This window comes from Paramormyrops kingsleyae, chromosome 24 (genome assembly GCF_048594095.1).
Source record: "Paramormyrops kingsleyae isolate MSU_618 chromosome 24, PKINGS_0.4, whole genome shotgun sequence".
Lineage (NCBI taxonomy): Eukaryota > Metazoa > Chordata > Actinopteri > Osteoglossiformes > Mormyridae > Paramormyrops > Paramormyrops kingsleyae.
This window is the reverse complement of record NC_132820.1, coordinates 27,981,963-28,052,655: the sequence shown is the minus strand read 5'-3', so window position 1 is coordinate 28,052,655 and position 70,693 is coordinate 27,981,963. Positions and strand designations below refer to the sequence as shown.

Sequence of the window (70,693 nt, the reverse complement as noted above, 5' to 3'; positions counted from 1 at the left end):
GCAATTCTTATTCTGAAAAAATTTAAACAACGTAAGAAGTGTTACCCAAAGCCAATCACCATCATCCAAGGCATCAGTATGGCTATTCTTTAGAAAGACATGATTTATAAAGCACAAGGGATATTGTGTATTTTCTTTTAAGTTTTGTAAATGATTTTTTTTTTCTTTTTGTCTTTGAACCCTTTTATAGCCCACAGATATTGAAGACACTTTCACCAAGGGGATGAAAGTTGGCATTGTGACGGTGAAAGGAGACATCATTGATGTGTTGGTTGTCCTTGAGGAGGCAGTAGTCCTGTCTAATCTGAGGGATGTCCCGAGTGCCATTTCCATGCTGATGGGTCTTCTTTTTGCCCTCAACATAGACTATCCAAAGGAACTCAAGTATACCTTTGAAATTATTCAGAAGGTCCTCATGAACATTGGAGGAAGGCAGTGCTCCTCACTAGTGCATGGTCTAAGAAACAGACTCTTGCGGAAGACCATATAGAACTGTAATTGTATGCTCACAGCATACTGTGCCTTAGCATTAAAGACAGTTTTTGTTTTACTGTTTGTTTTTTCCATACTTTCAAGATCTCATGTTTCATTTTTGTATGTCACTAAATGACTAGTTTACTGTGACGTACCGCGTCGTCCGTCTCGTTCAAGCCCTGTGTGTCGCCACGCCCACCTTTTTTTGTCTAATAAACCCTCGTTCCCGTCACTTTGGACTTGCTTCCGCTCTGTTCGTCCTGCTCGCACCGGCGAACGTCACAGAATGCGGCATTCTGTAACGTACGCCGGTGCGTGTAGGGCGAACAAAACCAAAGCATGGCGAAGGGACGGGAACGAGTGTTTATTAGACAAAAACACCGACTTGGAGACATCAATAACAATGCCGTATCTGCCGGGACATACGCTGGCGCAGACTAAAATACACAAGACAAGGCACAGGACTGGCGAGCGGCATCGCCTCACAGGTGATCACATTTGGATAATTACAAGAGGGAACAAGGTGGGCGTGGCAACACACAGGGCTTGAACGAGACGGACGACGCGGTACGTCACATTTACATTTCAGTTTAGACAATTACTCATGTTTTGAAACTTATTTGTGAACAAAAATATAATAGGGGACTTTAATTTTAATGCAGCAGTTCTAGCTCATCTTGTTGAAAAACTGATCTCATGTCATAGTGTTCTGTTGTCCAATTGTCAACAATTCACAAGAATTGTTAAATGCTCCTGGGTCAGATTTTAATCAAACTTGCAAGTCACTGATTTTCTGATTTTGTTTGTCAGAGGAGTAAGATGGAGCAATAAATGTTTGATGTTGGATGTTAATGGGTAATTGTCTTGCTATGTTCTTAAAACAAACTTCATGCATCAGATACATTTTAATTAAATCTGTGGGTGGGGGGTTCTGAAGTGTAAACAACATAAAATTAATTTAAATGAATGTAGACATTTAAACATGGGATCTAAGATAAACGTAACAGGATTTTTTTTGCTGAAATGGATGGTGGAAAGCTCAACTTATTTTTTTGTGTAGTGAACATCTTTACATCAAGTCAATCAACCTTTAAATCAGTTTGATTTTATTTATAAAGTTCACACAGCTACCTTAATAAACCTTAATCAACTTAATAAGTTAAGCTAAAATAGATTCCTAAGTTGAGAGAACCACTAAAACATTTGAATTAACTAAGAAACCCAAGTCAACTAAATTAGAACAAGAGTTTAAACAATTGATTATTTTAATTTAGCTTAAATAGTTTTCCCAAGTAAAAATGACTATTAAAGCAGTTGAACTGACTAACAAACCTTAGTCAACTAAACTAAGACAAAAGTTTAGACAACATGTGATTTTTCATTAGGATAACAATTGGTTGAGTTATAAGAACAAACTCTATTTCTTGACTTAACTTAAAATTTTAAGGCAGCCCTTTACCTGATATTTTTAAGTTGAAACAACAAGTTATATTTTACAGTGTGGCCTCTCGTTTGTAAATTTGTTATGTTCTTAACTAAGAACAGGGTTTATGTGTTCAGACTTCTTGCTCCTGCTGACAATTCGAGCTGCTGCATTTTTAATACACTGCAAGGTATTTAGTGTGCAGTATAACACTGTAAAAAAAAAATGTTCAGCCAACTCAAAAATTCAAGGCAACATGCTGCGATACATTTTTGAGTTAAGCTAGTCAACTCAATTACAAAAGTTTAACAAACCTATAGACAGAGGTTCAGCTAACTTTGACTTCAGAGTTAAGGCAACACTGTAATACAAGTTAGATTAACTTAGGTACAAAGTTTCAATAAATTTGGATTGTTAAATTGTCAACACTATTTTGCAAGTTCGATTAACATAGGTACAGACGTTTAGTCAACTTTGTTTAAGGAGTCAAATTAAATTTAAATAAACCTGCCTTGTTTAGGTGACATTTTAAGAGTTAATGTTTTCATTAACTTTTTTAAATAGCAAGATTCAACTGTAATATTTCAAGTTGCCTTGTTTAGAGTACTAAAAACATATTACCATTAGAACCTACAGGCTAAAAAGGAAATATTGGATCAACGTAAAATATTACTTCATTCTTTCAAACTTTTTTCAAGTCAGTTCAACTTAAAGTAGTCAATCTAATACATTAGATTTTTGCACTTAAAACCAATAAAACTGCTCATGCTCAACTAATGAATATAATTTGAAACCACTAAATAACCCAAAAGCCAGTTTACTGCAACAGTCCACTTTATTACAACACATTGTTGCATCCTTGCATAAATAGCTATAACAAGATACAGTGGCCAGAAACTGTACCTTTTGTCTTTAGACCACAACTTGGATTGAAGTTGACTAAACCTCTGTACCTATGTTAATAGAACTTGCAAAATAGTGTTGACAATTTAACAATCTAAGTTTATTGAAACTTTGTACCTAGGTTAATCTAACTTGTATTAGTGTTGCCTTAACTCTTAAGTCAAAGTTAGCTGAACCTCTGTCTATAGGTTTGTTGAACTTCTGTAACTGAGTTGACTTAACTCAAAAATGTATTGCAGCATGTTGCCTTGAATTTTTGAGTTGGCTGAACATTTTTTTTTACAGTGTAGGTTAATCTAACTTGTATTAGTGTTGCCTTAACTCTTAAGTCAAAGTTAGCTGAACCTCTGTCTATAGGTAATTTGTTGAACTTTTGTAACTGAGTTGACTTAACTCAAAAATGAATTGCAGCATGTTGCCTTGAATTTTTCAGTTGGCTGAACATTTTTTTTTTTTTTACAGTGTATGTGCTCCCAGATAATTGCAGTAGTCTAACTTTCTGTATACAAAATCATGTATGAATTCCTCTGTGTCTTGAATAGTAAGAAATTGTCGCAGTTTGGCGATGTAGCGTAGCTGTAGGAAACATGCCTCTGATACTGCATTTATATGTGATTTTAATGAGAGGCTTGTACAGTATCTAAGACGACACCCAGGTCATGGGCTGAGCTGCTGAGGGAAAAGTTCAGCCCTTTGTAGTGGAGTGCAGAGTTCTTATTTGCAGACCTGCCTCCAAACAACAGAACCTGCGTCTTCTGAGCATTCAGTGATAAAACATTTTCAGCCATCCAGGTATTGACTTTGTTAATGCAATCAGCTAAAGTGACAATAGATGTGGTGTCGTTAGGCATCACCGAAATGTATATTTGGGTGTCGTCGGCATAGGAGTGATAGTTAACATTACGTTTTCTCATTATGGTAATAACGGCAGCATGTAGAGGGAAAACAATAGAGGACCAAGCACTGACCCCTGTGGTACTCCATATTTGACCTATGACATTGACGATGGAGTACAAGTATCTGACACTTGAACATATTGATAACATAATTGTATGTATGTAATAGGGTAAAATGGTCAACTGTGTCAAAAGCTGCACTAAGGTCCAGAAGCATTAGCACAGTCACACTGTCAGCATCAGTTGCCATTGTTATGTCATTTACGACTTTAGTCAAGGCAGTTTCAGTGCTGTGTCCTGGACAAAAGCCCGACTGGAAACTATCCAGTATGTTGTGTCTGTCATGCCCCGATCGTCCGCTCCTCTCATGTGCCACGCCCCCTCATTAACCCCATGTGGATTCCCCATGTTTACCAGCTGTTCCCGATCGTTGTCATTAGTACATTGTATTTAGTCCGTGTTTCCGTTTGTTTCCCCAGTCCGGTCATTGTAATGTTATCCCGTGCTTTGTCTGTCCCTTTTGTGGCTGTTCCTATTAAACCCCGTGTTTGCCCCGACTTCCTGCTTCCTGTGCTTTGTACAACGTGCCGTGTGCCGTCAAGCATAACAGTGTCTCTACAAGTATGAATGAAGTTGAGCAGCAGCTGTCTTCTCCAGAACTTTTGATAAAAATGGTACGTTTGAGATAGGTCTGTAATTGCTGAGCTCCTGTGGATCCAAACTTGGCTCCTTCAGTAGTGGCCTGATTACTGCTACTTTCAGTTGGTCAGGGACATCGCCTGATAACAGGGACACATTCAGTATGGCAGTTATGGGTCTTGCCAGAACTCCCAAGGATTCTTTAAGAAGCTTAGTGGGGGAGTTATAATAATAGGCTGAATGTGCCCTATGAAGGGCTTGCTTGTATTGTTGCAGGCTGTCGGATCATTAAACCATGGGGAGTGTCTGGTGGCTTTTACTACTTTATTTTTCAAAGGAGCCGTTTCATCTAAAATCTGACTAACCACTATTCTGAAGTCATGGGTGACTTCATTGACATCTGTACTAGACATGAAGTTCATATTACTTACTGCATTAATAAATCGTAGGGAATTTCTATCATTTAGGTGATGTGTCCTCATCATTTGAATATAATGCGATGTTACAGGCTCCATAAAGTACGTGTGAGCAGCATACAAACACATAGCTAGTGTTCAGAGATCATGGCTGTATGACAGGGTTTGGTATCAGTGGGACTGGTGGCGTGCAGTGCTGTGTAGAGTGAGAAGCTCCTCACAGCAACAGGGGATGAAGCTGTCAGAGGGTCATGCTGACAATGCAGCGCCCCCCAGTGCCCACAGCTCACAGCAGATACACACTCCTCACAGCCTGGCCTTCCTGTGCTATTAGCATGTAGCATTTTATGAGTGATACTCTGTCAGACTGGCTGTTCAGGGCCCAGCGGGCAGGGTGCTTAAGGGTGTGGATCTGAGCCCCAGGAGGCCTGCTGTTGTACCCCTGAGGGGGGTCCGTAACAGCTGCAGAAAAGGGTCAGACGGAAAGCTGCTCTGGGTCGGGCTGTCGGCTCAGTGATGCGGCTCTACTGGCTGCTTCAGTGAGATTTTACACTGACTGAGGATCGAGTGTCTGTGTGAAAATGTGTCTGGACACTTACTGATCTCTCTGCTTTCTGCAGGGGCGTCTTCTGGAAGAAACCGGGAGGTGACTGGGGTGATCATGGGGATTGTGGTGATTGCTCTGGCCATATTGTTGGCTGCAATGTTAAACATGAAATGGAAGAACTAGCCAAGGACTAGAAGGCCAGCTGATCCAATACAGTCTACTGAATATTCTGATTGATATGAATAATGGTGACCGTGTTAATCAGAGGACAGAGGAACCAGCCAATGAAAGACTGGCTCATCCGGTTCAGTCTGCTGCAGCTGGCACTCACCAAAAGCAGCAGACAATAGAGAACGTTCAAATGGAGCTGAATATGCCACCCTGGTGTCTGCTGCAAGATGTGCGAACAACAAGGAGCAGCACATATTATATGATCAAGAGCTTCATTGCACAGAAACCAGCCTTTTGTGCATATTCCATGGTCTGTGACCTGTCAGCCACACTGAATGCACACAGCAGGTTTAGCTGCCTTTGAGGAGTTGGTGTGAAAATGGTCATCTACAAGCTCCTCATCATCTGCAAAAAAGTCTTTCTCAGGGTTAAGAGGCATAAAAGTTATAAAATGTAATTTATTGAGCCCAAAGAGAGAGGCAGTAGGTCTCTTCCCTGTCTGGTAAGCTATTATAAAGCAGCACAACCATGGCCTCCAGCATGTTACTGTAAACCAGAATATATGGCATCGTCAGCATCAACACTAGTGAAATGTAATTAGACTTCTGAACATTTAATTCTCTCTGCCATCATTGCTAAAAGCAGAGTATGTGCTGAGTATAGACCCACTGGTCTCTGGATTACAGGCCATGCTGACATCTAGGACAGACTGGGTCCTTACTAGGGTTGCACGATTTATCGATTTCAGATGGAAATTGCGATTTGAAACAACGCAATTATCAAGTTGCAAAAAAAGATTTAGGATATACATTATACAGCACGTGGCAGCCCATGGTAACTGGGGTCTCGCGACTCCAGGCTGAATTAGTGGGAGATCTCGGAGCTGCAGTGCTCCCCAGAGGTGTTTCCACCAACCACTGTCCCACTGCCACGTGGGTAAACCCTGAAAGGTATGCTGGCTAGGGGAGTAAACCCCGAACACAAACCTGCAGTTGGGGACAGGCAATAGGCGGTGTCCAGTAGACTGGATTACCGGCAGGCCTCTGCAGCCCATGCCACAGTGAAGGTCGTTGTGAGCTTCTCATGCCACTGGAAGTTACTCTGGCAGGGCGAAGATGGTGGAAGTGAGGACTGCGTACCCACACTCTCACCTAAAACCTTTCCTTTGCGCAAGCCCCTTGCTCCCCCCCCCCCCCCCCCCCAATCAAAGTCCTATGGCGATATGGAATGGCGGTAGGCACAGGTCAAGGATGTGGCTGGGAGTGCCTAGTCAAACCATGCACACAGGTGGCAATGAAGTGACAGTCATTGTGTTTGCGGGATGGAGCAGCGCAACACCTCGGCAGCTTTCATTGTGTCTGAGCAGCCCCACACTGCTCACCCTTGATGATGGGGAAGGACCTGGAAAAGGTGGTCCAAAAATTGTCTGCTCCCCTGACTTCGGATGGTTAACCCCCTGGGGCCTGAGGCCTTTTTTCCACTTTCGAGGTAGTCTGACATGCCTTGACATTTTAAAATATTTCACCTATCTAAAAAACATTTATCCCAAAGTGATACATTTGCTTTTATTCAGCACAAACTCAGCACCAATAATCTGAGACCTCTTAGAATGTTATTATTCTATTTTTTGTTAAAATCAACTTTAAACATATACTTTTCAAAAACCTATTTTCAGACATGCTGAGAAATTGTAAAAAATCACATTATAGACATTTCTAGGTAAGACTTTTGAGCTCTGAAGCTTATAGACACAGGGGTTGGCTACACATAGGTGAAAGTGACATTCAGAAATTTTATATGGTTTGATTACTAAAGTGTTAGAACTTTGGAGTGACACTCTTTTTCTCAAAGTCAGTGGTCTTCACAATGAATATTGATGAGATAGGTATCCTCACACCTGTAGTAGTTTGCATACTGTCAATGGCCCATCAGTCTGGAATGTCACTGCACCCCACACCCATCACTTTGGAAAGGCAGTTTGAAATGCAAGAAAAGTAGCAACAATAAAATCCCTTTCACAGTTTATTGATAGATGGAATGAAAAATGAAAAACTGTGACTATATAAATATAGAAAGCGATAAATATGATGCAGTGACTATTATTGACGCTCTGGGGACGAGGGCATCATCGACCGCGTATCTTTCTCGTGTATTTCAGTTTATATCTCGCTGAAATCATTATGTAGAATCATGAAAAAAACACTGACTAAATCCGTTATCTGTCTTCTTTTCAAAACTTCCATTGTCAGAAGTATTAAAGTTTTTAAAATTAGGTTAAATAGGCAAAAAAGCAAATCGTGTCACCTTTCTTTGTTTTACTTGTGTCGGGAGCGTGTAGGACCGCTCTCAGCGGAAGATCGCTATTCACGTTCTAAATACGCTGCGTTTGAATCGGCGACCACGTGATTGCAGGCACACAGGCTTAGCCCACTGAGCTATGAACACAGGTATGAGCTTCACTGCTGAAAGTGGCAACACTGGCGCAAAGCTTCAGCGGCAGAGACGTATCCGTGTGCTATATTGTAGCCGATCAGTGTAAACACTACCCAGACATGTGCTCTTGTTTATTTCGGTCACAATGGGCGTATTCACATATTTCTTCACCCAATACTAACTGTCGGATTATCATGTTATTATCATGCGAATAGCGCGATTTGCAAGTGGGTGGGTGATCAGAGCCGCTTCGAGACGCAGACGCTTAAGTCAGTCACTCTTGTTCTTTCTATTGGTATCACGAAGCTGTAAAAATATATTTAGTTTCTACCTATATATATTTGAAAAGTAGACCGTCCAAAGTTTCTGAGGGTATTTTTAAAATGTGTATATGACAAAAACTCGCGGAGTTATTTAAACGGTCTCGCGAGAATTCTGTCAGATCCCGCCGGCGGGATCGCCGACCCCAGGGGGTTAACCGCAGCCATCGGAGCATCCCCCATTGTGGTCAAAAAAGCAAGAAAATACAATTGTACATTGGCACATGGAATGTTCGGACCCTTCTGGACATAGCTAAACCAACCGATAGGCCTCGCCGAAGATCAGCACTTGTAGCCCTTGAGCTTGCAAAGTATAATATTGATATTGCAGCACTCAACGAGACTAGGCTACATGGAGAGGATTCCCTGACAGAAGTTGGTGCAGGCTACACATTCTTTTGGAAGGGGGTTCCTGAAGGCACGTGCCGCATCCATGGTGTGGGGTTTGCCGTGAAGACCCACCTACTGCAAAAACACAAAGACATAAACCTGTCAAATCTATGAGCTCCAATATGCTGATGACTGTGCTGTCTTGGCACACAGCCCAGACTCCATGCAGCATGCACTAGATACCATCTCCAGCCTGTATCAGTCTTTCGGTCTCCACATCAATGTCAAGAAAACCGAGGTCATGGCTCAGCTCTCCACCCAACTCCCCTCACCATCCTTTTTTTGTATTAATGGAAGCCCTCTCAATATTGCCCACCAGTTTACCTACCTTGGTTCTACACTTACATCAGACTGTTCTCTTGACATGGAAATTAATCACCGCGTCAACAATGCCGCATCAGCATTCGGGCGACTTCGGAAAAGGGTGTTTGATAACAAAAATCTAAAGATCAGTACCAAAATCACAGTCTATAATGCAGTATGTGTTTCCACCCTGCTCTATGGGGCAGAAACATGGACCCCATACAGGCGTCACATAAACAGCTTGGAGATGTTTCACATTAGGTGCCTGCAAAAAATCCTCAATCTGTCCTGGAAAGACCGAACCCCCCATAGAGATGTTCTGTCATTAACTAACACCATTTGCATGGAAGCTGCTTTGGAAAAAAAGCATCTGCGCTGGGTTGGGCATACTATCCGCATGCCTGGCCATTGTCTTCCCCACCAAACTCTCTATGGGCAATTGTCCAACTCTAAACGGGCTGCTGGTGGGCAGAAAAGGCGTTATAAAGATTATACTAAGGAACTCCTGAAGCGCTGCAACATCAGCCCAAGTCAACTTGAGCCCCTTGCACTCATCAGACCAACTTGGCATGACGTCTGCATCAAGGCAACTGAACAAATCAGCAACATCTTTTTTCAAAGAAGGGCCGAGAGACGTGCCCAACGACACCAGCGGGCAGCCGGAATCGCTCCAACATCAGGACACATTTGCCCCATCTGCAAGCGAGTGTGTGGCTCCCGCATTGGCCTTCACAGCCATAAGAAGTGGCATCAACATCAATGGCGTTGACTCCCCCTCCCCCCTTCCCCCGGGAGCAAGCGTCGTCATCGGACACGATGGACAGCTAAGAGAGTATATATCTTTCAGGGAGGGAAGTCGTGCACCAATGATCCTCTCAGCTGTGCTCACAATGCGCTGTAGGGCTTTCCTGCTGTATTCAGTGCAGCTCCCACCCCACACAGTGATGCAGCTGGAAAGGATGCTTTCACTGGTTCCTCTGTAAAAGATGGTCATGATGGGTGGTGGAGCTCTTGCCTGCTTGAGTTTGCGCAGGAAGTAGAAGCGCTGCTGGGCTTTCTTTGCCAGTGTTGCAGTGTTGGTGGTCCAGGAGAGGTCTTCACTGATGTACACCCCCAGGAATTTCAGTAATTTCTGTGTGTAGAGTTAGAGGGATCTAAACAACCAGCTTCATGTGCAACTGAAGCAGGTCTGTGTTTATCAGAGATCAAGATCAACCTCTGGGGTTGAGACTAGACCTGGTTGTCTTTCACTCTGCAGCAGGTTTGGAGAGCTAGTTACCCTCTAGCTGGTAGAGATTGTGAGCCTCACACCTCCAGGCTTGTGGTTTCGGTATTTGGCCCAGCTTTCTGTGGGCAGTTTGCATGTTCTTCCTGTACCTATGCTGGTCTCCTCTCAGTTCTCTGGTTTCCTTCCACAGTCCAAAGACACGTGGTTCAGGTAAATTGGTGAGACATCATCATACTGTCTCACATAAAGGGGGCACCCTAGAAGGAACCCAAACATTTTTTTTACGTGAAGGCAGCCAATAGCAATGGTTTTGCCTTTCTAGAGGGCACTTCAGTGATGCTGTGATGGGTGCCCCCTCCCCCCCCACCTTGATCCCCGCCCTCCACCTTGCTCCCACCTGAGTCGACCACTGCACGTGATTGCACCACATGACACCTTTTTTGATGGCAAACATGCCATGTGCACACTCTCTGCACTCTTCCAGCACCCTAAGCAGTCCATTTCTGCATAGAGGTGTCTTGTAGCTGCTGTCGAAATGCTGGCCTGAAAACCACATGATCTTCAGAGTGTTTCCTCCCTCTGCTCTCTTTATTCTTAACCGTTTGTTTGGTAGCAGGGTCCTTGCGTCGGGTAGGAGGTGCTGGCGCGTCTGTGTGATGGGGAGATAGAGCTGGAGGAGGAAACCACACAGCAGCCAAATCAGGTGTCGTGGAGAGATGTGTAACTGATTTCTTTTTGAGATAAATCACACATTTAGTGATGACACATGAAAGGACAGCCACAGGTATATATCTAGGGATCTGGTTACATTGAGACAAAAAAAAATATATTATTATTTTTGCATAGGTAGGAGGAGTGTGTATGGGATACAGATTATTAAGGTTAGGGGTGTGTGGGTAGAGTGGGGATGCACTTGCAGTTTATTTAAGAGCAACTAGACATTGACTTGGATTTTGATGCCTTACTGTCAGCCCATGTCTTTTGTTGGCCTTGCTGTGGTTCCTCAAATTCTCTCTTTGTCTTTAGTTTATCCTGATTTTAGATATCTGACTCATACATCTGCCATCCCAGCACTGCTGACTGTTGGCTTTGAATGTGGCCATGACTGTGTCTGTGTGCAGTTTGCAGGCTTCCTCTGTTCTCATGGCATTTCTCCAGGTTCCAGTGCCCTGCAATGGACTGACATGCTGTTGAAGGTTTACCTTGCTTACACTGTGTGCTTCCTGCATTAGCATCTAGATAATTATACTAATGATAAATAGCTATGGTGAAACACAGCTCTTTGAGGCTACAGAGAAATCCACCTTTAATATAAATACATGTTAATTGTAATCCAGGCATGTCCTTTATTTGTGCTGAAGCTTTTATTTTATAAATTAATCTATTAATCCAATTAGAGTGTATTTTATGCTCTGCTGACAAATAATTCTAAAATGGCATGCTGAAGTGCTAAACATTCAGCCTTGTGGTTTTGTCACATCCTGTTTAAAGTGTCCACTCCCCCTTCATTCTTACGGCTGTGTGTGAGAATAGAAATTACAGAGACAGTGATGGTACAGAGGATGAGGAAGTGAGTGTCAGTCTCCACAGATCTGGGCTCAGTGACACACACACGTATGGATCCTCTGATGCTCCTGATTCTTCTCATTGCTGGGCACACAGGTGAGTGTAACTCATTACAGTGGAACTGAGTAGAGATCTCTCTCCTGCTCCTTCACACACTGTCAGCTGCAGTTTGGAGATCATGATGGAGATCTGATGCTATATCAGAAGGAATCCCAAAATGTAGATCGTGAAAAGATTTGCAGATGACTGCAGATGTCTTTAAAATTGCTAATACTATTTGGATTCTCACAGGTGTTTATATCACAGCATTTTCTATATTTTTAACAGAAATATTTTAGCTTGAAATAATATTTACTTGATGTACTTATTTTGTGTTACATGTTTTTTAGTACTTGTAGTATTTTTTCTGAATGGTAATTCTTAAGACCTGACCAAATTGATAACACTGGTATACAGTGATTTTGGTGCCAACGATGTCTGAATGGTTTTACATTAAGTTTATGGTGCTGATAAAGAATATGACTGGCTCTAGTTTCTGAGATATTTAATAGTTAATTAATTAATTCATCATTCATTTCATTACCTAAGACAGACCAAAAGCTATTGCATTTGTTATCACACACAAGTCGCATTGGGGGAATGCATTATTTTCATGGATGTCCATTATCTCAAAAACTAGAACCAATTCAGCAAAAGTAATGTGATTTTTGAATTCAGCACTCTCAAAATACCCTAAATCCATTCAAAAAACCTTGGCACCAGAAAATTATTATTATTATTTTTTTGTGGACCTGTGTAATTGATATTATAATATCCAAATATACGGTATGATACTGTCACATTGAATTATTTGTTTTTTATTAATTAAATAACATTTAGTCAATATCACTCAAATTAAATACAACAGCCTATTTTGTCACCGGTGCAGAGCTAAACCGAACATGTTTTAACAAATCTAAAATTATTCAGTTGCAGCTGCTGAGCTATACAGCCACTGAACATGCTTTAATACATTTATAATTGGATTATTCCAGATAATTAGATTTAGGTCATGGTGTAATTAAATGTGGTATGCAGTATTGTCCCCTATACTTGAGTTTCTCTGATTTCTTTTACAGTTCATTAAATTTGCAGGATATCACTTAACCAGTGTCGAAGAAACTTATGACACTTAGTCGGTGCTTTAGAGTATGATGTCGTTTTATTGCTGAGCTCAGGGAGCAACCACTTCGATGATATCTCCGTGGTAATGCTCCAAGAACTTTCTGGTCAACATAACCTTTATAGGGGTACACACACAGTTCGCGCCCCCCTCCTCAGAACTAGATCAAACTCGTTAGGTATGGCGTGCACTTTGCTTTATGCAGTTTGCATCTTGCAAACGTATATATGTACTTCATGTGATCTGCATGCTGCAGGCCTAGGGCACGTGGGGGCGTCTACACTTTTGCATGGCCTCTGTCTTTGTGGTGTTCCTGCCATAACTGTTAAGCGCGCTCGACGCCTCCACCCTTGTTGCCCAGTCTACATTTACTATGTTCCAAAACATGAGTGCAACACTTAGGCTAAAAGAGAAATGAGGTTTGAGCTATCTCGTGTCAGCTGTCTGTCACCCAGGTGTTCTTGCAACAATATAAAAAATGCATTCCAAAAGTAGTTTATCTAAAAGCTAGTTAAGAAAAATATACCCTCTGATCAATTTTTCTCTCACATCAGCAACAGACCTCTTTGGCAGAGGTCTGCACATTATTGAGCACATTTTCTAGTAATAGTATTTACACAAATGTACTGCATGCAATGATTACTTTAACTAAAAATATCACCTAAAAAAGATCAAAATCAAAGTTGACTTCAAACCAAATCAAAGACCTTAATCTTACCTCTCAAAATGAAGTGGTAAAAAAATTAACTTGTCATAAAATAAAATGACATTTTTGAGGGACAAGTCTGAAAATTGTTATGTATAATTGTATCACATTTGCTAACCTGTCGCTCGATGTCTCAATATGTTGGCTCCCTTGGTTTGTGATGATTTAAAAAACAAGCTTTGAAATGTCTCTGGGCCTCCACTGACTGTCGGCAACGTAAGCGAAATAATACTGTTTCTCTTCCTATGTCCGCTTTGTCGACAAGCTGTGGACAGTGGGCAACAGCACTGTAATTGTGTTATGTTCGGGAATGAATCATTCATGGGGAATGAACCCCTTACAGGAACTATACACTCAAATCCACTTCCCTGCACAAGTTCGTTCTTTTCATTCTTCTGCTTGTCCTCAGAAATATTACGTGACTATGGTCAGAGAGAGCCAGAGAGGTATGTAAGGGCATGCTGTAAGCAAGCATATGATTGTCTGGACACTAAACCTTGGACTGAATTTATACCTCTACAGTGAACCAGAGCCGTTGAGAGAGATAGTATCGACACTGCTTGATCTCGCCACTACGTGACCATGTGGTTCTTGTCAGTGTTGCTTAGGGACTTTGTTGCTATATTTAGCGAGTTTTAGACCGCTCTAGCGACTCGTTTTTTTAAAAAAGCGACTAGCGACAAATCTAGAGACTTCTTCTTGTGTTATTGGAGACTTTTGGAGACGTTGATGTGAAAGCACAAATTGTTCTTACCGAGCAGCAGGTGCTGCCGTGGGCTCCCCTCCCGTCCCAAAGCGATCACAGGCGGCCAGTCTTCATGCAGCAGCCCTGCCCAGCTGCAGTCAGAGCAGGAAATGTTCACCTCTCAGTGTCCAGACTGCAAATGAATCGCACATGCACACAGCCACCGCTGGCTGATCCTGGCTTAGTCAAAAATAAGTAACTCCACCAGAGTGTCTCTTTGGGGTCACTTTTGCTGGTCCCAAGCCCCGATAAAGGAGGAGGGTTCAGAATCAGAATCAGAATAGAGTTTATTGCGAAGTACATTGACACATACAAGGAATTTGCTTTGGTGACTCATGCCAGACATTGAGAGGTAAGGGTGGGTTTATATATACATACACACACACAGACACACACACACTTAGGGGTATTTGCAGGTACTAATATAAATAGATAGAAGAATGTGAAATATGATATAGCAGTGGAACGGAGAGAAATATATACATATTTAGGAGAGTGCAAGCTTATACTAGGATGAGGAAATAGTATTTGAGCGAGTGTTCCTGTTGGTCAGGAAGTCTGTGATCCACCTGCAGGTGGAGTCGGGCACGTACAGGTAGGGCAGCTTGTCGTGCAGGAGGGCCAGGATGATGGTGTTGAAGGCGGAGCTAAATTCCACAAAAATTGGTTGGAATTGTAATATTAAAAAAAACAATAATTGACAGAAGAAAGTTCATTTGTAGTTCTAAATGTATTTAGGGTGTCTTTTAACCAGTTTTTGTCTCTCCCACGATATTATTCCTCTCTCCTACAGCGTCCATTACAATTACATGCCCATTGCACATTATGCAAATGAGATTATGGCGTCATTTAGCGACTTCTAGCGACTATTTAGGACAGCCTTGCTGGGGAGTTGGCAACAGTGTTTCTTGTAGCCTTGAATATTTCCAAACAAACCCCGCACTGTGAAGTTCTCCTAAGGGCAGTTAGCAGCGAATATGTTATTAGACGGTGAATATTATTAAATATTATTAAACCATCTGTGTGCATTTTTAAACTGCCTTTACATGTATGCATATAGGAAAATGTCAATTTGATTTTTTAGTGTAAATCGACCTCCTTTTACTTTCCTGAGAATTTCTAATATTAAATCTTCTGTACATGGGACTTTCAGGAAACATTTTTACATACCTCGGGTATTTAGTGACCCAGCGCGTACATATTTATAAATTAGTTTTTTTAAGATCAAGCCACAAATAACCATAACTGTGCAACCTTTTCTTCTCCAAACACTAAAACTTTTTTGGGATGTCAAAATTTAACTTTTGACATCCCAATCAGGTGTCCTCCTGCAAGACAGAAGTTGCTAGTTTCTCGTGCAGCATACTAAAACTTAATTCCTTAATTTTTAAGGATAAAAATTGCAGAAGTACTAAAGGGCAAAACACAACAGCAAGTATGAAAAATTAAATAAATATATGTGGTAAATAAAAATATTTGTATTAGTTTAAAACATCATCAGTGTACAAAATTAGCTAAAATAGAGTAAAAGAATGAACTATATGTGTTATCTAAGTGTGTCATATGTTAGCATTTAAGAATATAAGCTCACACACTTTGGAGAAACTGAGTCTGCTCCTCCTGTCTGTAATAATCTGGCCTGTTTTAGAAAAAAAATGCTCTGAGGGTACAAATGTGGCCACAGGACAGAGCCTGGTCTTCATGACTGCATATATTTTTGTATACAAGGGCTCGAGCTCTCCAGTATTCTAGGGGCTCAGCAGGTCGTGGATAAGGTGGTCTGTAATAGTGTTCTGGATCACTGGTGATAGATTGGACACCACCACTTGTGATTTAGCATTGCCTGCATTCTTTTAGTTTACAAAGGCATGTTTTTCAATCTAGGTTCCAAAGTGTAGCCTCTGCAAGTACTCTGACCCTTTCTACCTGACCAAAACTTTTATTTATTATTAAGTCAGCTGCTAGGAAGTCAAACATCCTTTGGACTGGTTCATTGTTGGAGGGGTTTCTCTGCCTGTAGGCAATAATCCTTTGTAGCCCCCATGCCATCAGTATTGCCTTTGTGTCTGTCATGAAGCTGTCAAAACATAAATATTTATTTAAATTGTGTTTCTTGTTTATTTAATGCAATTGTAGCCTTTAAAAAGTTACTATTTTTTTGTTATTTACTAGCTACTGCAGCAATAATCGTCTTTATACTGAATTACATAATCAACACAGGATGTATTGATGATTTTAAAAGTATTTGATATAAGTACACCTTTTACATACCTCTGTGAGCTAATCTCCACAGTGACTTTTTTGAATGGTTTAAGGACATTTCAGGCCCCCTCCATGATATCACATTCCTCTAGAGATAATGCGGGCAGTTCTGGCTTTACCAGTGCCAGTGTAAAGACAAGTGGTTTAATAGATTTCTTCAGTGAAACCTCAGGTTCTTTTAGAGTTGAATCATGAGGCAGGTTCCTTAAGCTTAAGCGGTTTATTAAGACAGAATGAAGATGTTACAGAAAGATCTTCACACGGCCGGTTCAGTGTCTGTCTGTGTCTGTCTCTGCCCCCCCTGAGGGAAGCAGGGACTTTATCTATGGTCTTTGTAAAGAGTCCTGGATCCAGGGGGTCAGACGGCCTTGGTGAGAGTAATTTAATAATAATAATAATAATTGATACTTTATTGATCCCCGTGGAGAAATTGTCTTTACGCCTCCCTCAACTTGCTCTTTGAAGAGTAAGCTGTCTGCAAAGGGCAGTCAACTGTTGGGGCGCCCAGGGAGCTGGGGGTTAAGGGCCTTGCAGACATGCTGAGGCTGGGTTTGAACCGGTGACCTTCTAAGAACATGATGTGAGGAAGCAAACAGCAAGGACAGAAAGAAGTATAAAAGGAAGAAATATAAAATGTATAAATGAGCAAATTAAATTAAAATAATAAAATAACTACAAATTAACTAAGGAAATCGCTCAGGTTCTATGACTTCTGTGAAGCATTGTAGCATGTAGTACGTGGAGTTCTAGTGTGTGGTTACATCCTGTTTTAGCCGCAACTGGGCTTGTCTCATCTTGCTTTGCAAAGGTCAGTGTACTTCTGCGCACATATTCAGTGATTGTTTTCACTTTCTGTATTATACAGTATCTTGTATTTGTGGTGATTTAATTGCATGTCTGACATTTAAGAGGTGAGCAAAGCATCTGACATGGTTCCACCTCAATTGCTCACTCACAGCCTTAACTATGTTACTTTAGGTTGCAATTTTGTCACTGATGCCCCACTTATTTGCAACACGTCTCAAATCTTGAGCCAGATTTTCTGAGCGGTGCTGCTCTGCTCCAAAGCAATCCAATAAATCTGACTTTAATATAAAGTCATATACGTAGTGGCATGTCACCGACGTGTAACTGGTCATTGTGTTAGTGGTCCAACAATCAGTGTAAGTGTCGTGTATCAACCGGGGAAGCAGGAGCAGGGAGACGGAAAGTCGGGGAATACAGGGTTTAATCAAAGCACACAGACTCAGGAACACGGTACAACAACATTAATGACTGGACTGGTAAAACAAACTTAAATGCGGACTTAAATACATTGAACTAATGACAGCAACAGGAAACAGCTGGTAAACACGGGGAATCCACATGAAGTTAATGAGGCACACGGAAGGAGCGGACGATCCGGGCAGGGCAGGGCAGGACAGGACCCCCCCCCCCACCTAAGGGGAGTGAAACAACGAGACCGGGGACACAGCACCTGGGAAAACAAAAGCAAGAACATAAATGCACCACAGGGAACAGCACGGACACACCGAACAGACACAAAGAGGACAACTCAAAAAGCCGACACACAACAGGAAACGCCAATAAACACAGGGACACCAAAGACGGAAACACAAAGCCCATGGAGGGGGACAGCGAAGGGAGAACACCAGGGGGCAGAACACCAACAGGAGGCACAAAGGGACCAGCAGGGAACAAAGGCACAGAAGGACAGGGAACAAACATATGGAGCGCAAAGGGAGCAGAAGGCACAAAGGGACGGGGAGCAAACACAGGGGGCAAGAAGGCAAAGGGCAGGGGGAAACGGGGAGTCGGAGGGAACCCCAGCAGGGGAGAGGTGGAAGCTGCAGGGGTAGCAGGCGACCATGAGGCCAGAGCAGGAGTAATCACTAAATGTAACTGTTAATGGGTTGTATATGGTACAATGGGCTGTAAAGCAAAAAAAAATCTTAACTTTGATGAGTGGGTTGAATGTATGGGAGGTATTTTCTGCAAAAAATAAAAATTAAAATGAAAATGATAAAAAAGAATATACAATCTCCACTTTGCCATTTACTTCCCAAAGTCTGTGCGTAAAAATCCTGCACAAATTAAAATTAAAATGAAATAGCACTATTTGCATTTTAATTTTCCACTCATGTATGAGTCAGATGTGAAAAATTGAAAAATAAAACTAAAAACCCTTTTTGTCTTTTCATTTTCCAATTTGAGTTTTCATTTCCTACTTTGGCTTTTCATTTTCAAGTTCGCTACATGCAAATATATGTTAATCGGAGCGGGGCGGTGGGCGGAGCTACTGATCACTGCTGCGCTTCTCAGTGCGTTTGCCGATTCCTTTCTTCTTGTGTTTCTTGCCCGTGTCGCCCAAACTAATGGCAAAGACACACGCGGCTTAAGTTAGCTACTAGCTACAGCTTCCGATTCATTTAGCTTCTTATTCGTAGCGTCTAATTTCGGGGCTTAAGTTGGAAATACAAAATAACGTATGAATAAAAGGTTTGAGAACGTATATTTATTTCGTAGAAGAAAGTCTTCCTGTATTGAAAATGGTGGAATTACCTGGGCATAATGTGATCTTTCATTTGTAACAGTAAACTGGTCGCATGACACTTTGATCAATTGTTCACACTTATTTGAATAAGAAGCCATATTTCCAAATAGAATTCGGAGGTCTTATTCATCTTGGGTAAGGTAAATATGAAATGCATAGTAAACAGCAGGCATGCCACTCTAATGACACTGAAATTAGCCTAGGCCAGATAGCTACCTAGCTGAAAACATGGCAGTCTGACCCAGGCTAATTTCAGTGTTTCCTTACAATGGCATACCTGCCATTATATCGCATGACATAATATTTAATTTCGTATTTTCTAAATGTTTTAACTAAAAACTGCACAGCACGTGCAGCTTCGAACACTCCCCTATAAGGAAGCTGCAAGTAACTTAAGTCGTGAAATAAGACACTACAAATAAGAAGCTAAATGAATCGGAAGCTGTAGCTAGTAGCTAACTTAAGCCGCGTGTGACTTTGCCATTAGTTTGGGCGACACGGGTAGGAAACACAAGAAGAAAGGAATCGGCAAACGCACTGAGAGGCGCAGCAGTGATCAGTAGCTCCGCCCACCGCCCCGCTCCGGTTAACATATATTTGCATGTAGTGAACTTGAAAATGAAAAGCCAAAGTAGGAAATGAAAAGACAAAAACGGTTTTTAATTTTATTTTTCAATTTTTCACATCTGACTCATACATGAGTGGAAAATTAAAATGCAAATAGTGCTATTTCATTTTAATTTTAATTTGTGCAGGATTTTTACACACAGACTTTGGGAAGTAAATGGAAAAGTGGAGATTGTATTTTCTTTTTATCATTTTAATTTTAATTTTATTTTTTGCAGAAAATACCTCCCATATGAATGTAAGGCAGAAATAAAAGGAAGGGTCATATATGACCCCGTGGTTCCCCAAGGTTAACCCTCTGGAGTCGACAGCATCGTCGGCGATGCTGCGTATCTTTGTCGTGTATTTCAGTTCATAACTCACTGAAATCTTATTATAGAAACATGGAAAACACTGACTAAATCCGTAATCTGTTGTCTTTTCAAAATGTCCATTGTCGGAAGTATTAAAGTTTTTAAAATTAGGTTAAATCGGCAAAAAAGTAAACCATGTCATCTTACTTTATTTTACCTGCATCGGGGACGTGTAGTATGGAGGGCTAAGAGTGCCAAAATTAAATAAATAAATACACCAATAATTAATTAATTAAATGTGCCATGAATTGTTTAAAATTGGAAATATAAAGATAAATTATTACTTAAATGTGTCATGAATTATTTAAAATGAGAAATAAAAATATCCTTAATTAAATGTGCCATGAATTATTATCTACCATTAGAAATAAAATCATTATTAATTAATTACATGTGTCATTTACAATTATTTCACTATTTATTTAATTTTGGCACTTTTACCACATCATGAATTAATTTTATCTGTCACTGCGGGTCGTCAACCGAGAGTAACATCTGATTGGTTACCCTGTACAGCAAGTCAAAACAAATAGATCCCAGATAATGGATCGGTACGGGACCCGTCAACATACTCCGAGACAATAGATGACAGTATTTGTTTTTACATTGCTACCTATAATAATCAAGAAGAAGAAGAATTTCGCAACGGCCTTAATTGAGCGATATAGGTAGGGGTGTCACTACCGAAAATGTTACACCTACCGAAAATGTAACTTCCGCTACTACGCATGCGCACGCTTGCGACTTCTTTATGGCATCGCATCACATTTCATCGTTTGCTGATTTTTGGTGATAATGTCGACAGAGGGGAAAGAGAATTAACAGGATAATGATGGAGTCCTTCGACTTTAAAAGATTTTATTTCGTATTAGGCCTTCAATGCCAAATGTGCTTCAGAAGGAGCGACGTAAAATACAGGGTATGGCCATCAATTTTACAGTCAAAGGTGACATTACTTTAATGTTACCCAGTTCGATGTGCTGTGAAGTTACTTAAACTAAGCCTGCTTTTTTTTCTCCTTAGTCATTTCTTTTTTTAATTGTATCAGTGTAATTACTACACACTCGTGTCAGTTATGGCAGCTGTGTCTTGTGGTGCTAAATGAAGCAAATTATATTTGTTTCTGACAGACGACCGATTGTTTTATCTTGGGCCAAACCGCACAACATAAACATTGTTTATGTTGTGCAAATAAAAGTTCTTAACTATTATTTTGGAGTGACTTTTTTTTTTTTTTAGAAAATGCTGTACATGTATCACAGCCGCTTGATAAGCAATATGGGTACACAAGATTGATATACACCTCAATTTTATTACAATTTCTAAAGAAAAGGCATCTATTCAGCAATACCATTGGGAAAAACCTTATGTAAGATTACTGTCAGGCACTAATAGCAACGCGCACACAGATGCAAATATTACAATCAGCAAAGCAATATGGTTTAAATACCACAATAAAGTGACGGCTGAACTACAAATATAAACATCAATGACCCATCTCACAATACGTGACCAATGAGTGATGATACACGACATCCATGCCCTGAATCACGGTCTGCCGCAAAATGTGAATACATGCGCAGTATTGGGCCTGGTCCATGATTGGTAGCGCCATGTTGGAAATGACACAGCTTCAGACCAAAACAATCGGCTGCACAAGATCCAGATAGATCATTGTTTGTCCCGCCTACTGACTTTGATGGGTCACACTGACAGATAAAATTAATTCATGATGTGGTGAAAGTGCCAAAAGTGCCAAAATTAAATAAATTGTGAAATAATTGTAAATGACACATGTAATTAATTAATAATGATTTTATTTCTAATGGTAGATAATTCATGGCACATTTAATTAACAATATTTTATTTCCCATTTTAAATAATTCATGACAGATTTAAGTAATAGTTTCTCTTTATATTTCCCATTTTAAACAATTCATGGCACATTTAATTAATTAATTATTAGTGTATTTATTTATTTAATTTTGGCACCCTTAGCCCTCCATAGTGTAGTGCCGCTGTCACCTGAAGATCGCTATTTACATTCTAAATAGCCGCATTATCGTGTATTTAAATCACATTCGCATGGTAATTTGATGAACAACGCAATGGTGAAATGCGATCCAGGCCAGGTGTCAATGGCTCAAGCATACACATGAAAGTTGCTATATATTCAATGAATGGAGCCAGAAATAGTGACATGAGTTAGGGTTTTCTTATTTATTTATCCAACTGAAAGTTACAACTACATGTAGCCAAGACTTTGGTGATCAGATATCTGGGATCAAAACTAAATTCCACTATTGCTTACTATGTACTTTTATAATGTTTCTGTAAGTGTTCCAAACTTCATTTTGCAATGTCTGTACTTGATGTCAAATTACAAATTTCACATAAATCTGACATATTTACAAAGTACACTAAGATTAAGATGGAGTTTAATGCCAAAACAAATATATAAGAAATACTTTATTTGCCATGAATTAAGTTTATGATATTGAATGAAATGTGTGACCATGCCCCAATCAGTGAAAGTGTGTACCCTACCCCTAGACTCCAGATGGTTGGCCTTAGCAAGGACCTTACCCAGCACTGAGAGCATTGTTATCTCCCTGTAGTTGCCACAATCCAGGTGATCACCCTTACCTATCCAGATAGGGACTATGAGTCCGGTTTTCCAGTCAGTTGGGATGATGCCTGACTCCCAAATGGAAGCAAAGATTGCCTTCAATGTCAGGAGGGAGGACAGCCTCACCACCAGACTGGAGAAGTTCACCCCAGATACCACAGATCCCTGCAGCCTTCCCTACCCCCAACTGATTCACCACCTGTGCAATCTCAGTGAGACTGAGTGGTTCACAACTTATTGGAGGATCAGCCTCTAGAATCTTGGGCCCAGAGATGTCCAATGTCCTAGCCAGAGGATCAGCTTTAAACAACTGCTCAAGGTAGCTGGCCCAGCGGGTCACAACTGCAAGTGTCATCTGTAAGGACTTTGCCATCATCTGCCCTGACTGCAAGTCTCCAAGGAACAGATTCAGATGTACATAATACTTCAACTCCTCTGTAAACAGGATGTGAGTCACTAGACCACAGATGATGTGTCACCTGCTCACAGATTTGTCTATCAAACATCTTATCTGCCCTGAGCCCTCACAGCCGTCCTCCTCAGTTCCCAGTACAGACTGGAGTTGCCACCAAGTCATGCACTGCGACTCCCCTCGATAATATCCAGGGTGCCCTGTGAGATGAAACACCTTCTTCTGGGAACACCATCAACAGCAATACAACCCTTGGCAACCTTCAGGGTCTTATCACGGAAGTGCTCCCACATCATATTGGAGTCGGCAGTCGCACCCAAGTCTGGAAGTTCCTCACACAAACTGCATGCAAATTCGGCCTCATTTTCCTAGTAGGTGGTAGCCTACTGGATCTAAGCTGAATCTTCAGAGTAGCAACAACAAGTCTTTGGTCAGAATTCACAAACTGGGTAGTTCTGTAGGAGCCTCCAGCATCTGCCTATGAGGATGTGAACAATCTCCTTTGCCACACTAGCAATATTGGAGTACCAAGTCCAATGGTGCATTTCATGGCATTGGAACCAGGATCCAGCAACACGCAACCCCTGACATCTTGAGAAGTCAAGGAACATGGAGCCTCTCTCACCCCATTCTCCACACCCATGGGACTGGCACAATCCTCATAGCCAGTCCTGTCGGTGCCTGTGGTCGCACTGAAGTCACCCATGACCAGAGGAGTGTCGCCTTGTGGACACCTATCAAACACTGAGTGAAGTTGCAAGTAAAATGTCTTCTTCAACAAGACATCTCTAACCGCAGTCTGAGCATACACGGAGACAACAGACATGACACCCAAGGAGTGCCTTAGCCTGAGTCTCATAACATTCTTGTTGAAAGGAGTGACATCAGACACCATCAGGAGGAGCCGATCCGCCACAGCAACAGCTACTCCCGGAGTATGGCAGCCATCAGAGCGACCAGACCAAAAGTAGGTGTACCCACCTACAGAGATCTGGCTGCTCTTCAATCTGCGTACCTCAAAGAGTGGCACCACCGAAATGCGGAGTTCACAAAGCTCCCCTGACAGCAGGGGAAGATGGTCATCTTGCCGGAGAGACACGACGTTCCACCTGTCTAAAGGGATGGGCCGCATCAAATTGGGACCCAAGTGCTGCCATGCAGCAGGCAACACCTCAGCACCACACCTGCCCCAATCGCCAACAGGACTGATGTTATTAGCTCTCCAACAGTTTTGACTCATCCGGGGATGAGGCTCCCAAAGGGTTTCCCCCATCCCCTTAAAGATGCGTGCAGCCTTTCTGCAGGTGGCTGCATGAGAGCTACTCCCGCAGAAAGCTTTCATGGTTCCAGGCGGCTCGGGTGCGAGAACGTGGCATGACACAGGCACAAAATAGGTGGGCGACCCACTGGCGGCTCCACAAAAAACAAACAGGGTTTATTTAACTGAACTAAAGAAAGAACTAGCAAAAACAAAGGACCACGGGGGGTCAAAAGTAAACAAAGACTACTACAAAAACAGGGCAGGTAACATCTAACACAGGGAATACTACTCAAGCACAAACAACAGAATCTTCACAATAAACCTTCTACCATCAACCAACAATGAACCACTGGGGAACTAAACAGAAGCAGGAACTAAAATACTGAAGGGGTAACGAGACTAACACAGGACAGGTGAGGCTAATTAACAAAGACCAGGAAAACAGGGAACAGATGAAACTAATAAACATGGAAACTAAGAACTAACCAAGAAATCTACCAGGGGTGCGTTTCTCGAAACCATCGTTGCTAACTATGTTAGCAACTTCCGTCGTTCGAACTATGTAAGTACGACACAGGTGTTTCTCGAAACCATAGTTCAAACTACATAGGTAACGATACTGCGGACTTACGTGGTACGATGCATCGTTAAACGACGCAGGTGTTTCTCGAAACCATAGTTCGAACGAACGTTCGCAAACACTGTCAAGTTGTGTAGTTCGAACGACAGCTCGCGAGCTGTAGTTAGAAGCGTAGTTATATGTAAATTCGTCAGCGATGGTGGAAAATGCAGTTTAATAAGGGCATAGTCACCGTGTAAATAAGAAATTTAATAATCTTTAATACCTAATAAGAAATAATTTAGCTCTATGATCACATATAATGTGAAGTTGTCTGAAAATGTAGTTTGAAACGTAATTGTTGTGTGGGTCTCTGGTCATAAAAACGGTAACTGTCTGTAGTGAGCAATAGGGACAAATCTCAGACTGCAAAGTATTAATTAGCACAGGGGTGGCTAATTTTATCCAGAAAGAGCATGCAGCTTTTCGCTGCAACTCCGTGCTTAGAGCAAAACGTAGAGGACCGATCGACTGAAGAGGTCGCACAACTGGGTTTGAGCAACTGATCGAACTGTTATTCCAAAAAAACCTGCAAAAACACCGGCCCTTTCTGAATAAGAATGCCCACCCCTGTAGTAACATATGCAGTCAGTGTGTATTGCTTGGTGAAGGATGTTGTGTACCCTGTGGTCATTGTGCCATATGGTACACCTCGCCATATATATATAAAATTTCGGCAAAAAAATAAATATAAAAGAACATACTAAAACCCAAATAATAATAATAGATCATGATAGAATGAAACAGGGGGGAAGTAAATTATACAACATGGATTTTAATGGAAAAAAAAAAACAAAAATGGGGAAACTAATTGGGAGGGAAAAATAGAAGGGCCAGTGGGAGAGAAGGGTAGGGTAGGGTGGGGTGGGGGGCATTAGGGGCCAAACATATTTTGTATCAGCTGCTGTCGTACTTGTAGGCCTGCAGGATGCAGTCCATCACCCTCGACATGGCCTTCATCAGCTGCCTCTGCCAACACCTCCTCATCGTCAGGCAGCTGTATGTTTGCTGTGATAGCCATGTTGTGCAGCAGTGCAGTCACCACCACCAGAGCACAGCATTTTGAGGGGTGTAGTTGCAGGCCACCAGCAGACTTGCTTAGACACCGGAAACGCTGCTTCCACACCCCTATGGCCCTCTCCACAACAGCGCGCGAGTTGATGTGAGCGCTGTTATACCTCTCCTCTGCCTCGGTGTTGGCTTGCTGGATGGGGGTCAGCAGGTAGGGGCGCAGAGAGTAACCGCTGTCACCAAGGAGATAGCAGCCCCCAAAGCCACCACCTTCTGCCACCTGGCAGACAGCAGAGTTGGCCCAGACAAAAGCATCATGGGTGCTCCCTGGCCACTTTGCCACGATGTCAGTGTAGACACCCTGATGGTTACAGACCACCTGAACATTGATAGCTGGGTAGCCTTTCCGGGAGTAATAAGCTGGCTCATTGATGGACGGCCTGGCGATGGGGATGAGGGTGCCGTCGATCACACCAATGCCAGCAATGGTGTGGAAGGCTTGGTCTGACATATTTACAATATATATTAAAATAAAGATGAGTGTAATGGCAAAACAAATATATAAGAAATAATTTATTTGCCATGAATAAAGTTTATGATATTTGAAGAAATGTGTGATCATGCCCCAGTCAGTGAAAGTGTGTTTCCTACCCCTAGACTCCAAAGGGTTAAAGCAGCAGCATGCTCATCCTCTCCCAAGCTTATTGCTTCTTCTGTTTGAAACTACATGAAAGTGTATGATACGTAGGCCAAGATGTTTTGCCCATATTTGTGATCTAGTGTCAAGGTGGTGGGGTGGAGTCAAATACTTATTTCACTGTCAAGTCATTCAAGGAATGTCAGCATTCCTGCATCAAAGCCACACTACATGACAGTCAGAGCAACCAACAGGAAGGCAAAAAAAATTATTACAAACTCCAACAGCACAGCTGGCACTGATGAAAGGCTTGGTAGCATGCTCAGGCCACAGACCAGCAGATTACATAGTCTGTGTGGCTAGCTGTGGGAGGCATGGAGGCCTGATACCCAGGCCTATTTACAAGGAAAAAAAAAAGGAGGTGAAGGGATGGCGGTCATGGCAGGCATGATCACTCAGTTTCTGTTAAAGGATAATAGCAGCAGTCAGTAGGTAACCAGCACATTCTGTAATGCTAATACATCGTTAGATGAACTTACTGTCGGAGGTTGGGAGGTGCAGTGTGACGCTGGGTCTGCTGACCTGTTGGGCCAGTAAGGCCAATTTCTCCCTCCGGTAGGCCATCACCTCCAGATGGTGTCTCTCCTTCTGTTCCCTCAGGGCCACCAGTTCCTCCCTGATGTACCTCAGAATGGATTTTTTCTCACTCTCAGACCTGAGGAGCTCTTCACTGCACCAGCAGCGAATATTTCTGCGCCGGCGGGTGTGCCGTGGCGAGGCAGTGGGATGGATGGGGGTAGGTGAGCTCCCAGGCTGAGAGGATTCAGGGGACTAAGGGGAAACTGCAGCCCTAAGGGAGTGATGGCCACGCCGGAGGGGGCCTGATGTGGAGGGGCATGGCAGATGTGGAGGGGCCTGGCAGAGGCATGGCAGATGTGGAGGGGCCTGGCAGAGGCATGGCAGATGTGGAGAGGCCTGGCAGAGGCATGGCAGATGTGGAGGGGCCCGGCATGGAGTACGCCTGAGGACTGCACTGCAGGAGGTCAGATGTTGCTGGGCCAGGAGGAGGTGACCGAGGGGTAGAAAGCATTGATGTCTGAGAGGTGCGTAGACCACAGACATCTATGCCTCCTGGGACTCCCTCAAGTGCCTCTGGCCCTAGAATGGCCAAGACTCGCTCCACCCCAGGAGTGAGAGGAGGTAGACTGGTGCTCCCACCACCAGTCCTCTCCTGCTCCCTCCTGAGCCCTGCAGCCTTCCTCTTGGTCACACTGGCATAGTCCCTCCACTTCCCCCTCACATCCACCGTTGTGCGTCTCCAGCCATGGCCCACAGAATTTATTTTGTCTGTGATGTCCTCCCAAGCTTGTTTCTTGTCCGCGTTTGTGGTCACATTTTTGAGCCTGGAGAAAAGGATTGCCCTATTCCTCTCCACCTCATCTACTAATACAGACAGCTCTGCGGCTGTAAATTGTGGCTTTCGTGCCATACTAACATTGGGATATAGGACCTCTTCCCACTGGCTTTAAGTAGTGTAGAGCATGTTCAAGCAGCACATAATTTCCCACCTGTGCCCAATTTCCTAATTTACTTAAGTATTCCTCTGGAGGTCACAGACAACCACAAAGTATGATGAAGGACAACTTTCATTATCCCTTGTATGTGTATACATGTGTGTATTTGTAGCCCTATGCAGACCATTGGGTGTTGTGCAGTTTCTTCATTACACACATAACTTTAGAGGGACAACAGTCGCCTTAGAAAAGAGTACAGCATTTTGATGAACAGCTGTCATTGCCATTATGGAAGAGCAGAATGACACTACAGCGGCCAGATACGAATCCATGCCTTTGTTCTCGGGAAATTACGTCTGTAATGTTTGGTTATTACACACACCTGTGTATTGCAGTCAGCCAGTATAACAATATTCTGTAAACGACAACGTCGGAATAAAAGTTATTCTGTTTATCACTCCAAGGAGCGTCGCATTATATTTCAGGGATTGCTAATTTTCATTTTATTGGCGTTATGTGACTGACAGAAATTGATGTCACAAATAAATATATATATGTGTGTGTGTGTGATTATTATATATTTTACACAGTTCGCAAGTGTTTGTACACGACCGGCTGTGAAAGTGCGTTGTTAGTTGTTGCGCACGACTTGCCGTGAGTCTGACCAATCAGCGCTGGAACCACTGAAGTTCCAACTACATAAGTCCTAACATAAGTCGTTGTTCGGATGTTGGTTAGTTTGAACTACCATAGTGTTAATGCTAACTTCCATCGTTGTTCGAGAAACGCACCCCAGGTGATTGGTGATAGGTCTTGTCGGAGCCGGTGGACCTTTGCTTCAGGACACTGGGTGGAGCATTACAGGCTTGCCAGAGCTCAGACCGACGGGGTCTCCACAACCATCTGGTCCATGGTGTCAACACCTCCTTGGTCTTGTAGAATGTGATGGTAAATGGACTGCATTTATATAGCACTTTTCTACTCCTACGAGTACTCAAAGCGCTTTACAGTTTATGCCTCACATTCACCCATCCACACACACATCCACACACAGTTGATCACTTCTGGTTTTTTCTTTCTGCTGTTTTCATCCGCCATTTTGTTGTGGTGCATCGTGCTCAGGAGGGCAACAGCCATTTCTTTCTTTCTGACATAGCTGGCCATGGTAATGCTGCAATTGAATCCAAACTCTGTGCTGTGAACCTCCCTGGACTTGGAAGCCTTCATCAGAGGAGGGATGTCTGGCTTGTTCAGTCTTAGAGTCCCCACAATAGTGAGATTCATTTCCAGGAGATGCTGTGCAATAGGCACACTGGTGAAAAAGTGATCTGTGGTGATGTTGCGACCTGTGTTTCTGAATCTACTGCACAACTGCAGGACAATGTTTCCCCCCAGATTCTTCTGAACTTCTTTCCCTGGTTGTCTCCCTGTGTAAACCATCCCATCTATTGCGTATGGGATGCGTGCATCAGGTCTTGCTGTGTAAAATAATCTTCCTGATCGGTGACACTTCTGACATAGGGTGTGTGGTCCACAGTAAATATATCCCAGACAGCCACAATTGCTAAGAATCACAGGTTCCCATGAAATTGTATGGGAAATGCAGGTGGGTCATTTTTGACCCACTTATGGAAGCTTGGGGTAGTAATACAAATATTACAATTTCTTAAAAAGTATTAGAGGTAACTTAAAAATTTTGTTATTTGAGGAATACCTGGAATATGAAACGATAACAACTTTTCATTACAAAGATATTGCAAGAAATCGACCATACCGGGTCATTTTTGACCCACGTGTGCATCCTAGGGTTGTGCACTTGTTCTTTGGATTCAGTTGTTTTGCTTTTTTTAATTGTTTTTGAGCCCATAGGATAACCTGGGATTTCGGAATCAAAGGCCTGCCACTCACTCACTTTGCGTTCCTTTGCAACCAAACTCTTTCCCCCCTTATTCCCTCATCCCTCCATTCTTAACATTCTAACTCAGGCCATACTTCCCAACATGATTTGAAAACTGACTTATTGTTTTGTCATTTTTTATCCCTCCATCCTCCCATCGACTCACATTATTTTTTCAGAGGCTTTTACTAGACACTGAACATGCCACAGCCACCAAACTTCATCTGCAGCATCAGGCCAAGTCAATGACATCTCACAGCAGGCTGAATAGGCCTGCACTCATTTTTTTGTCATTTTGAAAATTTTTGATGCAGGGCAATCACACTCTCATTTTCTTCAGGAAATGCACTTTTCTATTTCTGAGGTGTCTGATAAAATTATTGCACAACATGAAAATATAATTTATTAGAGATCAAAAATCCTGAGATATTGTAATTGTAAACTCAGCTGATTGTTTTCCCTGCAGGTGCTGAGAGTGTGTCCAATATTATATAAAGCGAAGTACTGTAACATACAGTGTAGTGGTACTGACTCTGGATTAATATGTGTATAATATTGTAAGAGGGAGTGAGAATTAATCAGCCTGGTAATTTTCATACTGTCCCTGCAGGTGTGTCCACAGTGAAACGGGTGTCTGTACAGAGAGGAGGATCTGTCACCATCCCATGTTTCTATGGTGACAGATATAAAACTCATGTGAAATACTGGTGCAGATTGTATAATGTGAGTTCATGCCCTCCCATAGTACGCAGTGACTCTCCACAGGAGGGTAAAGTGTCAATCAGAGATGATCCTGACCAGCGAGTCTTCACTGTGACCATCAACAATCTGACAGCTGGAGACTCTGGTACCTATTTATGTGGTGTGGAGATCAGTGGAGGTTTAGATGTTGTACCATCAGTTTTCCTGTCAGTCACTGAAGGTAAGATGTCTATACAAACATCTGCTTACACTATTTTCATGAACTTGTGTCTAAATTAAAAAGTTAATTTTACAATCTGCAATGACAACAAACAATCTTACTTTAAATAAGGAAGAAATATTTTTTAAAAGGAATGACTTGACCAGTGTTTTCTTGATACATCATGATAGTGATGTTTAGGTGGGTGTTCTTAAGAATCGTTTGATTAGAGCACAACTGAACTTTACTCATGTAGAATAGGGTCTAAATTAATGGTTTGTTTAGGATGGTAAATGATACCTGGGAGAAGTAACAATGTCAGTTTAAATGGGCTACATCAGGCAGTTAGAAATGTGTTACGTGAAATATTTTATTAAGGGTTAAGCAGGTTTTAAGTGTACATTTTGTGGAAAAGTATAAATATAAAAAAACTGTAAAAGAGCATAAACTTTGCTGTCAGTTACTGATGTTTGTATTACAATTACAAATTTAGGTAAACCTGAACCAGCAATGGTCTTTGTATGCTAATTATGAAACAGTATTTTATTTTTACAAATACAGTAATATTAAAAACAACATTTAAGCAAACTAATTTTAATATCCAACTTATAGTGGACTGGTACTCCCTCTTTATTAATATGTGTATAAATGGTGTAAGTAGTGAGAGTTAATCAGCTTTGTAATTTTCATACTGTCCCTGCAGGTGTGTCCACACTGAGCAGAGTGACTGTACAGAGAGGAGGATCTGTCACCATCCCATGTTTCTATGGTGACAGATATAAAACTCATGTGAAATACTGGTGCAGAGGGGATTATAGGGATTCATGTACTCCCATAGTACACAGTGACTCTCCACAGGAGGGTAAAGTGTCAATCAGAGATGATCCTGACCAGCAAGTCTTTACTGTGACCATCAATGATGTGACAGCTGGGGATTCTGACTACTACTGGTGTGGTGTGGAGATCAGTGGAGGTTCAGATGTTGGAGATCAGGTTAAACTGTTGGTTACTCATGGTAAGAAGTTTGTACTGCAGACTGTAGTCAGTTAGATGCACAGTATGTAACAGGTCATTCAGAAAGGAAGGACAATAGTGTGTATTGGAGGAGGAAATATTTTAGCACTTTTAGTTTTGCACAATAACAAAAATGAGACCTGGGAGAAGTTACGGTCTCAGTTTAAATGGGCTACTTTAGGGGATAAATAACATTAGAAATATGTTCTGCTCAGGTTATATGTGTATAAAAAGTACAGATAAACATTAAAATAAGCATGTTGTAACTGGGTCATATGCATGAATATTTTACAGCTGAGTAAATAACACAGTGTTTTATGTGTCCCTAATTTGCATGTTTAGGTTCCCCATGGCTGTCAGTGGACAAACAGGAGGCGACGGGTGTGGAAGGAGACAGTGTCAGTGTTCAGTGTCGCTATGGAAACAATGAAAGTCAGGTGTTGTGGTGTAAATTCTGGGGCTACTGTGCATCAAAGAGATCTGGGAATTTGGATGGGAGGCCTGTCCTGATCAGGGATGACAGAGTAAATAGAGTCTTCAGTGTGACAATGAGGGGACTGGAGAGGAAGGACACTGGCTGGTACTGGTGTGCAGCTCAAGACGGACAGATCCCAGTTCATATTACTGTCAAACGTAAGTAGTTAATTAAAATCTGGCTGTGAATCACTTATGCTTCAAAAGAAAGAGATTAAGACATCCAAGACATCCAGTCAGGCTTATTGGTGTCTCTAAGGCCCCGTTTACACTGCAGGTCTTGATGCCTAATTCCGATTTGTTGCCTATATCCGATTTTTTGGACCGTCTGTTTACACGGTCTTTTTAATTGTGACCCATATCCGATTCGTGTGTTTACACTTGCTATAATTTCAGCATGCTCAACGGGGGTTTTTGCACGACACCGTAGCCAAGACGGACGAACGCGAAATTTGTTTTATGATAGCTTTGCGATGTATGCGAAGTTTGCCGAACAACATCACGATTTTGAGGCGAAGGAGGAGGAAAAGGGCCATCATTGCAGCCGAAATATCCTCGAAAACAGATTTGTTTCTGTAGGAACCTTTAATTTTATCCTGAACGGATTCTTCTCCCCACAGGGTGAGAAGGTAGGCTATTTCAGGCGCCGACCACTGCCCTACACTTTCCTCCTCCATGTTTCATGTGTTTCTTGAATGTTACGCTTCCACACGTACTTCCCACGTACTTTTCACGCACGCTTCACGTACGCAGTTCAATGACGTACAGAACGCAATGCCTCAGAAAATCCGATCTGCCTGTTTACATTACAGTCGCATTGGCCCATATCTGATTTATATCGGATTTATTTCCACATATGAATGAGGCCTGAAACCGATCTCGAAATATCCGAATGCATGCGTTTTTTTCCCGTTTACACTGTCACAGAACAGATCCGATCTGTGTCACATATGAGCAAAAAATCGGAATTAGGTCGCATTTAACAGACAGTGTAAACGGGGCCTAACAGACTGTGTGTGTCTATGTGCCCTGTGACTGACTGGCATCCCATCCAGAATGTACTCCATCCCTGTGCCCTGCCCTGCCTGGGATAGGCTCCAGGCTACGCATCCCTGACCAGGATGAGGGGTTAGAAGATAGATGGGTGGATGGCTGTAGTTTTATGTGTCTGTAGGAATGTACTGAGTACACAGTACATGATGTACATAGCCCAACCCTGCATCAAGAGGAATTCCTTGTACACTTGATACTTAGCAAGCAATGAAGATTCTGATTTATCTATGCAGACATGCACCTGCAAATCTGAACATTTTTCTTATTTTATTTCCTTTTCAGAACATTGTGTGTAATCTAATACTGCTGTTAGTATGTAATACATTCCTGCCCAGATCCCTGACACAAAATTGCAGGCAGAATTCCTTGCTATCTGTCTGATCCATATGTTACACCTGGAGCTGTACTGAGCCCTCAGGAATCAGCAGCTTCTAGGTCAGGATGTGTGTATAATGTGACACATTTCACAGGATGTTGCCGCAGATGAACATTTGTTTTCATATTACAGCCATTTGTTATGTATATAAATCCAAAGAAATCCATATGTCCTGGATTAAAAACTATTTTTTCTTTCTGAATTCAGACATTTTTCTTCCATGTAGGGATTAATTGTTACAGAAGGTGTGCAGACTGGATGTGTCTGTAGGGGGTTTCAAATTGCTGCAAAGGCCGGTTTTACAGTTATACTCTAATAACTGATCCAGTGCTGCAATAAGTACATTATGATATATTCATAAAATAATATCACCAATTCTCTGCCAACTACCAGGTGTTGTGCGCGCTGTCCGACAAGCAGGTAGGACGCGGGGAAATGATCAAGCAGGCAGACGAAGATCCAATAATACGGGTTTATTCCAAACGGGCAGGACCAACATGGTAGGGGGCAGCGTGTGGCTCAGTGGGCTAAGCCGTGTGCCTGTAATCACAAGGTCACCGGTTCAAGCCCAGCCTCAGCACAGCTGCAGGTCCTTGAGCAAGACCCCCAGCTCCCTGGGCGCTGCTACAGGTGGCTGCCCTTCAGAGAGGGAGGCGTAAAAACAATTCCCCCACGGGGATTAATAAAGTGTTCATTATTATTATTATTATTAACATTAATGACGGATCTAGGGATACTGACACAGAGGCGGACTAAAGACACAAGAAAAACCAGGATTCACAGGAAACAGGTGCACACAATCGGGAAGTAACATGAGATAACGAGGTGGGCGTGGCACACAGGAGGGGTGAATGAGCAGGTCATGACACCAGGGATACGTACAGATTGATCATAACACTAATTTATTATTCTGTATCCAACCAGCTATTGTATTGAATATTTTACACTACAGTGGTACGTCAGAACTCGAACTTAATCTGTTCAGAACTCCGGATCGAATCCTAAAAAGTTCGGGTTCTGATCGAATTTTCCCCATAAGAAATAATGGAAAACCAATTAATTGGTTCCCGGCCCCAAAAAAATAACACCTAAATATTTTTTTTTAGCATTTAAACGCAAAATGAACCGAGAACATGAAGAGCATATACTGTACTAAACAAATCTAAGGACATTTATCAAAACAGTAATTTGTAAAGTAAGAAAATAAATGTATCCAAACAATGTGTCCTGCCTGGATCGTCCGCTCCTTGCGTGTGCCACGCCCCCTCATTAACCCCTGTGTGATCAGCTGTTTCTGGTTGTTGTCATGAGTATTTCGTCCACGTTTCAGTTTGTTTCCCCAGTCCATCATTGTATTGTCCGTCTGCCTTTTACCTGCCTTACCTGTAATTAAACCCCGTATTCCCTGATACCCTGACGTCTGCGCCTTTGTCTCCGTTCCGTCCCGCTCGGCAGGACAATATTATTATAATTAAATGTATTAATGGTTTATTATCCATCCATCCATCCATTATCTATACCGCTTTATCCATCAGGGTCGTGGGGAAGCTGGAGCCAATCCCAGCATCATCGGTCGAGAGGCAGGGTACACCCTGGGCAGGTCACCAGCCCACCACAGTGTTTTATTATTAATATTAAAATAATTAATAAAAAATCTTTATTTTAAATGTATTTTATTATATAATAATAATTACTATTACTACTGTCTATCATTGTCTAAATGTATTTTTACTGTCTAAATATATGTATTCAGCTTGTGTAAACATGCACGATGCTATCATAGCGAATGCGTGGCTGAGACTGAAACTTTATCCTTTGTTTCTGCTGAGAGACGTGCTGCGTGACTCATTTCCCTGCGCGTACAATTTATCTTAGGTCGGCGTTCACGGTTTGACTTCTGAGATTCAGATTGAGTTCCGGGTAATTTTTTTTTCGAACTGGTTGGTTCGACTTTTAAGAAATTCGAGTTCTAATGAGTTCAAGAACTGAGGTACCACTGTATATCGGTTTAATGACTTACAGAACAGGGTTTTCTATTTGTAAATTAACAATCCTTTCTCCTGTTTCCATGGTTGTGCTTTTCTCTGCACGTGATGAAGAAGGAGAGAATAATGAAAACCTGAGGTAAGCATTCAGCAGCATTTACAGTAGTGTGGGGGTCCAGCTAGCAGCATTTACCTGGTCACACTGTAATGGGAAACTGCCATCATATTTATGAGAATTACGATATTGCTTTTCATTTTTTTTCTTAATTACAATAAACTTAAGATGGCATCCCATCCAGGGTGAGCCCCTGCCTTCTGCCCTGTGCTGCTGGGGATAGACTGCAGGGTTGTTTGGTGGATGGATGTATTTTATAAAACCGTATAACATGTTTTATAATAATCATAATAGAAAATGCTGGCAGTTTAAATTCTCTAGCTATTTTCATGCTCTTTGTTAATGTTTCCTGATCCCCCCCCCCCCTCCCCGCTTTTGAGGGGGAGAAAATAAAACTTCGATAAGTAGAATCCTTCAATAGGTCTGGATACCTTGATATTTGAACTCATCAAACTGTGTTGACCATCACAAACTACTCATAGCATCTGTTTGCTGCAAGTAGGAGTCCCCTCACACACTCGCACATCCCCGTGTCTGTGTACACATGCGGACTCATTCCCGTGTCTGTACACACATGCTCACTCTGTCTCCCCTTACCGCCGCTTGTAGGTAGACAGAGTAAAATCTGAGAATTCCTATTCTGCCGTTGCAGTCTTCGAGTCCTGAACAAGTTGAGAGCTGCCTTAAATTGTGCTGGATGAAGTTTTGGTCACGAGGACCAAAGCCGTATGCAGTACATAAAAAAAAGCAACCCGGAAAAACAATCTGTCATACATTTCTTGCTATTTGAAAGAACACTAAGTAGACACAAATTCTACATAGGCTTAATCTATTGCATGTAATAAACATGAGATGAAAATAACTAGAGGTGAAACTGTATGAAAATTTAATATCGTGATTATCATGACCAAAATTACCAGTTATCAGTATTATCGCCGTGTTAAAATGGGCCGAAAATGTTTAAAAAGTACTGAAACCATTTCACCAAGTTTTATATCGAAAACCACTAATAAAATTAGCAGCACTATACACTTAAAACAAAATATTGTAGGCAATAAAATAAACCAATAACCAAAGTTTTTTAAAATAATAATAATATTTAAAAAATTCATCAGCATCATAATAAAACAAACACCGTGCATTCTGCTATCACTGACTCTATAGTTTGTTGTTGCCTCTATACTTCCGTCCTATTCTATTACAGTGATTCCTTGGAACACAAAATTAATTCATTCTAGAAGACTGGTCGAGTTGCGATTTGCTCGAATTCCAAGTCGACATTCCCCGTAAGAAATAACGTAAATAAATTTAATCCATTCCAGAACCCCAACTGATTGCCTGTTTAAACTTATCTACCTACCTGATTAATGATAAAAAGCATTAACAACCTAATTCACATATGAAACAGCACACAAACAGAAGCAATAAACATGAAGTAAATGAGAACCCCATACTCTGAAGCGAGAGCAGACACACGTGCGCCACCTTCAAGTCTCGCTATAATTTCCTTTTTCCAGTTACTCTCACTGCTTTCCTATTTGGTTTTCTGCTATCACTGCTCACTTTCTTAGGGGCCATGATTACTGTTTCACTAAATGTACTGTAAATCAAGCACACAAAAAATCACACTGAACACAGGAACACAGCTTTTGCACGTCAAACTTGGTTGATCGGTCAGCCCATCAGAGACGCGTTTCGATCTGTACAAATTTTAGCAGGTCCATTTTGATTTGTCGTGTTCTGAGTTTTCTGTCAAGTTGTGGTTAGATTGTTCTTGGCCGAGCCATTCGAGATCCGAACAGGTAAAGTTGAACGCGTCTTGACTTTTGATTGAAGTACATTGAAACAGCTAGTAAACGTTTCATCCCTATTGTCAACAATTTTCCTATATCATTGATATGCTAATTTGTTACTGCAACAAAGAAAATGACTTGACATTAAATGATGTTTGTCAGAGTAAAGCTTTAAATCTATTAACGTATCCTGTTACAGAAGCAGGGCATGGTGCAGGTGGGAAAAGAGTATGATGATCCACTTGTGACTTGAGACAGAGGTGTTTATTAACAAAATGGAACACAATGGGGAAGGCACTTAATAAAAGGACCACGAGGGGTCAAAACAAAAAGGAAAGTAACAGAAAGTAACAGAAGGAAAAGTAACAGAGCAACCTAAGAAACTAATAGCGTAACCAAGGAAACTCAACTAACCACGACTAACTACAAGAAACCAAATGGAAACAAAGTCAGGGAACAAGGCAACGCCAGGAGCAAGAACAGGGGGGTATTCCATGAAAGTAGCTAAAGAAAGGCAGACTTTCCCGAAAAACTCAAATTCAACCTAGCTCCATCTCTAAACTTAGCCTCATATCGTTCCACAAACGCAGTTCAGCTTTAACTAATCAAGGCTCATTCAAGACAGACTTGCATAGTCTCACTTAGTGCGCACACCCGCCATTTTTAAAAAGCCCAAATGAATGAATGATAGATCGATCAAATTAGTCGGAAAGCCTGTAAAACGAGAGCGGTGTTTCTTTCCGCTGCAGAACAAACACTGCTGATGGAGCTGTATGAAAAATACAAAGATGTAATCGTTAAAAAAGGCAATACTGTGGCCATAAACAATGAATTGCAGAAAGACTAAATGCATAAGTTACATAAATGTTACAAGGGCTTAGTATAGTGGCACGGTAGTACAGTGGTTTATGCTGTCACCTTATGTCGGAGAGAGTGATCAGCCCCCCCCGGCTGCTGGCCCACAGAGTATGAGACACGCGCTGTTTTACTTGTACAAGGGGAGCCACACCTTCTACAGTGAGTTACAGTGATGGCTTTCAAGGTGTGGCCCCTGACAGAGTTTATTTATACTATAAGGTAAACATACTGATCAGGTTACATTGTGGGTGTGAACAACATTTGGAATGGGATAGGATGCAATGGGAAAGTGGGAGTGGGAACAGGAACAACAGAACGTACAGCAGAGGTGGGCTCATCTGCTGCACGTGATGGAAAATTACTGGTAAACACTTACACAGTGGCTTCATGAAACAAGTTATGCATTCTTCAGAATACACGTGAGTGATAATATATATATATACAATTTCAACCCAACACCTTATAACGCGAAAGTTGCTGGTTCGATCCCCATAGCTAACAGCTAGGAACTTCCTGGGTTGTGTTCACATGTCATTATTACTGTTTAATATTATTTGATCTCCGTAAAATACTTTCAATCAGATCCGTGTGAAGTGTTCTGCACAAATTACCGTATCTTGTGTTTGCTATTTTAGTAATAAACTTTAAAAGTAGACAGTGACTAAACAAAATATAAAAAAGAGAGAGACTTTATAGTTATTGCTTTATTAACCCCCTTTAGTAGTATCGTTTTCCTGTCCGCGATTACGGGTGTGCGTTTATGACATTCAGTGAGTAATATTTTCTATGCATTCAATGTAGTTGATTGATTTCTGTATGCGCAGTGTCGGTGTAGTTCTACCAGATTGCTTATATGGCAGCCTTTTGGATTTCCATGCCCTGTTATGTTTATGTAGGAATTTGTAGTGTGCTTCCACAGTATGCGGATATTATTAGTTTGTTACTGCTATTAATCGAGTTAAGGGAGCGCCTCCAACTTATTATATAGTTTTATTTGTGATCCTTCAGTGCCATCTTGTTGACATACTTGGAACTACCATAATTCAGTTACCTTTTCTGAAATGTTCAGTTGTTATCCCCTTTATTGGTTTTATTCCAGAACCACGCCCACAGAGAAGTATACTGGACTGGATGGTGCCTACTGTTTGGTTGTTGTAATTGAACCAGCATTGCAGAGTAAACAACTTAAACCCACCACAGCTGTGTTCCCAGTTCTCTGACCGGCACTCTTCTGAGAACACTGCTTCATCCTGAACCACAAATGAATTAGTCCACCTAATCCTCCCCCACAGAATCTGTTCCCACACGTTGGACGTTGTTTGAGACAACGCTAAACTAAGCGAGACAGTTAACCTGGGGTGCGTTTGTTTTTCTCTCGGAACTCGAAAATTCTGAGTTGAGTGACATCACGTCCGACAATCTCCCATTCAAGCCACCACATCTCAGAATAAACATGGCTGCCTCCATGAACACGCTGCTGTGTGTTGTTGCTTTATATTTTAGCAGATTTGGAGTGAGATAATTTTTTCCGAGAGACAAACAAACAAGAAACAAACCAAAGACACTAACAAGTTTGGTAAAAATCTCACATTGCATGGTAGGATACTGTTTACGGTCATGATATGGTGTTCTCTAAATTGGACACGTGCAATTATATTTATAACTATTAATACATTTAACAGAATAAACATTTTTAAAGATTTATAAAATAGAATTACTGTTGAGTGTGTAAGCCGCCATGTTTAAATTACATCACTCGCACAAGAAAATTCTGCCCGACATCAATGTCATAAAAGATGCGTGTTTCCGACGGGAAGTGATGTTTTTCGTGAAGTTTCGTGACGTTTTCATCCGAGTTCTGACTTGGAGAGAAATAATCGAATTCATAATTGCTAACTTGCGTGGTTCAAACTATGTAAGTACGACGCAGGTGTGTCACTACCGAAAATGTTACACCTACCGAAAATGTAACTTCCGCTACTACGCATGCGCACATTCATCACGCATGCGTCCACGAAACCACATTTTCTGGCACTTCTTTATTACGCATGCGTAATGTACACTTCCACAGGCCCGATACTGCGCATGTATTCACATTTTGCGGCAGACCGTGATTGCGTGATTCAGGGCGTGGACGTCGTGTATCATCATTCATTAGTCACGTATTGTGAGATGGGTCATTGATGTTTATATTTGTAGTTCAGCCGTCACTTTAGTGTGGTATTTAAACCATATTGCTTTGCCGATTGTAATATTTGCATCTGTGTGCGCGTTGTTTGTAGTGCCTGACAGTAATCTTACATAAGGTTTTTCCCAATGGTATTGCTGAATAGATGCCTTTTCTTTAGAAATTGTAATAAAATTGAGGTGTATATCAATCTTGTGTACCCATATTGCTTATCAAGCGGCTGTGATACATGTACAGCATTTTCTAAAAAAAAAAAAAAGTCACTCCAAAATAATAGTTAAGAACTTTTATTTGCACAACATAAACAATGTTTATGTTGTGCGGTTTGGCCCAAGATAAAACAATCGGTCGTCTGTCAGAAACAAATATAATTTGCTTCATTTAGCACCACAAGACACAGCTGCCATAACTGACACGAGTGTGTAGTAATTACACTGATACAATTAAAAAAAGAAATGACTAAGGAGAAAAAAAAGCAGGCTTAGTTTAACCCTATGGAGTGAACCAGTGGCCCCTTGCATGGGGGGGCATTTCTTCCCTCTTTGGAATAATTACCTTATAACTTCAGATATAAAAGTCACAGACACATGCCTGATACCTAAAATCAAAGTTGACCCCTTTACAATTGATTGTAGGAAGTTCAATAACGAAATGAATAACCTGTGTATAATTTATGGACATGCGAATATAACAAAAACAGCTGGAAAAATACAAAATCTGTCTTTGTGTCTTGGATTTTTGTAAATATTTCAAAAACTACATGATGGAATAGGTCCAATTTTAAAAAATCTGGTTCCCAAACTTGTTTTCTACATGTGTGCCCAATTTCATATCATTTGATGCAGCCCAACAGGTTTTACGGAGGAAAGAGCAAATGGTGCAACTGGGAGCCTTTCCTATCCAAAACCTAACCTAAACTAATCTGAAACCTATCCAAAATGGCAATAGTGTAACTAGCAGTGTTTTTTGGGGTAGCAACTTTCTTTCTAAATGCATTACCACTTATAGGTCATAAGTAACAATTTGTCACACATCATCACCACACATTTGTAGGAAAATCTATATTTTATTCACACGACTTGTGCCAAACCTATCCAAAACCTATCCAAAACCTATCCAAACTGGCCACAGTGTAACTAGCAGTGTTTTTTGGGGTAGCGTCTTTCTTTCAAAATGCATTACCACTTATGGGTCATAAGTAACATTTTGTCACACAACATCACCACACATTTGTAGGAAAATCTATATTTTATTCACACGACCTATCCAAAACCTATCCAAAATGGCCGCAGTGTAACTAGCAGTGTTTTGGGATAGCGTCTTTCTTTCTAAATGCATTACCACTTATGGGTCATAAGAAACATTTTGTTTCTAACCCTAACCCTGCATAACTGTGCCCAAACAAAGCCCGACAAGTGCCCCGCATAACTTTGCCCAAACAGAGCCCCGCGTAACTTTGCCCAAGTGAAAGCCAAAAGCGCTGCATTACTTTGAACACTTCAAAGCTTGACAAAGGCAATGCGGAACTTTTCCCAATGTACCACAATACAAGTGTTACCAAAGCAAATGTTAATTGTAATTTGCTGAATCACGGAATTATAAAAATCTATACAATAAAAGAGTAAAATGTAAACTGTAAATAAATGTACTTATGTCGAGCGTTGCATCCTCTCCGCGCAAAAAAGCGTCCTCCATCGAATCAATGGATAAAAGCGACACTTTCTTCCCCCGAACCACTCTTCAAAATCATCTTCTGTGCTTTCTCAACAGTGAAAGTCATCCGAGCCATTTTTCTTCAGTCAAAAAAGTTGTTGTCCGAAAATAACTGGGTAAACTCACGGAGACTACGTGCGCAATGCGTACTCGAGACACTCCCACAAATACTGCACTTGCAGAGAATAAGTTGCGCATTTATGTCCCCAGCGCGAAAAACAATGCCCAATCAGCACATCCCATACCATTTTGCAAACCTTAGACACACCTCTATTGGATGAAGCAAATGACACTGTATTTTGATGTTCATGTAAAAAGTTTATTATGGTGAAACATAACCATGGGCAAAGGTTCAGTGCGTAAAAAATAATGTGCTAGCAGGGAAGCAGAGAATATATCTGAAAAAATACTTGACAATGAAGGATTACAGTGATTGATTTATGTACATAAGAGATCAAGCTTTCAAATGAGGGTAACTTTGTCATTTTATTAATTGGTTTTCTTCTAAAACTCCGAAGATAAAAAACATTGCACGAATGTACAGAATGCCGACTGACATTTTTCCGCGATGAGTGAGCAAGCTATTTGAGAGCATTACAGTCATATTTATGGAAAAATGCGTGTTTTGTCTTAATACTGTGACGGTTTATGAATTATTGGCCGTGAAAGAAATAGTTTGAAGTGCTTAGTTTTCATTTTATTACCACTTATATTTTACTTCCTGACACTCGACCCGTTTAAAGATGGCTACCATGGTCATTTTATTTTTACTTGTTACAAAAAAACCATGGCACAAAAATTGCGCAACTTTCTACAGATATTATCTGAAAGGTTTTTTGTAGTGTAACAAGCCGTTTTTGCTTGATTTGATACATTTGTTTCTTTTATTGAACGTCATTTTTTTTTGTTATTGAAAATTTGAACGTATGCGTCCGAACCACTAGGCGGCGACAGTGAAAGAGGTAACTTCACAGCACATCGAACTGGGAGTAGTACATAATGGTAACATTAAAGTAATGTCACCTTTGACTGTAAAATTGATGGCCATACCCTGTATTTTACGTTGCTCCTTCTGAAGCACATTGGGCATTAAAGGCCTATGCGAAATAAAATCTTTTAAAGTCGAAGGACCCCATCATTATCCGGTTAAATCTTCTCTTTCTTCTCGCTGTCGACATTCTTATCAAAAATCAACAGACGATGAAATGTGACGCGATGCCGTAAAAATAGCACGCCTCCTTCCAGAAGTCGCAAGCGTGCGCATGCGTAGTAGCGGAATTTTACATTTTCGGTAGGTGTAACATTTTCGGTAGTGACAAGGTGTTTCCCGAAACCATAGTTCGAACTACGCAGGTAACGACACCGCGAACTTACGTAGTATGATGCATCGTTAAACGACGCAGGTGTTTCCCAAAAATGTTCAAACGAACATTCGCAAACACTGTCGTTAAGTTGCATAGTTAGAAGCTTAGTTCCGGGTAAATGAGGGTGAGGGTGAAAAATACAGTCTACGAAGGTTATAGTCACGGTGTAAGTACGAAATTTAATACTCTTTAATACCTAATAAGGAATAATTTAGCTCTGCGATCACATATAATGTGAAGTTGTCTGAAAATGTAGTTTGAAACGTAATTTTTGTGTGGGTCTCTGGTCATAAATACGGTCTGTAGTGAGCAATAGGGATAATTCTCAGACTGCAAAGTATTGTATTAGCACAGGGGTAGCTAATTTTATCCAGAAAGGGCCGTTAGGCATACAGCTTTTCACTGCAACTCCGTGCTTAGAGTAGTTATCATTAATCACATGGTACACTTCGCCACATGTATAAAAAATATATACTAAAATAAAAAAAGAAAAGCCAAAAATAATAAATCATTATCCCTTATATGTGTACATGTGTGTATTTGTAGCCCTATGCAGACCATTGGGTGTTGTGCAGTTTCTTCATTACACACATAACTTAAGAGGGACAACAGTCACCTTAGAAAAGGGTACAGCACTTTGATGAAGTATTCCTTATTCACTGACAGGTGTCATTGCCATAATGGAAGAGTACAATGACATTACAGTGGTCAGATACGAATCCATGCCTTTGTACTTGGGAAATGACGTCTGTGCTGTTTGGATATTACACGCACCTGTCTATTCCAGTCAGCCATTAACATTCTGTAAGCGACAACGTCGGACTAGGAATTTGTAAGTTTTCGTAGTGTGATTGAAACACAATGAACTGCAAGCAACATAATTACAGATGGCGCGTCTTTTACAAAATGGAGTGTCATACAGTTGCTAAAAGTTCTTCTGTTTAATTACCACTCCAAGAAGCGTCATTATGTTGCCGCTAGGGCTGCACGATATTGGGAATAAATCACATTGCAATATTTATTCTTTCTGCGATATATATTGCGATATTGGGATTTTTAAAATTCTAATTAGTTAAATAGCTCTATTGCAGGGGTATTCAACTAAAATTTAAAGAGGTCCAGTTAGAGAAAATTTCTTGAAGCAAAGGTCCGGAAGATCATAATGTCTAACTATTTAGTGTGATGTATATTTAAGTAGCATATCAGTTGTATCAACATTGCATGTAATCAGTACCTGATTGTCAAATCAAATTAATTCAGTGCAATTCAATTCGAGATGTCTGCACACACATGTAACGGTTCTTACCTTGTAAATAGTATGCTTTTGTATTTAACCATGTACTGTAAACACACTTTTGACGTAGCTCATTTTAGCTTTATAATGGAATAATATAGATTTACCGTAAGATTTCCTGAGCAAGTCTGAAATCATGAGTGGCGTGCCAGATGCTGAAAACGTACAATTTTTATTTCACCTGAGATGATCTATATAACAGATAATATTACTTTATACATATGTTAAAAAGCGGAAACTTCCGCGAACATGAAATCACCAGTAAACTATGTCTATTTATCCAACATGTTATATAATACATACTGTATTTGAAAACTTTTCAGCTATATGATTTCAGGACAGACCAGCTACTCTCTTAGGAACATTACGGATTTTTGGTTGCGTGTGTTCGCTTCGCTGCTGTTATTAAGCAGTCACTCTGTTAGGAACATTATGGCTTTTTGGTCGCTTTGCTGCTGTTATTAACACTAATGGCACATTAGCGCAGACAAAGGGCTATCGGTCCAGGTCCGTATCGGACAGCTTCTGGGTCTGGCGCATTCCACCTGTTAGTGACCGCTGCTGTATTGGTATAATTAATCATTCTAGAAAGATTGACCTGATTTAGCCCAAATATAATGGTAATGATAACTTAATCAGTACTAAACAGAGCATGAGCATTAAACTATGGAAGCTTATCACATATGAGAGTTAACATGAGTGACAAAATAATGCTGGGTTAAATGGTTAGAATGTTTGTGCTTGGTGGTTCGTTCTGTGATCGACATGTTTGTTAGCTGCCCGTGCAAAGCTGCGTGTTGGCTCCGTATCCAAAAACCTTTAAATTGATCTAAATTATATTAGACAGACTTTTGTGGATGTTGAAGAATAAGAACAGTGTGACATTTGTTAGTTCAGCAAAAACACAAAAAGCGTTGTCCACGCCGCTTAATTTAATTTGCGTTACTTAACATTGCACATCCTGCGATGTGACTATTGCACGTGCGTACGTCGCAATGACGATGCTGAAACGATATATCGTGCAGCCCTAGTTGCCGCTATTGCTATTTCTGAATTGTTCATGTTATCGGTATTATCTGACTGACACAATAAATTGTTGACATATCATGTGTGATTATTATATATTTATATGATATTACACAGTTCCCGAGTTTTTGTGAAAGTAGTTTGTTAGTTTATGCACACGACTCACCGTCAGTCAGACCAATCAGCGTTGGAACCATGGTAGTTTGAACTACGGTAGTCCCAACTAACTAATGTGGTTCAAACAACTGTGGTATGACGGTTTTGGGAAACAGTCGCACTTTGGATGTTAGTTAGTTTCAACTACCATAGTACGATGCATTGTTAATGCTAACTTCTGTCGTTGTTTGGAAAACACATCCCTGGTCTGGAGCAGACTTGTTCACTCACCTAAGTTACCATGGTAGCTCAGCGGGGATTCACTTAAGACACATTGATGGAACGGAATTTCCACTTAAATGACCCAGACTTGTCGAAATAAGTCAGAGCTTCCCTTATTCCTGTTTTGTGAAATACCCCCCAGGCAAAGGAGCAAAGCAACAACACACAGAAACAGCACAACAACTAACCGGGGGAAATAAACAAAGGCAGGCACACAGGTAACAAGGACTAACAAAGGGCAGGTGTGAATCTTCAAAAACATCAACCAATCAACAAGGCATAGGACAACAAGTAACAGGTGAAATAAATTACCAATACATGACTCAAGAAACTAGGGAGCATAACAGAAGACTGACAAGGCTAGGAAAATACTAGGAACAAGTACAAGCAGAACATAGTTAACACAGGCACAAACAGGGAAGACCAAAATCAGGAACACAAAGACAAAGAAAACAGTACCAAACATTAAAGAAAATAAGGTCAATGTAAATTAAAAGGACTGATGGCTTAAGTCTGGCCAGCCTCAAGGTCATAACCAGAGGGGATAATAGTCCGAGCCACATGCTCAACCCACTGAGCAATGCAGCAGTCCAGAGAACAAGGAAAACACAGTAGGAACTTAGGCACACTGGGGCTGAAAGGCAAGAGAGAGGGAGGAGGACAGGATGGCCAGCAACACCTGCTGGCCCAACAGAAAGGAGACACAAAGGACAGGGTCGGATGGCCGCTGACTTACAGTATTGTCACATACAGTAACGTAACATTACAATATACTGGGGCTCAGTAGATTTGAACTTGCAACAACCTGTAGAGAGATCTGTTGTTCACAGTATTGTCTAACAGGCCATTTCGGGGTGACTGGCAATTCCACGCCATACAATATTACAGTGTCAATCAAAATATTTAGTATATTAAATCACACCGAATGCCTCATCAATCATGGCTGGATAAGCTTACGAGTTGAGACCTTTTGCTTAGTGTTTGGTCCCAACTCCTTCAAAAATCTCTCCTGCATGCTGTGACTATACTGTGTTACTATAAAGCATGAAAGACTTTACTGTTCAAATCCACCCTCTTATTCAGCTCTTTCTTCCAGCTTGTTTCTGTATGTAGGACTGGGCTTATTGGTGCTGCTGTTGATCATCATCATCATCACATGGAAAGTTCGGGACAAACACAGTGAGTATCTGCTGATGCAGACGGTATATAAGTGACCTGACTGTCTGAGCAGTGATGCATGTCCCTCTGCACTCCTATAGGGAGCAGCTAAAACTTCATGCTTTTATCCTTTTCCAAAGATGGCTGGACAGGGGCACAGACAGTAGCATTCAGACACACAGGTTATACAATAACATTAAAACACAAATCGTGGTCACAGCCTTTTTGAGAACACAGAGTAAAACAGTGCAGAGCCAAAAACCACTATGGTGCAAACAGGACATCAGAGCACGGCAGCCCTGAAGGAGCCTTTCCTACACGATCCTGCAGGCTTTCCTCTGGCCCCCTGAGTCTGTGTCCACCCAGCTGAGTTTATAAAAACCCTTATTTAGTTATTCCAACCAGGACTGGCTGGGATTGAATGACTTTTTACCTGCAAGAGCAAGGTCATCCACAACCTCGCTTCTCCATACCTCTCTGATCTTATTCACATTGCTACTCCCTCTCGTTCCCTAAGGTCTTCCTCCTCTATTCACCTCATTGTCCCTTCTACCCGCCTTGTCACTATGGGGAGCAGGGCATTCTGTTGCTCTGCTCCCCGACTCTGGAACTCCCTACCAAAAGACATTAAAAAGATAAACTCCTTTTCTCTTTTTAAATCTAAACTCAAAATGCATCTGTTTAAAAGTGCCTACTCTCTGTGAATTCTTTCAGCTTTTTATACTATTTTAGTTTTGTAATTTGTTTTTTATTCTGATTGTTCTTATTCGTTGTGTAATTCTGTGCGGTGTCCTTGTGTGCTCTGAAAGGCGCCTTTAAAATAAAATGTATTATTATTATTATTACAGTTAAGAGCAGAGATACTGGAGTGAGCAGAATAATTTTCTGTTTTTTGTTTCCTCATTTCTTTCCTCATAGATAAAAAAATGAGCATGAACCAAAATCCAGGAAGGATAGTAAGTTCATATTTAATATGGGAAGAAACTCTGGAACACTCTGTAGAGTTTTGTCTTTTCTAAAACAAACCAAACTCTGTTAGCAGCCAGAAACTCATTAGGAAGCTTATTTCTGTATAGAAAGATGACATGAAACTCACTTGAGGCATGATGCGAAATGTTTTGTAAATGGAAATTAACTAATGTATTTTTAGGTCCAAATCATTAATTGATACATCAGATCATCACCAAATCCACCATTATTCACCATATTGATTGTAAAATAAAGGACAGCTGGTTCTGCACAAATAATGTGTTCCTCTCTCAGGCCTTTGAGGAGCCTGGTGCTGATGTCATCTACAGCTCAATTGTCCTGTCAGATCCAAAGGTAAGATGATTTTGTGTAAATTGGTGTTTGGTACAGGCATAGGACCAGTATCACAATGAGAGTGGCACATATATCAATAATGTACTGACTGGGCAGGTACATCTACACCTCAGCTGATCTCTCAGATCCATGTGCATCAGACTTAACTGTTATGTACCAAGAAGTTATCAGAATCAGAATCAGAATCAGAAAAACTTTATTTATCCCGGAGGAAATTGCTCATGTTACTACAGACGGTCACACATAGACACAGGACAAGAACATAAAAAGAAAAGACTATCAGATATAAGAATAAGAACTAAAAATAAAGTTATAAGAGACTCTGCGCTATGTACACCATGATAAATACAGAAGCAGAAATACAATATATATAAATAGAATAAATACTGTTAAGTGGTAATTTACACAGGTAAATTACTGTGTGAACATTGCACATCTGAATAGCAGCAGGTTTCTTGCCCAGGCTGTGGTATGGTATGTAAGGTAGGTATGGTGTGTGGCGGGATGGAGTTTATTTATTTATTTTAGCATGTTACATGATACCCCTGATATTTCACAGTGATTTGGATGGGTGGTTTGGGAGTTTATGGATTTGTGGTTTTGTCCCTCCACTGTAAACAGCTAAATGCTCTCAGCAGGTGTCCTCTGGATATTCATCATACTGTCCTGCTGTAACCCCAGCCAGTGATGTGGTCTACAGCTCAGTTGCCCTGAAGCACAAAGAAGTTTAGACAATCTGCTGTGTTCGCGCCGTAAGTTTGGGTTACGTGCCGTAAGGAAAATACGTGCCGTAAGTGTAAGGAGGATGCCTACAGGTTCTCCGGACATCCTGCCCACTCGCCCATTGGTCAACCGCTCCCTTGACTCCTCCCTCTGGACCTGGCCCCGCCTCCCTTGCCTTCGGAGCAGTTTCCGGTTCGTCGGCTGAAGAGGCTGCAGCTTCACCACTTCGGCGGCCCGCTACTTGCTTCTCGCCTGCTAGCTCGCTCTTCGTCCGCTTTGCTTTTTGTATGACTGCTTGTGTATGACTGTTTTGTTCTTGACTTCTGATTTTCGCCTCATCCCTTATTGTACCTTCGCCCTGGTTTTGACTGTCTGCTTGGTTTTGAACCTTCGCTTGTACTTCAACTTCGCCTCTCTGATCTCCCCTCTGGATACCTTTGCTTCGACTGTGTGTTTCGTGTTCCACTAGGTGTGTGTAGGTAGTGTCTGCCCTGTTTGTTTCCTCGTAAACGTGGGGGTTATTGTTTGTTTGGGTTAGAGAGGCATTGTTGTTTCATTTCACCCTTTTGTTTTCACTTAGGATTAGCTTGGCTTGGGGTTATATTCAGTAGATGTGGTTTTGTTTGTTTCTTTGGCCGTTGTCACTCCTGACGTTTGTTACACCTAGTGTTTGTACAGTGTCTGTGAAAAACTATAAAAAAAAACTATAAAAAAGACTCCCTTTGTGTCCCGTGTTCCCTTCTAGCCCTGGTTGTCCTGTCCTTCCCAATCCCTCCTTCCCTTTCACTTTGTTAGGCTCCAACCCTAGACTGGAGCGTAACAAAATTGGGGGCTCGTCCTTTCCTTCTTTCCTTTTCATGCTTGTCTGGCGGATTTTTTTTGTGTGGGGGGGGTGTTGTGGTTGTTGCAATAATAGTGATGGCCCGGTTCGATCTCGTCGCTTTTACCATCTACCCCACACTTGAACAATTCGATGAGTGCCGTAAAGACGATTTGCTGCAAATTGCAGAATTCTTTAATGTTTTGGTTCCCGCTGAGGCATCCAAGCCTGCTCGATGAATTGATTCAGCTAGGTATTCTGCCTGAGTTGGGTGAGTCCCCGAGTGTTGCTGCTAACCCGGTACGGTTGTCTGCTGCAGCGGAGGCCAGCAGCAACGATCTAGGGGTTGGACACCGCATGGATCTTGGAGATCCCCGCTCAACCAGGGAGGACCTATTGCTTACGATTAAGCTAAGGGAGCTCGAACTCGAGATCAAAAGACAGGAATACCAGGCTCAGCTACTCCGTGTCCGGGCAGTGGAGATTGAGGCTGACAAAGAGCTGGAATTACGGCGGTTGAGCATGGGTGACCAGAAACCGGTGCCTCTTCCGCGTAAGGTACCCACACCAGGTAGGACTCCACCAGCAGCCCGCCCCGCCCGAGACCAAGCCGATGCCCTAGACGCTCCTAGGCCCAGTCCCCGGTCTCCCTTGAGTTCGCCTGTCTCTCTGGAAATTGGTAAGTCGAGCTTTGATGTTAGCCAACACATCGGTCTTGTTCCTGTGTTTCGGGAAAATGAGGTAGACGCCTACTTTTCCATTTTTGAAAGCATTGCCATGATGTTGAACTGGCCCAAACATCTCTGGTCACTATTATTGCAATGCAAGCTTGTAGGTAAGGCACAGGAGGTTTGTTCGGCTCTCACGTTAGAGCAGAGTCTCGACTACGATATTGTGAAGGCTTTATGAATTATTGCCAGAAGCCCATAGACAGAACTTTAGGAAGCTTCAGAAATCCGCCAGCCAAACATACGTGGAGTTTGCACGTGAGAAAGCAGTTCTATTTGATAAGTGGTGCAGCGCCAGCGGGGTGCTTAATTTCTACCAGCTTAAGGAACTGGTATTGCTGGATGAATTTAAAAACTGTGTTCCTGATCGGGTGGTAGTTTATTTAAATGAACAAAAGGTCGGTTTTTTGACCAAAGCTGCCACCCTCGCTTACAAGTTCATTTTGACTAATAAAACTGTGTTTATCCCGACTCCTTTGCCTCGTAAAACTCACCCTCGTCCAGTTGTGGCTTCTCCCTCGTCAGCACCGTCTCCCCCGCCCATGGAGAAACGGGAGTGCTTCTATTGTCATGAAGTGGGCCATATTATATCTGTTTGTCCTGCGTTAAAGCGCAAGAAAGCTCGCGCAGCAACCAGAAAAGTGAATGTTGCTGCCTGCCCTGACAGTTCTTCACCCTCGTCCTCTCGTATTGACACTGCTTTTGAACCTTTTGTATTTTCTGCTTCTGTTTCGCTCAGTGAGACTGACGCCCGGCACCCTGTGACTATCCTGCGGGATATGGGAGCCGCTCAGTCCTTCTTGGTAGAAGGGGTTATTCCCCTGTGTAACGAGACGTAATGTGGTACGGACGTGTTAGTACAGGGAATTGATTTATGCGTGGCTGGAGTTCCCTTGCACACCGTTTATTTGTGTACTCCTGATTTCTCGGAATATGTGCGGGTTGCTGTCCAGTCCAAGTTACCTGTCCCGGGTATTACATTTATCCTTGGGAATGATATAGCGGGAAGGAGAATTGTTCCCTTACCCGAGGTGGTTCCGGACCCTGTGATATCTGATAGCGGTGTTGCGGTGGATTTGCCCCAAGTGTTCCCTGCTTGTGTGCTTACGCGAGCACAGTGGCGCCAGCTCGCCGATATTGACCTCGAGGACACGTTCATGTCCGTGCCAGTGTTAGACAAACCTGTGACCCCGGTTCCTGATAACTCTGTTACCTCCCCTGAAGTTCCCTCCACTAGGGATGCACTGATCTCAGCTTAGAAAGAGGACCCTTCCTTGGAAACCTGTCGTGCCTCTGCTATGGACAAGCCTGACGTGAAGGAGCATCCCACAGCGTACTTCTTCCGCGATCGGGTCCTAATGCGACAGTGGTCCCCACCGGACTCGCCTTTTGAGTGGGCTACGGTGTTCCAGGTGGTAGTCCCGAGATTGTACCGTGATTATGTGTTGTCCTTAGCTCATGATCACCCGTGTTCAGGTCACCTCGGTATCCGGAAGACATTGTCCCGCATTTTGCAATATTTCTATTGGCCGGGAGTTCATTCGGATGTGAAAAACTATTGTAAAACTTGTCATGTCTGCCAGGCTGTGGGTAAGCCCAATCAGATAATTGCACCTGCCCTGTTACATCCCATACCTGCAGTCGGAGAACCCTTTGAACATGTCATTATTGACTGTATTGGCCCGTTGCCGAAGACTCGCTCGGGTAATTGTTATTTATTCACCTTGATGTGTGCTGCAACTCGCTACCGGGAAGCTATCTCCATACGTAGTCTTGTGAAGAGCCGGAAATTTGTGAAACGTCAATTGGAATATAGTGCCATAAATCTTTTTTTAATATGGTCCTGTTTCATCATTTTTGTAACTTCTGTTTGTGATTGTGAATCCCTCTCGGAGTTCACTCTTGTGTGGGGGGGTGTCACGTGCCATAAGTTTGGGTTACGTGTCGCCCATCGGTTAACCGCTCCCTTGACTCCTCCCTCTGGACCTGGTCCCGCCTCCCTTGCCTTCAGAGCAGTTTCCGGTTCGTCGGATGAAGAGGCTGCAGCTTCGCCACTTCGGCGGCCCGCTACTTGCTTCTCGCCTGCTAGCTCGCTTTTCGTCCGCTTTGCTTTTTGTATGACTGCTTGTGTATGACTGTTTTGTTCTTGACTTCTGATTTTCGCCTCATCTCTTATTGTACCTTTGCCCTGGTTTTGACTGGTTTTGATTCCCAATCCCTCCTTCCCTTTCACTTTGTTAGGCTCCAACCCTAGACTGGAGAGTAACAGCTGTAACATGAGTTGTAATAAATTTAGTCTGTGTGATGGTGCATCTGTGCATGTTTCCTTTGACACTGTGTACAGCCACGATTCCAACATCATACATGCAGCTTATTTGACTTGAAATTTTAAGCCAAATGAAAGTGAACTAAAAGAGTTTCCCAAATTAATCTATCCCTCTGGTTCATTTCCTGTTCCTGTAGCAGTAACATTAAGACACCACACTCCCTGAAATGCCAAGGAAGGTGTTAGTGCTTCAGAAACCAAACTGATGTTACTGCTCATCTGTTCCTTGTCCAGTAGGGGGCAGCAACACAGAGAGGCTCCTCTACATGTGGGGAGCTGCTGCTCAGGATGAGAGCTGTGAGGGACACACAGATACTGCAGTGATGGGGAGGGATCATCACCAGAGAGGAGCATCTCTCAGTAATGTGATCTGTATTTAATTGACATGCAGCACTCTCTCATTACAGTATGACAGTAATAATCAGCCGGTATGAACCACATTCATGGCTATTGCGCATTTAAACTATATTTACTTACTTGTATGTCACTTTGGACAGAAGCATCTGATAAATATAATACATGTAAATGCAAGGTATTATTGGGGTGGTCTGGTACTTTTCATTCATATAAATGCAAATAAAAATTATCATTCCTAGTTACAGTTTTTTGAGACAGTATTTGCTGATGTCTGATTTTCTCTTGTGTATATACAGCATGTGCTGGTGAGTGTTTAGTGAGGTCTGAGTGCTCTGGCTTTAATTTTATGCTGTTTCTTCTTGTACTTCACTGCCCCCTGCTGGATTAACTTTGACAAGGGAGGGGTTAAAAAATGAAAATGAATGGAAGTAAAAAATACCAAATCCTTTTGTGTTATATTACAAAACATCTGTGTAACCTTGCAAACTTTTGCCAAATTTGTGTTGCCTTGATATTTTTTCATTTTGGTTTTACTTCCCTATGTGTACGTAGTAGCTCTGTATATTTTAGTATGAGACTTGCACAATATTTTTTTTTCTAAGATGATATTATGCTTTTGATTATTGATAAGTGGAGTGTTATTTAAAAAGCAGACCACAGACTGTGTGACTCAGCCTACACAAAGTATGACAAAAAAATAAAAACGCTTTTCATTACTCCTGCATGCTGCAGTGGTATCTCAGTGTGTAACATGGACGCCTCATACTTTTCAGGGGTTTGGGTTTGAGCTCTCTAAACTATAGAATAACTACACAGCCCCGATCATGACATAATGATAGAAATAATATAAGCCTATATCGTAGCCACGTTCTACTACTACAGCAGTCCTCCTGTATCCGCAAGTGATATGTTCTATGACCTATGGCGGATAGCCAAAATCGTGGGTAATACCCAGACAGCACACATGTAGAGCACACACTGCATTTTTTTCTCCTCTATATGTCTCCACATGGTATTTTTTTCTCTCTAGACGCAGTACATGCCAGTGTTGAGGCAGCATAAAAATATTCATTTACAGTTTTTCTCAGTTGCTTTGGTGCATTTCTCACAACAGACTTAACAGTTGCATACCAGCAAGTGCATTTCTCAAAACACTTAGTGCAAATAGCAAAACATCATGGATGACCGACAAAAGCAGGTAACCTCTTCAAAATACTTAGTCCATGCCTCAAAAGCGAGTATTTATGTCATTGAACATGTCAGTGCTATCAAAATCCCAAGTCCATGAATCATCGTCCACGGACATGCCAGCCAAAATGTAAAGTCATGATATCAATATAAAATTGGCACAATGTAAACATTTTCTGAGACAAAACATCTGAATGACAAGGGCAGGAAACATAAAAATAAAAAACACTGATTGCGGGAGATTGATTCAAGAAGAATATTTTATTGATTGCATTGGTACAGTGTGACTGTTATCTGCAGTCTGGCAAAAAAATGCATTTCAATGCTTTATGCATAACATATGAAATGAAACAAAAAACAATTACAAAATCAAAAAGGGGAACAATATATACAGACTGAAACTCTAAATGCTTTCTACAGTTGCAGGTGATCCTGTATATTGGGCCACATGTTCTCATCCACATCACAACGGATATCTTCCTTTGCAATGTAGCGTGAAGAGATCCTCCTAGAATGTCTTATCCAGCCTCTGCAGGTGCCTGCTGCTATATCCCCACACACAGCTTCCATGGCAGCAAGCAGTGTCATTTGTGTATGAGGGTTACGGTCATATACCTTCCACCTCCAAGCTGAGAAGAACTCCTCAATTGGGTTGAGGAATGGGGAATATGGTGGTAGGATTTCCATCAGCATCCTGGGGTGGTTGGCAAACCATTGCCTGATTGGGTTGGAGTGATGGAAACTCTCATTACCACAAATGATCACATACTTTGGTACATTTTCCTGACCAATATCCTTTTAAGGAATGAGATCCCTGTAGAGGGTGTTCAAGAAGGTCAGCAGATGTTGGGTGTTGTATGGCCCCACAAGAGGGATGCGAGTGTGGAGGTCATTGTCCGAAATAGCCACACACCCTGCTGGCCTGGCATGTCAACAGCAGCTCTCTGTTCAATCAGATTATCTCCTTCCTTTGGCCAAGTTGAAGCCAGCCTCATCTATGTATATGAAAATTGTGCAGAAATCATTAGTATTGTGAATACATGCCAAAATAGTTTTATAGAAACCTATAAGATACACTTAATAGCCAATGATATCTTGTTCAATACTTTTGACTGCAATGACTTACACAATGACAAAACGACAAGTTTGTCTGGAGTGTAAGACTATGCAAAAGAGGGCTAGCACAAGGCATTTTGAGCATCATGACATAAGCAACCGCTGATGTATGATATAGCTGAGAATTGCACATAAGCATCTGCCTGAATGTACTAAAGCAATTGCAAAATGACGAAAACAACCAGAAATTGCTCTTATGATCTGCACAACTGACTAGAGGTTGTGGGAATTGAACGAGCAGTTTTGAGAACTTCAATTCTGTTGTGAGAAATGCATCAAAGCAACTGAGAAAAACTGTAAGTGAATTTGAGACATAAATATATAAACATACATATATAAATAAACTGTGGAAAAAGCCTCAGTTATTGATGTCCGTACTCTATATATATATATATTAGGGCTGTCAAAATTAACGAGTTAATGCGGATTAATCCATCATCATGATTAATCTGATTAAAATGTTTAACGCAATTAACCCATTTGCAGCGCGGAATGACTCAAAATCCCTGAAATGTCTCTCAACCCATTTTGGTCAGTTTTGGTGCGTTCCATTTGCCCTCGGAACTCATATTCCAAGTCAGATTCCGGAGTTTTGAAACTGGAACTGACGACATGCGCACTGCAGTTTCTCAGGGATCCGAGAAATATCTCGGAGCAGCACAGAGGATCCCGAGTTCAGAATGCAAGATGGCTGCGCCTTTTATCAACAGAAGGGAAAGTTATAGTTTTATACTGTTTAAGCACTACTTCTCATTTGTAGCTCATTAAAATTAAATACTATACCGTCCAACTTATCCGTGGACGTGTTGCTACATAGTTTTATACGTAAAACACTGCACGTAATGTGTTATCAACTGATATTGCTAACAATGGCAATTAACTGGGCTAGAATTGGATTTCATGATTAGTCGGATTATTTCTCGGATTTACGGTAGTTCAGGCTAATTGTAAGTGAACGAAGATAAAGACCATTTAAACTGAGGTACCTTAAATCCGACAAGTTGTCCGACTCAGTAAAAAATCTTGCTTTTTGATATGGGTCTATGGTATTGCACTTCTATGGCAGATGGAATGCATCCGACTCGTGTTCAAGATGTTCAATAAACATGTTAAGTGCATAGATATTCCCTTTTTTCTTGAGTCTGTTTGCTCATGCAAAATGAAATGTGATTAATATAGATTAAAAATCGTGATTTTTAATCTATAACCTTAAATATTTAATCGTGATTAATCTAAATTAAAAATTTTTATCGTTTGACTGCACTTTTTATCAGCACCTTATTCACTGTGTGTATGTGTGTGTGTACATATTTTATTCTTTGGATTTTATTGTAATTTTTTACTGTGTATCTGCTGGCGCGCGCCAAACAAAATCTCATTGTACTTGTACAATGAAAATAAAGCATCTTTATCTTTATCTTTATCTGTTGCGCTGCCTGCCGGGTACTGACTCTTCATTAGTATGTGTATAAATGGTGTGAGAGGGAGTGTTACGTGCCGTAAGTTTGGGTTACGTGCCGTAAGGGATATGTGCCATAAATTTCGGGTACGTGCCGTAAGTGTTACGTGCCGTAAGTTTAGGAGGATGCCTGCAGGTCCTTCGGACGTCCTGCCCACTCGCCGATTGGTCGCCCGCCCCCTCGACTCCGCCCTCAGGACCTGACCCCACCTCCCTTGCCCTCGGAGCCGTTTCCGGTTCACCGGCTGAAGAGTTCGCCGCTTCGTCCCTTCGTTGCCCGCTACTTGCTTCTCGCCTGCTAGCTCGCTCTTTGTTCGCCTTTGCTTTATTGATTGATTGTGTATGACTGTTTTGCCCTTGACTTTCAATTCTCGCCTCGCCCTTATTTGTACTTTCGCCTTGGTTTCTGATTGCTTGATTGGTTTTGGACTTTCGCCTGTGTTTCGACTTCGCCTCTCGGTTTTCCCTTTTGATACCTTTGCCTCGGCTTGGTGTTTCGTGTTTCACTAGGTGTGTAGGGAGTGTCTGCCTTTTTGGTTTATTCGTTAACGTGGGGATTATTGTTTGTTTGGTCAGGGAGATAGATTTAGGCATTGTTGTTTTGTTTCACCATTTTTCTTTGTGTTCACTTAGATAGCTCAGCTTGGGTTACTCGGTAGATGTGCTTTTGTTTGTTTCTTTGGCCTCTGTCACTCCTGACGTTCGTTACACCTAGTGTTTGTACTGTGTTTGTGGAAAAACTATAAAAAAAACTATAAAAAAAAGACTCCCTCTGTGTCCCGTGTTCCCTTCTCCTAGCCCTAGTTGTCCTGTCCTCCCCAATCCCTCCTTCCCTTTCACTTTGTTGCGGTCCAACCCTAGACTGGATCGTAACAAAATTGGGGGCTCGTCCTTTCCTTCTTTCCTTTTCGTGCTTGTCTGGCGGATTTTTTTTGTGTGGGGGGGTGTTGTGATAATTGCAGTAATCGTGATGGCCCAATTCGACCTTGTTGCGTTCACCCTTTACCCCACACTCGAACAATTTGATGTGTGCCGCAAGGATGATCTGCTACAGATAGCAGACTTCTTTAACATTTTGGTTCCCGCTGAGGCTTCCAAGCGGGTTGTTAAGCAAATTCTGCTCGATGAATTGGTTCAGCAAGGTATACTGCCTGAGTTGGGTGGATCCCCTAGTGTTGCTGCCACCCCGGTTCTGATGTCTGCTGTAGCGGAGGCCAGCAGCGACGATCCAGGGAGTGGACACCGCATGGATCTTTGAGATCCCCGCTCAACCAGGGAGGACCTACTGCTGACAATTAAGTTACGGGAGTTAGAGCTTGAGATTAAGAGACAGGAGTACCAGGCTCAGCTACTCCGTGTCCGGGCTATGGAGATGGAGGCTGAGAAGGAGCTGGAGTTACGTCGGATGAGCATGGGTGACCAAAAACCGATGCCTCTTCCGCGTAAAGCACCCACACCAGGTACGCCTCCACCCGCAGCTCGCTCCGCCCGAGACCAGGCTGACGCCCAAGACGCTCCTAGACTCCGTCCCCGGTCTCCCTTGAGCTCGCCTGTCTCCCCGGAAATTGGTAGATCGAGCTTTGATGTGAGCCGACACATCGGTCTTGTTCCTGTGTTTCGGGAAAATGAGGTAGACGCCTACTTTTCCATTTTTGAGCGCATTGCTATGACATTGAACTGGCCCAAACACCTTTGGTCACTGTTACTGCAATGTAAGCTTGTGGGTAAGGCACAGGAAGTTTGTTCGGCTCTTGCGTTAGAGCAGAGCCTGGATTACGACATTGTGAAGGCTACTGTGCTTCGCACTTATGAGTTAGTGCCGGAAGCTTATCGGCAGAACTTTCGAAATCTTCCCAAATCCGCCAGCCAAACATACGTGGAGTTCGCACGCGAGAAAGCCGTCTTATTTGATAAGTGGTGCGGCGCTAGTGGTGTGTTTACCTTCGACCAGCTTAAGGAACTGGTCCTGTTAGAAGAATTTAAGAACTGTGTTCCTGATCGAGTGGTAGTGTACTTGAATGAGCAAAAGGTCACTTCGCTAACTGAAGCTGCCACCCTCGCTGACGAGTTCGTTTTGACCCACAAAACTGTGTTTGCTCCGATTCCTTTGCCTCGTAAAACTCGTCCGATTGTAACCTCCCCTTCGCAAGCGTCTCCACCACCCGTGGAGAAACGCGAGTGCTTTTACTGCCACGAGGTGGGCCATATTATATCTGTGTGCCCTGCATTAAAGCGCAAGGAAGCTCGTACAGCAGCTAGAAAAGTGAATGTTGCTGCCTGCCCCGACAGTTCTTCGCTCTCGTCCTCTCGTATTGACGCTGCTTTCGAACCATTTGTATTTCCTGGGTTGGTTTCGCTCAGTGTGACTGATGCTCGGCACCCTGTGACTATCCTGCGGGATACGGGAGCCGCTCAGTCCTTCATGGTGGAAGGAGTTATTCCCCTATGTGACGAAACGTACTGTGGTACGGATGTGTTGGTGCAGGGAATCGATTTGTGTGTGGCTGGAGTTCCCCTGCACACCGTTTATTTGTGTACTCCCGATTTCTCGGGATACGTGCGAGTAGCTGTCCAGCCCCAGTTACCTGTCCCAGGCATTACGTTTATTCTTGGGAATGACATAGCGGGGAAGAAAATCGTTCCTCTACCCGAAGTCGTTCTGGACCCTGTGCTGTGTGAAAATGATGTAGCGGTGGAACACCCGACGGTGTTTCCTGCGTGTGTGCTTACTCGTGCACAGCGGCGCCAGCTCGCCGACATAGACCTCGAGGACACGTTCATGTCCGTGCCGGTGCTTGATAAACCTTCGAAGATTGAGTCTGTGACCCCGGATCCTAATAACTCTGTTACCTCCCCTGAAGTTCCGTTCTGTTTGTTTTCTTATGTTTATTTTGTGGTTTTTGTCGTTTTTTGTTTGGGATCTGTGTATTTTGGTGACCCGTGTGGGTTCACTCTTGTGTGGGGGGGTGTTACGTGCCGTAAGTTTGGGTTACGTGCCGTAAGGGATATGTGCCATAAATTTCGGGTACGTGCCGTAAGTGTTACGTGCCGTAAGTTTAGGAGGATGCCTGCAGGTCCTTCGGACGTCCTGCCCACTCGCCGATTGGTCGCCCGCCCCCTCGACTCCGCCCTCAGGACCTGACCCCACCTCCCTTGCCCTCGGAGCCGTTTCCGGTTCACCGGCTGAAGAGTTCGCCGCTTCGTCGCTACTTGCTTCTCGCCTGCTAGCTTGCTCTTTGTTCGCCTTTGCTTTATTGATTGATTGTGTATGACTGTTTTGCCCTTGACTTTCGATTCTCGCCTCGCCCTTATTTGTACTTTCGCCTTGGTTTCTGATTGCTTGATTGGTTTTGGACTTTCACCTGTGTTTCGACTTCGCCTCTCGGTTTTCCCTTTTGATACCTTTGCCTCGGCTTGGTGTTTCGTGTTTCACTAGGTGTGTAGGGAGTGTCTGCCTTTTTGGTTTATTCGTTAACGTGGGGATTATTGTTTGTTTGGTCAGGGAGATAGATTTAGGCATTGTTGTTTCGTTTCACCATTTTTCTTTGTGTTCACTTAGATAGCTCAGCTTGGGTTACTCGGTAGATGTGCTTTTGTTTGTTTCTTTGGCCTCTGTCACTCCTGACGTTCGTTACACCTAGTGTTTGTACTGTGTTTGTGGAAAAACTATAAAAAAAACTATAAAAAAAAGACTCCCTCTGTGTCCCGTGTTCCCTTCTCCTAGCCCTAGGTGTCCTCCCCTCCCCAATCCCTCCTTCCCTTTCACTTTGTTGCGGTCCAACCCTAGACTGGATCGTAACAGGGAGTGACAATTAATCAGCTTGGTAAATTTCACACTGTCCCTGTAGGTGTGTCCACACTGAGCAGGGTGCCTGTACAGAGAAGAGGATCTGTCACCATCCCATGTTTCTATGATGACAGATATAAAACACATGTGAAATACTGGTGCGGAAGGCACAATAGTGATTCATGTACTTCCATAGTACGCAGTGACTCTCCACAGGAGAGTAAAGTGTCAGTCAGAGATGATCCTGACCAGGGAGTCTTCACTGTGACCAGGGGCAGACTGGGACTAAAAAACAGCCCTGGACTTTCTCCCAAATAGGCCCACCAGCTGGACATGTACAAACAGCCACTAGCAGGGTTCTCATAATAATATACTACATAAAATATTCACGCCAAGTAACATGTCAACCAGTGGTGATGATTGAGGCTGAATTTATTAAAGTAACCTAAGTCTTCAAATACAAATACGTACAAAGAACAGCAATATACCAACCTAATGACATCTAAAACATAATCAAGACTACAGAAACCTGAAATGACACAAAAAGATCATGAAACACTAGTGTAGGAATTATTAGCTCAGGTAATTTTTAATATCTCCACCAATATGTTTGAAATTAATTAAAGTTTAATTAATTATTATTTAATGCTGATTATTAACCAATCTTTATGCCGAATGGTCGGCTCCTCCAAACTCAATTGCGGTATCCCTGTGAGTCTGTTAATGTGAGACTTAAATGGGATTCACTAATTACCAGTATTGCTTAGTATACACTGTAAAAAAAAAAAATGTTCAGCCAACTCAAAAATTCAAGGCAAAATGCTGCGATAACATTTTTGAGTTAAGTCAACTCAGTTACAAAAGTTCAACAAATTACCTATAGACAGAGGTTCAGCTAACTTTCACTTAAGAGTTAAGGCAACACTAATACAAGTTAGATTAACCTACACTGTAAAAAAAATGTTCAGTCAACTCAAAAATTCAAGGCAACATGCTGCAATACATTTTTGAGTTAAGTCAACTCAGTTACAAAAGTTCAACAAACCTATAGACAGAGGTTCAGCTAACTTTGACTTAAGACTTAAGGCAACACTAATACAAGTTAGATTAACCTAGGTACAAAGTTTCAATAAACTTAGATTGTTAAATTGTCAACACTATTTTGCAAGTTCTATTAACATAGGTTCAGAGGTTTATTCAACTTTGTTTGAGGAGTCAAGTTAAATTTAAATAAACCTGCCTTGTTTAGGTGACATTTTAAGAGTTACTGTTTTCATTAACTTTTTTAAATAGCAAGATTCAACTGTAATATTTCAAGTTGCCTTGTTTAGAGTACTAAAAAACATATTACTATTAGAACCTACAGGCTAAAAAGTAAACATTGGATCAACTTAAAATATTACTTAATTTTTTCAAACTTTTTTCAAGTTTGGTTAATATAATTTTTTCAAGTCAGTTCAACTTAAAGTAGTGAAGCTAATACATTAGATTTTTGCACTTAAAACCAATAAAACTGCTCATTCTCAACTAATAAATATAATTTGAAAGAACTAAATAACCCAAAAGCCAGTTTACTGCAACAGTCCACTTTATTACAACACATTGTTGCATCCTTGCATAAATAGCTATAAACAAGATACAGTGGCCAGAAACAGTACCTTTTGTCTTTAGACCACAACTTGGATTGAAAACCAATGAAATCATTCTGCTCATTTAATATTCAGATTTTCATTAAGCTTAATTTTTAGAAACCCACCACAATTGAGGATGGTATGGCACTGATATTAGTCTTTGCCACATTTGACAGGTACTGCTTTGATGTATATTAATTGGTCTAAGTGCTGTTATTCTTATGTGTATGCATCCCCCAAGAAATCTTGTTGTGCTTTGCAACACATTCTTTCAAAGTGTATCAATTACGGAGGTACATACTGTATGGTCTGGATGCATTTCCTAGAGGGTCTTGGCTGTGAATCAAAGCGAAGCAAATCATTTTCCATATAATTTTCTTTGAACCGTAGAGGATACTCCATCTGAACTACTCACTGGCAAGCAGACTAAAACCATTTATGTGGTTTTTGTTCTCTTGCCCTCTTCATCACAATCATGGTGGATTAAAAAAATCTTAAGTCAAAGACAGTACTGTGTCATACTATGCAAATATACATCCAGCACCATTGGTCTAAAGGGGAGTGGGTGGTACCAGGAGCTGCGCAGAAACTGTCCTGAAACCTTTCCAAATATGTTAATCATCGAAGGGCGGGACCTGCAATCAAATACACCACTACAACATTAAAATACAAATCACTCGGGAGACACACCCAGTACGTTTCCTGGAGTTTTTCATCTGTCTTGATATCAACATGCTATAAAACCACCAAGACCACAGCTCTCTAACCTCTAAGATCAGTCAGAACTGAGCCAGCAAAACTTCAATATACGAAGAAGAAAAAAAAAAAAAAGCTGCAAGGTCCTTTTTGGTCAGAGTCTTTCTCATGATGGTGGGTAAATCTGGGATGGCTCTTCTGATCCTCATGACTTCTTGTGCGCATATTAAAATGGGGCAGCTAAAAAATTGAAGTTGAACACATTAAAGAAAATTATACATCAATCCTACGTGAAACTTGTGACACTTTTTTCAGTGAGTTCTAATGGTAATATAAGTTTTTTATTACGCTAAACAAGGCAACTTGAAATATTACAGTTGAATCTTGCTATTTAAAAAAGTTAATGAAAACATTAACTCTTAAAATGTCACCTAAACAAGGCAGGTTAATTTAACCTCCTGAGACCCGACCTATTCATTTATGTCCATTGTAGTGGACATTGTATTTTTGCATTTATTTTTTCACTGATGTTGGGAAACATATTTATTCTTGTTGTGCACTAAAGAGGACATGCTGTGAAATTAAAATAAGAATAAATTTGAAAAAATCTAAATTGTAAGATGTCTTATTTCCTCCAAAGACAAATAACCTACAATTGAAGGACACTTTTTTCCTTGGGTCTCAGGAGGTATTTAATTTGACTCCTCAAACAAAGTTGACTAAACCTCTGTACCTATGTTAACCGAACTTGCAAAATAGTGTTGACAATTTAACAATCCAAGTTTATTGAAACTTTGTACCTAGGTTAATCTAACTTGTATTACAGTGTTGCCTTAACTCTGAAGTCAAAGTTAGCTGAACCTCTGTCTATAGGTTTGTTAAACTTCTGTAATTGAGTTGGCTAGCTTAACTCAAAAATGTTATCGCAGCATGTTGCCTTGAATTTTTGAGTTGGCTGAACATTTTTTTTTTACAGTGTAACCTGGGTTAGAAGGCTCGTCCAGTGAGCTGCATCATCAGGTAATGTAAACGATTGGTAGCGAAGCTCCCCTCACGGCCGATGAGAGAGAGTCTCGCGATGTTTCAGGCGAGTTTGAGGTTCAGAGCGTGTAGTAAGATCGCACAGAGGCAGGGACTTAGTGTGGGACACTCAATGACGGAGGCTAAAGTTGTGTAAAAGACATGCATTTATTCCTAGCTAACACTACAACTAACATAAGACAGACATTACACCTAACACAAACAACAAACACGAAATGACGGAATAAAACAAACGATGTAATTATGAAAATGCAATGACCGGATTTAAATGAGTAACCTTAAATGGGAAATACTGTTCTGCAAAGCAAGCACAGTTTGTGGAAACACGACCCTAAAGTCTTATAGCAGGTTAACAGAACAGCTTAAGTTGTTAGAATGAAAGGAAGTTGGTTTACTTGGTTGAAGAGTGTGTGTGTGGGGGGGGGGTCTTGGCAGTTGATGGCAGAGCTGCTGGGTTGATGGCACTCAGGAAGGCGCGGCGTTTGGAGCAGTGGAGTGGAGCCCCTCTGGATTCTCTCTCCTGGTGAAGCTTTGTCTTGGGTGCTGTTCTCTGTTCAGCTGGGCCTTCACCGGAGGGTTTCTTGTGGGCTTCTCGTCTCCCGGGCTGATGGTCTTTTCTGCGCTTGATGATCTGTTTGCCCCGGCTGATGTTCTGGCGGTTATTCTCTGCGCACCTTTGTTCTGAGGTGCTAGATTTTTATGGTCTAAAGTTCATGAATAGGGATGACCAGGAATTCGACTCCTGGCCCAATGGCTGGCCATCCATTTGGCGGGCTTTCGGAAGGGGGTCTGTATCAGTCCTTTTGGGATTTATGGCCCGACTGATTCTCCCTTTACTGATGATTTTCATTAAGCTGTTATAACTTTTGATACATCCACTTTTATGGTAATCACTGACCAGATTTGGAATCAGGGGTGATTAACAATCAGTTTGACACCAAACATGCCATACCAGCTTCACAGGTACATACCTCATACCATCTGTATTAATTGATTAAACAATTAATTATTTTATCTATGTGACTGATTCACATCAGTATAGGATACAGGTGTTTTGGGTTGCACCTCAACAGATGTTACACTTTGTGCAGATATTACATAAAATATTCATATTACAAACAGCACATCTTATCCATAGATAGGCGTGGCCGTTAGTTTGTGGTAATATCAATATAAGTTGCACATCTGGAAACAACATATTTTGTTTGGTGTGGCTTATGCCAATTCATCTTCTCCAGAATGGATAAGATACACCTTAATTCAGTTCTTTTAACATAGCATGGTAGAAACAAAGAAACTTGGTGACTGTCCACCAAGATCAGATAAGGACCACAAAGGAATGTTGGAAGAGAAGGGGGGGGGGGGGGGTTTAACAAAGAAGACTCTAGTTAGGACACATTGGTTACATTCACTTTCCAGATTCTTCTGGTATACCATGAGAACATATATACAATGGTAGCTATACCTATCTATTTATTTAAATTTATATGTGTTCAAGTGCAAAGGGGTACAATAGGTGATACTCCGTGAACATGGTTATAAGGGTGGCACACAAAACACTAAGATTGTCTAAGGACACATACAAACATAACCTATCTGTATATTGAGACTAGTAGTCGTGAGTAAATCAATATACACGGTATACAAAAGCCAAACTTAAATGAAACTTCCTTTAAGGTGTTCGTCTGTTGGGTGAATGATATGTAAGGCAGAATGTTTGGGGAGGGGGTTGTGTGCCAAGTCGAGGGACCCCTGTCCATTATGTCCACTCTGCTTGTCTGTAGGTCCCTAAATCTTTGGGCAATAAAAGTTGGAGTGCTGGGCTCCCTTGTTATCTGTGTGTGTGTGTGTGTGTTAATGTGTGTAACCCCCCTTTGGTGCCTCTCGTACCAGGCTCGGCCTTGTCTCAGGCCACCTGGAATTTAGGCCCTGTGATATGTGCATGTGTGATCCTACACTAGGCTATTTGCAAGAGTATCTGTACAAACTGTACAATAGAGTGTGAGATTCTCCTCACAGTATGTGAGCCATTTGCGGTTGGTTCCATCTTTACAATTGAACACTCTTTGTAGAGACAGGTTTTTGGGCTTCTGCTGAGGGTGCCAACTAAAAAAAATTTCCAGGCTGTGACTATCTGACTTGGGGCGTTTAAAATATTGTGACATTGATCCCTCATCCTGGCACTTTCCTGCACTCTCCCTGTCATCTTTTGAGCTGCAACTATCTTCAACCTGAATAAATAAATTATTGAAAAGATAAGTTATAGGGTATTATTGATTGTATCTCCAAGATAGCCTAGAATTTCTGTGTCACTTTGTGTAAAAGAATTAGCCTGGCTTAACTCATTTTATATAATGCCATTTTACACTTTGGTTTTATATTAAGCCAGACAAATAAACCTACTAACAAATTCATTACTAATTACAAGATAAATTACTATAATACTAATCAAGCTTTAGACAATCCCCAGGTTTGTATGTTAAGTGTCAGTTCCACAATAGCCCACCAAAGAAAGACAGAAACAAATTGCACTTAAATGGAAAACAATGAGATTTTCCCTCCCCAAATTTTTGGTTTAACATAGAGCTTTATTTAGCCCTCTTTTCCACTTGCTAGCATGTCACGAGTGTTAGGAGTGGATGGTTTGTTTTCCAGTTTCTTTCAATACCATGGTTTTCTGTCTAGCTGCAGAGATGACCTTACTACTGACAAGATAACATCACAGTCCTCTCACAATTAATATTTAGAGCGTCTATTTTTTATATTTTTTCATCATCATCATGCAAGTCCAGTTAATAGATGCTGACTGGATGACTATAAGAATAAATGTAGAATATGCCTGTTGTTTTATGTTGAGGCCACTTACCAGTACCAGTACCAGTTCCTCCCATGAAATTTCCTCTGCTGTCTGTCCCTCGTGACCAGTCTGTGGATGCTCAACAGGTTCAACTTTCACCTGGTCTTCAACACTCTTGCTGGGTGATTTAGCGTTTTGATCTACATTACTGCTGCTGCTGGCAGTTGAACTGCAGCCAAAAAGCTATGTGAGCTTTTTACATTTTGACGCATCATTTTCGAGAGACTTGGCTTTTTCTTTTCTTTTAACTTTTCCCATTCTCCTTTCTCCTTACGTTTTCGGCTTGCCATTATTCCCGCAGCTGCAACTTATGATTCGCTCTTTTTTGTTGGCTTTTACTGATGGATTTCACCGGACAAATGATCATATTAGCGCCATCTGCTGTTAGCTGATTTCCCATTTACAGTTTTTCTCCATTGGTTTGGCTCATTTCTTGAAACAGAAATTACATTCTCAAAACTCTAAGATCATTTGGCAAAACACTCTTACAGTTTAGCACAACACTATAGCTCACCTGCAAAAGCTCATATCTCTTCCAAAACTGTTCACTCAGGCTTCAATCTAAATCCCTTTCTCATTTAAACAGTCAGTGTCTCCAAAATGGCAAAGATCCTTCTCAATAGCTTTGGCTCATTTCTCGACACAGATCGGACATTCTCATCATTCTTGGTGCTTTTGTCAAAATAAACCTGGATGGTTGATCACAACAACATGGTTCACCTGCAAAAGCTCATATCTCTCCTAAAACAGTTCACTGTGTCAAAACTACATTTCTTTCTAATCTGAATAGTCAGTGCCCCCAAAATGCATCGTCCCTTTGGCATTGTGTGAGTACTGCCATACAAAATGTTTAGATGTTTTGTCACTATGGCAGAGGACCAACAATATACAACAGAAAAGAGTAGCCTCCATGGTTTGACATCACAGATTGCACTCACACTACCAAGGAAATTATAACCATTTTTTATTCACATGCAAAGAAAGTTTCATACATATGTAAAAAGAAAATGTACATTACAGTAATAAATTGTATAAACACAAAAACAAAAAACAAGGACTTATTCAGTGGTCGCTGTACTCATTCTCCCGCTCTTGTCCACTGTCTTCACCCTCCTGATTATTTACACGCTGTTGTCCGTCTGGCCACAGATTCTCGTCCACATCACCGCGGATACTTTCTCTTGCGATGCAACGAGGGAAGAAACGGCGTGCATGCCGCAACCATCCCCTGCATTGATCTCCTGTAATGTCGTCACACGCTGCATCCATAGCATGGAGCAGGGACGGCTGATCCTGAGCATGATGCTCATACACTCTCCACCTCCAAGCAGAGAAAAACTCCTCTATCGGATTGAGGAAAGGAGAGTAAGGTGGTAGGAACTCCATGACCATCCTTGGATGCGTTGCAAACCAGCCCCTAATGAGTGGGCTATGGTGGAAATTGACATTGTCCCACACAATTACATAAATGGGTAGGTGAGGCCCTATGAGACCTCTCTCATTTTCAGGGATAACATCGGTATAAAGGCGATCCAAGAAGATGAGGAGCTTGTGTGTGTTGTATGGGCCAAGACTGGGGATGTGAGTGGCCACACCATTCTCAGATATGGCAGCACACATAATAATATTGCCCCCTCGCTGACCTGGGACATCCACTGTGGCCCGGTGGCCAATAATGTTACGGCCACGTCTGCGGAAGTTGGCCAGGTTGAAATCAAATTTTCCAAGAAATTCATATATGATGTCATCAGGGCCTGGTTCACCACCCATCCAAGGATGCTCATGGAGCTACTACCACCATACTCTCCTTTCCTCAAGCTCATTGAGGAATTTTTTTCTGCTTGGAGGTGGAAAGTGTATGAACATCAGGCTCAAGACCAGAGATCCCTGCTCCATGCAATGGATGCTGCGTGCGAGGACATCACAGGGGATCAGTGTAGGGGATGGTTGAGACATTCGCGCCGTTTCTTCCCTCGCTGCATCGCAAGGGAAAATATCCGCTGCGATGTGGATGAAAATCTATGGCCAAACAGAGAGCAGCGCATGGATGGCCAGGAGGATGAGGATGGTGGCCAGGAGAGGGAGGGTGACGACAACAACCAGTGAAAGTGTTACTGTGGTTGTGCAACTTTATTTACTGTAAGCCCTACTGTAGACTAGATATAATTTTTCTTGTTTTTTGTTTGTGTTTATATTTCATACATGTACATAATACTGTATACATTTTTATGTACTCTAATGTATGGAAGTTACTTTATGTGTGTCAATAAAAATGGTTACAATTTCCTTGGCAGTAGGAGTGCAGTGTGTGTGATGTCAAACGTTGGAGGCTGCTCTTACTGTAAAATCCTTTTTTTTCAGTTTTATACATAATTGTATTCTGTTAGCTAGACCTCTGCCATGGTGACAAAACATCTAGGCATTTTGCCACAATGCCAAAGGGACGATGCATTTTGGGGGCACTGACTATTTATATGGGAAAGGAATTTAGTTTTGACACATGGGTAAACTATTTTGGGAGAGATATGAGCTTTTGCAGGTGATCCATGGTGTTATCTTATCTTATCTAGCTCTGATTTAAAGGAACCCAAGGATTCAGCTTGCACTACGTTATCAGGAAGACTATTCCATACTCTGACTACACGCTGTGTAAAGAAGTGCTTCCTTAAATCCAGTTTGAAATGTTCTCCCGCTAATTTCCACCTATGGCCACGAGTTCTTGTATTGGAACTAATGCTGAAGTAACTATTCGGTTGAACAGCATCCAAACCTGTTAGAATCTTATAGACCTGGATCATGTCCCCCCTCAGTCTCCTTTGCTTGAGGCTGAACAGATTTAGCTCAAATAACCTT

The 70,693-nt window shown here is 41.7% G+C and overlaps 1 protein-coding gene across 8 annotated transcripts; it reads left to right on the top strand.

The window, feature by feature from the left end:
• Positions 1 to 11,696: 11,696 nt before the first annotated feature.
• On the top strand, positions 11,697 to 54,781 carry LOC111840391 (polymeric immunoglobulin receptor-like). 8 transcript variants are annotated; one of them, XM_072706703.1, is made up of 10 exons: positions 11,697 to 11,805; positions 30,709 to 31,020; positions 31,703 to 32,014; positions 32,356 to 32,646; positions 36,016 to 36,040; positions 47,727 to 47,809; positions 48,707 to 48,744; positions 49,052 to 49,111; positions 49,750 to 49,863; positions 53,943 to 54,781. In XM_072706703.1, exons 1-9 carry the CDS (start codon positions 11,760 to 11,762, stop codon positions 49,840 to 49,842), a joined length of 1,260 nt encoding a protein of 419 aa, XP_072562804.1. In that variant the 5' UTR covers positions 11,697 to 11,759; the 3' UTR covers positions 49,843 to 49,863; positions 53,943 to 54,781. The 8 variants fall into 8 exon arrangements, with proteins under 8 accessions (XP_072562804.1, XP_072562801.1, XP_072562800.1 ...); XM_072706700.1 differs by having other exon boundaries at positions 49,747 to 49,863; positions 53,946 to 54,781; XM_072706699.1 differs by having other exon boundaries at positions 49,747 to 49,863.
• Positions 54,782 to 70,693: the final 15,912 nt, after the last annotated feature.

Bases quoted from the DNA above. Each gene is read 5' to 3' on its own strand.
- LOC111840391 (XM_072706700.1), top strand. From the start codon at position 11,760: ATGGATCCTCTGATGCTCCTGATTCTTCTCATTGCTGGGCACACAG. The intron at 32,647-36,015 runs GTAAGTAGTTAA...CACGTGATGAAG, and splicing joins AGTTCATATTACTGTCAAAC to AAGGAGAGAATAATGAAAAC. The intron at 48,745-49,051 runs GTAAGTTCATAT...TTCCTCTCTCAG, and splicing joins ACCAAAATCCAGGAAGGATA to GCCTTTGAGGAGCCTGGTGC.